The following is a 64,783-nucleotide window of genomic DNA, read 5'->3' on the forward strand; positions in this document are numbered from 1 at the left end:
CATCATTCTCTGAAATCGGCCATACTCGCCCTAGACTTTTCAGGTTTTTTAGTAGCTGGGCTCGACTACCTGAGAGCCACAGGATAGTGGCTGAAGCTTGGTCTCGTCGTTATCTGGGCGCCCCCCTAATTAGGGTTATCTCGAAGCTTGAAAGAGTAAGGAAAGACTTATCTAGATGGTACAAACACCAGGTTGGGGACGTGGCTCTTCGCATCAATGGCCTAAAGCAGTCGCTTGAGGACACCCAAATCAGATGTGAAGTGGGGGATAGTTCCATGGCTCCGGTGGAAATGTTGTTTAGGCAAGAGTTGTCGACTGCACTCTTAGAAGAAAAAAGTCAATGGAGACAAAAGGCTAGGATTAAATGGCTCCGAGAGGGGGACAATAATACGGCCTTTTTCCAAAGAGTGGTGAAGGGGTGTCGTGACAAAAACCAAATCCTCAGAATGGAAGAAGGTGGTTTGGAGTTTAAGGACCAACATATGATTCAGCAAATATGTTTCAATTATTTTTTTAATCTTCTTAGCACTACGGATAGCTCAAGTGAGATTCTTCCAAGTTTATGGAATGGAGAGGTCGTGTCAAAGATAGAAAACCAAAGTTTGTTTAAACTAGTCACTAGAGAGGAGGTGAAACAGGTGGTCTTCGAGTCTATCCAGACAGCGCTTCGGGACCAGATGGTTTCCCTGTCTCTTTCTTTAGATCTTATTGGATATAGTGGAGGACGATGTTTTTTAGGTCATGCATAGCTTTCTGAATTCAGTGAGGCTGGTCAAGAAGATTAACAGGTCTATGGTAGCTCTTATTCCAAAACATGAGAGCGCAAAAATGGTCATCGAGTTTCAGCCGATTGCTCTATGCAATTTATTGTATAAATACATGTGCAAATTGCTGGCCAATATAATGAAAACATATTCGCAAGGATTATTGGAAAGGAGCAGTGTGCTTTTATCCAAAACATATCTATTTATGAAAAGATTTATTTTAGCTCTTGAAGTAGTTCACTCACTGCAACCCTCCAATAGGCCTTATTGCCACTTAAAACTTGATTTGTCTAAAGCATATGATTTGGTTAATTGGAAATTCCTGGAAAATGCTCTGCTCAAGGTTGGATTTTCAGAAGCATGGGTTACGCGCATCATGTCATGTGTCACCTCTACCTCCGCTTTAGTCTTGGTTAATGGGGTTAAAAGTGAGTATTTTTATCTTGCTTGTGGGCTTCGCTAGGGAGATCCAATATCTCCTTATCTCTTCATTATCATTATGGAAATTTTCAGCAGGCCTATCTTTGGGAGGATGACAGACTGCTTGTTTAGGCCTCCCCTCATACCTCGTGTGGGTCGTGCTCCCCCATTTCTTGCCTTTGCGGATCATGTCATCCTTTTCAGCGACATTTCACATGCTTCAATAAAGCAAGTGCAAGAAACATTGCGGCTCCTAGGGACAAATGCAGGTCTGAAGGTTAACTCCCAAAAATCTAATATTAATTTTTCTGATGCAGTGTCGGCTGAGGCGAAAGGCAAGATTTGTGCTACTCTTGGGTGGCCTTGTGATGCCCTCCCTACATCTTACCTTGGGCTACCTTTGTTCGCTGGTAAACTTAAGGATGTCTGGTGCCAACCCCTCATCAACAAGGTCGAAAAACGTCTTTCTTTGTGGAAGTCGGTCACCCTCTCCTATGCTGGTTGATTATACCTCCTCAAACATATCCTTAGCAGCATTATTGGCTTCTGGACATTAGTCTTTGCTCTTCCTAAGAAGGCATCTGAGCTACTTGCCGCATCTATGGCCAACTTTTTATGGGGAGGAGATGAGAACTCTAGAGCAAGGTGCTTTATTGCTTGGGACAAAGTTTGCAAACCTTACTCGGAGGGAGGCGTGAGATTACCACGTCTCGAAGGCGTGTCAGGTAAAATGGTCCATTTTCATTTGTTCTCATGAAGTGAATTGAGCCAAAATTTGCCACAAGAAATATGTTACTCCAAGGAGTTTATAGGTTATTAAGCTCAAATCAAAATAGTCTTGGTTTTATCAAGAACTGCATTATGTCCTAGTATCCTGTTAAAGGAAATGTTGTGTAACAGATCGGCAAAGGTGAGATAAAATATTGGTATGGTAAATGGGGAGGTCATATTCTAGCTGATGCTCAAGAATCAAGAACAATGACCATCCATCAAATTTTAGAAGCTGATCTCTTTCTTGTTCCTGAATTCGGCGCAATTTTTCGTAGGCTTTACATGCCCAAACCTCAATTGGGAAGTGGTCTGGATGTACTTCATTATGCTGGAGGCCTGCCCTTGAAGCTAAGGTGATAAATACCTAGTAAGATTATAGAGAGAAGTGACATAAGAAAACTTAGAGGGAGTTCATTTGGAATAAAGATGTTCATTCTCGTGGCCGTTGGTTCACTTACATTGTTTTAAATAGTCGTCTCCCTACTTAAGACAAACAAAAGAAGAGGAAACTTGCCCTAGCAAATCGATATCCTATTTGTACTGCTGTTGAGGAGTGAAATGAGCATGTGTTGCTGGAATGCCGTCTTGCTAAGAAAATATGGAATTTGGTTTTTAAGAAATTTGAAAAGAAAATTTTGGAAAGAAGAAATATCATCGATGAATTAAAGAACTGGTACAGTTGTAGCTTCAAGGGAGGATGGGTCGCTCGTTGTTGGAGGATTTGCTTTCAAATTGTAATATGGAGTATATGGAAGTGGAGAAAGAAGCATTTTCATGGGGAAGATAGCAGATCTGTAGACTTGATGTGCTCGCAGACATGGTTGGACTGTGTCAATAGCTTTGCTGTCCTCCTTGATAGCCGGCCTGAGGAACTTTTGAAAATGCGGTTTTGGACCAGTTTCAGCATTCTTCTGAACAGATGACTAACCACTCATCATAACCATGAAATTATCCAAATAGCATTTAGGAAGACTAATGGAGCTCGCTGAGTTGCAGTTAAGGTAAATGGAGTCAAAGATGTTTTTGATGTGAAAAATCATTCCTACCGCAGATCAATATCTCCATTTCTTGAGACAGAGATGTTAGCTTGGACACTTCTTCACTTTGACTTCAATGGTTGCTCCATCATAATCATTAGTGCTAACAACGAAAATTCTGGCTTAACTCTCTTATTGCAGGTAGAGGTGAAATAGGTATGCTCCCCAAATCGTGGCTAACAAAGTTAAACTATTCTGCATCACAAACGAAAATCTAGTGCAAATTCTTTCTTTGCTGCCCTTAGTTTGAGGTCCAATGTTTTCTTTTATGCAGGTTACAGCAATTTTTATTAGTTCTCCTGTAAATATTGTTTTTTTGGCACTGTTGGATTAATAAAAATTTTGAAGGACTCTTCCAACAGGTTTGATGCGGAAATACTCATGTTCATATATATATATATATATAATTCACTACCCATGTACTTTGACCTGCTGATTTTTCACGAGACACATATGAGCAGCAACACGTGTTAACCAATTCGCAGCACGTCTGCATCATCAGGAGACAAGTATCATCTGCAGCGCTCATGGCCCACGTTTGGGCTTCCTCACTCCATCACTTGTTCTACTTGGATTTGCTTTCTTATCTAAAGCTTTGTTGGACACAAACGTCACATGCAAAACGTATAATTTATTTATTTTTTAATTATTTAAAAAAACTTCTATGGATGTTTTTTAATTTACCATAAAAGGTCAGAAAATAGTTTAAAGATATTTTATAGTAATAATTAATGTAAATTGGACTGACTCCACTGAATCGGTAATAAACTGACCGATTCAGTTTGGTATCTGATTCAAGAGTGTCATATGTTCGGGTTTAATTTTTCTCTTAAAAGTGGAATAGGATCGCCCTCCAGTTTAAAGCGAATTAAATTTTAAAAACAAAAAGAACAATCCCATGATCAGCAGACTTTCACCTCTTTTTTATTTCTTTATCTCTCTCTCTCTCTCTCTCTTTCTCTCTCTCTCTCTCTCTCATATATATATATATGTGTGGCTTAAATTTAGGTGGGTAAGATAGTTTAGCTTACTACTATATATGAAACAGAAGGAATTAAAAGTTGGAAGACGTTTGGAAGTTAATAGCTAAGTTTTAAATGCAGTCGCTATAAATTTCAAGGGAGTTGGCTTAGTTGATGGGGCCTTTTTCTGTGAGTTTGATATTAACTTTGTAGTTGGGTAGGTGAGTTAGCTTCAACTTAACAAAGTTGCAAACAAGTCGTTGAGAGTTTAATGCTTTAGTAGTAAATAGTTTGCTAATTCAAAGGAGTCAGCTTAAGTGTTGGGCTTTGGCTGCTGCTTCGTATCAGCAACAATTTCACAATATTTTACTTTACAGGTGTGTTGGTATATTCACTTAAATTGAAAAAGGGTTTACATATTAGTTTTTGGGTTGTAAATCTGCATGACTCTGTGTTGATAAGAGAGCATAAGTTTTTACCCAACCTCTTATGTTCATAAGGTACTGTATTTCAACTTATATATCGGTGATTCTCATGATGTGATGCCCCTGACACTGTTCAAAATTACAATATTGTGAATTATTTTAACTTGGAATCTTTATAAGTTATATCAAATCATGTCATAACCCAGATCTTAGGCGATATTTTCTATATAAGAGGGTACATAATAAGAACTACATTATATTTTCTAAATAAGTATCTTTAAAAATACATGACTTCTAGAGTTATAGAATTGTTTAGGCAAGGTGAGTGCAACTCTAAGTTTGACTCCCAGAAAAAAAACCTTCAACTGCAGAAACTACATCGAATAAATGATTAAGTTTTCTAATTTGTGCACCAATTTTGTCAATTTTTAATGCATCGACTTTTTAATGTAGAAGAACACTCAATGTAGAAAATCATTCGTGAGACTTCGAATTTTGGATCAAATTTTTATTGGGAAAACAATTGTTTTTTCTTGTCTAAAAGGGTCGAACCGTACACACATAAACTTACTGTCAATGTTAATGAATGAGTAAGAAATAAAAATTTGTCGTTAAAAAAAAAAAACCATCGTGAATATTAGTGATGGTTATGATGCAGCAACAGTTTTTTAACTTCAGCAGTCCGGCCCAAAGACTATCAGCACATATTTAATTGTTAGTTATGCAGCAACCCCAACAACATATGATCTTTATTTTTTATTTTTATAATTGTATTTATCCCTCCTTATTAAATGAATTTAGGTGAAAATAAATACACTGCTGTTATTTTTTTTATGAAAGGGAAGATGTGAGAGAGAGAGAAAGAGGCAGCTAGTTCTTAGGCAAATTATATATACTAAACAATAAATTGAATGATGACTTTAACTATTTAGAATTATGAAGTCATTTAAGTATGGTTGTTTATGTGAAAGAGATAAATGGTTGAAAAAAAAACAAAAAAAAATGTAAACTAATATTAAATAACAAAAAATCTCATTTTTTTTTTTATGCTTTTCTTAATTAGATATCGTGTTGAGTCGGATTGCTCTAATTAGATGGCTGGATGATTTTAAAAAACTAGAATTACCATTTAATTTTTTTACATAAATATTATAAAAGTACTATTTTAGTTTTGTTTAAATAACAAAAACATGTTTCAGTTGTCTATTCTTTCATTTATGCACATAAAATTACAAAGAAAACAATCAAAACTTGAGTTCCTTTGAAAAGAAAAAACATTATATAATTTAATAAGACCCGACGAAAGAGTTCCACAAAAATGCCACATGTCGAGGATTCGGTAACGGAGTTCTTTATAATTTGACTTAATTTTTTTATGTCTTAAATTTATTAGCGTACTTTTAACATGTCCAGCTTTTTTCTGCTTTAATAATGTTTAATCTTTTAAAGAAAAAGAACAATATCAAGCATCAAGCCAAGTGGAGGCTGAATATTTAGGTGCTTTTCGATGTCCCTGAGCCTAAAGAAGAATGGAAGAGACACCAAAGAAAATGGCGCCCTGGTGATTAGAGTGAAAAGCGGAGGCAAACTTGTCATGCTGTTCACTGAACCAGAGGAAGAGAGGAGAGAGTGAGCGGGATTCTTACGTTATGGAGGGGAGAGAGAGAGAGAGAGAGAGCGTCAGTGGAATGCTTACTTTGCACGCCTTGACTGATTGATTGTCACCTTCCTCCATTATCGTTCCCGTGTCAAGCTCGTGGAAGGAGAGAGAGAGGGAGAGAGGAAAGGGGGCGGGGGAGAATGGAGGGAGGGAAGTGGTGGAGGAGTCGATGGCGAGAGGTGGTGGTTCTTCTCTTAGGGTTGGCTCTCTCCGGGGCCGAGGGATCGATACACGAGTACAACGGAGGCACGTTCACACCCCAGATGAACGCCTTCTTCTTCCACGGCGGAAGCGAGGGTATCTACGCTTCCAAGGGCGGCAACTCCTCCAACGGCAAATCCTTCATCCAGTATGTCAAGACTGTCTCTTTCTCTCTCTCCGCGCCCCGCCACCCCCCCCCCCCCCTTCTTTGCATGTTGTCTCGTACACCGTGTTTTGACTCTTGAACTGGGAAAATGAAAATGACTGGAACCAGAGGGTCTTCATTTGTGTGAAGTTCAGGAAGAACGGAACCTACGGGACCGTCTTACATTTGACCTCTAGGCTCTAGCTACCTGCAAAATCGTTTCCAGCAGTAGGATATGTGAAGTATAATACCAATGAATGTAAATAGCATGTATAAAGGCGGAAGAAAATAATTCCTGGAACTGGAAGGGCACGTTTTTTAGGGATCTAAGAATTTGTTGTCATTAACCTTTCTCTTTCGTGACTGGTTGCTTAAACGAATGTTGTTTGATCAAGACGGAGATCATTTCAGAACTAATGTCTGCGAATTAGTGGCAGTCTAACTATAACAAGCATAATTAAATGGTTTACTACTTACTGACAGCACCATCATTTTCGTTCTTTTCTTGGAAGCTAAGCCTTTTTTATTTCTCTTCTACGATTTTCATAAACATAGTTAGATTGTATGGTAAAATGAGCAGGTTCCTGACAGTATTTGTTATAAATCATCATAAATACTTCTAGACAGCATATCTGCAGTTCTTTTCTTGATATAGACTAAATTGGCAGGGATGATAGTCATTCCCTACTCCCCAACCAAGACGCTCAAAATTGAACGCGTTCAACGGAAGATTTTTGTCTCTTATATCATCAGATTTTGTTTCCTTATGAGCTCATTTAGGTCCAACATTTAAACTGGCTGGAATAAGGATGGTAAAATCAAACTAATTGTCAACCTTTCACTCCCTTAAACTCATTGAAGTTTACAATATTTTGAAAATTTGGTGGTGCTTTTCTTACAAGATAATGAAAATTCAGCTTGCCGTAAGTGTAAGTCTGTACAATGAAGGGCTTAATTGCTTTTACTGTTGCTTATTCATGTTAAAAATATGGTTAAACTTTAGAGTAGCTACTGACTTTAGTTTAGCTGGTTGACAACTCTTTGTCGAGAAATTGATCTTTTTGAGTCTTTGATTTCTTTATGTTTAGTTAAAGTATTTATTCTTTGTTGATATATATGGACATTGTTTATGCTCCAAAGAAAAAGCATTAGCTTTTGGGTTTCAGTTTATTATCTTTTCTTGCTTTGTGCTACCTTTTTATCAGGGAGTTTCTTTGGATTTATTTTATTTTCTTGTACTTGTTGTAAGGTTTTGTTCTTCCGAACTAAATGCACATGGCAAGATTGAATTTCTCAAATATGACATGCCAAATTGTCCAATTCTTTTTATTTTATAGTCTCTAACTTATCCTTTCAGATTTGAGTCTATCACGTTTAGGAGAACAAAGAACGCTGCTGCACGACATACGGAGATGGAACAGAGGACTGGTCGGATTGAGGCAATAATTGTTGAAATAAAAGACAGGGAGAAAATTGGTGGTGCTTATCTTAACTCAGATGCAATATGTTGTACCACAGAGCTTTCTAAGGATGGATCTTGTAAAAGAGGAGAGGTGATCGTTCGTAGAAATCCCGATAACCGAGAATGGCCAAAACGCATTCCAACGTTTTTCTCAGGAGCAGATGACGAAGCTAAGATGGCAACAGAAACTGTAGAGATAGACCACACTGGCATGTATTATTTGTATTTTATGTTTTGTGAGCCACAACTCCAGGGAACTGTAATTCATGGGAAAACCATTTGGAGAAACCCAACTGGTTATCTTCCAGGGAAGATGGTGCCACTTATGTCCTTCTACAGCTTCATGTCCTTAGCATATCTTATCCTTGGTTTGATTTGGTTTCTACAGTTTGTTCGATTCTGGAAAGACATATTGCAGCTCCAGTATTATATCACTGTTGTTATTGCACTTGGTATGTTTGAGATGGCACTATGGTACTTTGAATATGCAAATTTTAACTCTACTGGGATCAGACCAATAGGCATCACAGTTTGGGCTGTTACTTTTACTGCTGTCAAGAAGACTGTGTCTCGCCTTCTTCTTCTTGTGGTGTCCATGGGATATGGTGTAGTTCGGCCAACATTGGGTGGGATAACTTCTCGTGTCTCCCTTCTTGGATTTATATACTTTGTGGCATCCGAGACACTTGAGCTCATTGAAAATGTAGGTAATATAGATGATTTCTCAAAAAAAGTTAGGCTGTTCCTTGTGCTCCCTGTCGCAGTTTTAGATGCATGCTTCATCCTCTGGATATTCTCTTCACTATCAAGGACTTTAGAAAAGCTTCAGGTACTTCTAAATTTTGAAACAAAGCTCCTTCATTTAATGCTTTTATCTGTATATGCAATCCCTCTTGTTGGTATTAGAAGCAGCAGAAGTTATTCTGAATCTGTATAGGCCCTTTTTTTCAAGGCGTAGAGAAGAACTATGCCAAGAAAAGATATTTTGAGGCATAGAGAAGTGGCATGATTATAGAGCTTCATATGTCAGGGCAGATACCTCACTTTCTTTCAGAAGACCACACATTTCTCCATTATGTTAAAATTGTTGCATGGTTTCCGGTTTCCACAAGCTTGTGGTGCAGATAACAAAGGAAAATATAGACCTGTCAATATCATTGTGGTTTGTAATTGTTTTGTTGTCATAATGTACAAAAAGTGTTAGGTACTACCCAACATTTTCTGGTGTTTACTTTTAATCCATGTGCGGCCTATTGAACTACTAAGAGCCTATAAGTCAATTTATAAGTAAATTTTTTAATCATAATTGAAGAAGATAAGAAAGGTCTCTGAACACTATTAACTCACTATGCTTTCTGTGTTTTTGCCTAGGCTTTTAGTCTAGCATTTGGATAACACGAATGGCATTTGGATGGCACCTGTGTTATTAAGGGCAGAAAGCCATTTTGAAGTGCATTCTTAACTATATATTACTAGTATATTATAACTACTGTTGTTACTATTGAAATCATCGGCAGTCAAAGACTCATTTTTTGAGTTTATTCTGTAGCATGATAATATACATTGTGAAGTTGTCTCAATATCACCAAACAACTTGTAGTTGATTTATTTTAATATTTTCTCCTTTGCCAAGGTTGTTTAATGTCAAAATTATGCCTTTGTTAGAAACTGAGCAGGATTGTATCATGAAACATACTAGGGGTGAAATTGTAGAACTTGTTCTTCTAGTTAAGTTTCTAGTGGAGAAATAGGTAAATGTGGTGTGATGATTACTTAGTCTAAAGCATGTATATTTTGCATACTTAATCTTTTGACTCTTTTGCAGATGAGGAGAAGCATGGCAAAGCTTGAACTGTATAGGAAATTCACCAACAGCCTAGCTATATCAGTGTTGCTATCTATTGTTTGGATCGGATATGAGGTACTAGTGTTCTTTTGGCAGCTCCTGAAAATGTGGAAGTTTTATTTGTTGGGCGAATTTTACTGTTAGCAGCTACACTCATACAAGTACACTGACTCACACCTGAAAATTGGGAATGTAAATGGTACTTATGTTGGTCATATTGGACATAGACATAAAATAATTTTGGTAAATACTGCCATAGTGCAATGTGAATCTTATATGAGAAGGGTTTTACATTTAAAGGGCAACTGGTTTTTTTTTTTTTTGGGAGAACGCTAGGCTGCATTGTGGATCGATTTCAATGGAAAAGGGGTTCCTGTCTTCTGTTATTGAACTGTTACACTTCCATTACTCGTGTGTGTGTGTGTTCCTGTCATGTCTCTTTTTTGTGGTACTTATAGATCTTCTAAACTTTGTCTTGCATGTTTTTAGTAAGTGTTCATTTTTCGTGCAATTTTTTTTATGTCCAACTGGACAGTAAGCTGAAAATTTTAGAATCATGTAATACAAATCAAACTTCACTTTTGTCCATTCAGTTGTACTTCAATGCATCGGATCCACTGAGCGAGCTCTGGGAAAGGGCGTGGTTGATCCCTGCTTTTTGGAGTGTGCTTGCCTACTTATTGCTTCTTGTCATCTGCATTCTTTGGTCTCCTTCTCAGAACCCTACCAGGTGAATATGTTAATAACCCACATTTATTGTCATTATGTTATGCTCGGCCTTAGTCTTTATTAAGCATTGTTTTCTTATGTTTGAGTTTTAAGTTTATTTGGGTTGGATCGGAACCGTAGTAAGGACCCGTTCAGTTTAGTTATGATGTAAGTTAACTTATTTGGGCGTGATTAGCCCTAATGCATGATTATGATGTTTGTTTTCTCAAACATATGAAAACAATGCTTAGTAAAGACTAAGGCGGAGCATAACACATTATCTGTAACCATCATTTTAGCTTTTCTTCCCACTGTAGTATCATCAGCATAAGTTTCTCATGTGATCCTAAACGTCTGCTACAATGTGAAGCTGAGAACCATGCATATTACAATCTCAACTTTCTGTCTGATTGCAGCCTATGTGTTTATTATATCTATCAACCGCAGTCATAAATAATGTCTCAGAGTATTAAACGGCGAGGTTTTTCTTGGATATAATACAGCGAGCTTGAAATAAAGGGGGAAAATACGGTAAATTTTTAAAATTTTTAAAAAATTAAAAATGGGGGAAAAATAAAATAAGTGAGAAACTAATAACACAAACATCACAAGAGAAGTAGACTTGCAACAAATAAAAAAAAAACAGTTTGGCATTAAAAGAACTGAAAAAAATGAAAAAAATAAAAAAAAGTGAAAGAAATGCAAAAAAATGCGTTAAAAACGTGTTTCTTTTGCTTTTAACGTTTTTTAAAAAAAAAACGCGTTTTTTAGAAGTTTTAAATGGCCATTTAATTTATCGTATTTTTCTCGAAAAAAACGCATTTTCAGTATCAACTGCTGTAGGCACTGTTATAGGAAAATAAACCTTTCCCAGGCCATGATAAACCTGAAGTCTATGTGTTGGGAAAGTTTGGGTTACGAGTCTTATGACAAGTCAATGGACAATCTTTTGTAGGATAATGTCGAGCTCCCCCTTTTTTCCCATTCTAAGTGGGAGAAGTCATCCATCCATCTCTAGTTTGCCCTTGTCAAGTTGCAAAATCTATTATGTGGTCATCGTCTTTTAGTTCTTCTCTGCTGAGTCTGCTCCCTCATAGACAATCTTTTGAGTTTCTTGACTTTCTATAGGTATGCATATTCAGAAGAGACAGGAGATGACTTTGATGATGAAGAAAGTGTTGCATTAACTAGTAGTGCTTCAAAAGCTTCGGGAGATTTAGAGAGCAGGGCGGAGAGGAAGGAAAGAAGACCAGCAGGTCCAGAACATGTGTTTGGGCCAGGAGAGGACCTTGAGGAGGATAAGGTTGCATAATAATTTCTAGTATATTTATGATGGCGATCTCTTTCAATGATTCATCTTCTGAAGAAGGAAAACAGAAAAGCGGGAAAATGGAAGTACAAATGGCATCTCTGCCTTGCTTGATAAAGACCAGGCTGATGTCATGCCTGATGAGTATCCATGTGAATATTATCAAATGCACTGATGCTTGCAACAACATGTTACAGGGCTTTCTGGAAGCCAGATTACATTGTTGTCCTGTGCATCTGTCAACTGTACTGACTCTGGTGTAAAACAAAAATGAAAATGTGTACTGTTTTCTATGAGTTTCTTCCGGTTGAAAAATTACATGTGATCAGCACAATATCATATAGATGCAGTAAATAGCCAAGCCCTTGTTTCGCACAATGCAATTTGAAGCGGTTACAGTGCTTTATTGTGCATTTTAAATTTCGTGCACCACTTAGATATGCTGCAGATGCTGAAATCTGGTTAAAAGTTAATATATACCGCCAAAGCATGTCAAACAATCAATTTCACCAATCTGAAGCTACCTTTTGCAAAGCCATATAAGTTGGAGCTCATGTTCCAGCATAAACATGAGCACGTTAGAAGTGAACTACAGTCCAATTAGTGTACACTGAATAATTCTCAAATACATTAAGAACTGACTTGAAACTCTTGACAGGAAGAAGTCTTTGTTCTCATCAACTGATAAACATTCGTATTGGGATTGTGAGAGTTGCAAGGCCCTACAGGCAAACTCCTTTTCTCTTTTTTCGGCACAAGAATCTCGTTCACTGGAGACTTTGGCACCTATTCCTTCGTCTTCAATGCATCACTGTAAAATATATGGATACATTGTCAGATTGTAAGAAATTGTAGATGCTGTAACTGGTCCGTATTGTGGCCGAATGAGCAACTTTTGGTTGTTGCATATACTGCTATGCATTATTGATTCGTAAAGGCCAAGTCTGCAAAAATGTTTGTCAAATCTTTTACCAATCCCACTATCTAGTGATATTAGGTGGGATGTCCAATAGTGGAAGCGGATGTGGATGTGGAAGTGACAATGGATTTTGCATCGGTTATACAAGCATGCTGCAGAATATCAACCATATACTTTTGCTAAGGCAGGAGCGGCCCCTGATGAATTCACAATGACTTCAATTCCAAAAAAGTAATGTAACTGGCCGGGATCCTATTAGCAAACTTCCCAATAGAGCAGAAGATATAGTTGTCAGGGTTACCTATATCCTTCATATAGACCATCATGTAAATGAGAATACTCTTTCATTTAAAATTGGACAAGGATGTGTAAACGGAGGAGGTGAAGCCCCACAAAAAGGGAACTGATACTATGCATGACCGGATTGCTTGATATGATGAATGGTCATGTAAATGTGACGGTAAGGAATAATGTGGATACTAGAACCCTAGTGGCTATAAGTTGTAAACTGTTCATGCAGATTGCTATAAAGAAAAGTATTGTTTACTTCCAGCTCTCACTATCAAAGTTCCTAATGTTCAACACTTTAGCTGATAGGTATACTGCTCGCCACCCAAATCACAGCAGCCAGGGGAAAATGGGGAGGGGCTTCAGCCTCTTTGGGGTATCTCTCCTATTTAAGAGTGATAATAATATATAACACCACCTCGATTATGGTTCACTTAATTTCTAGATTGTATTGTTGAAGTAATCAAGTCCTTCTGTTTGATCATAACCTTTAGTTATAAAACATGTCTTCTATTGTTCGATAATTCCATTGTACTTCATTTGGCATCAAATGCCCATTTGCAACTCAAAATGTTTTACAGGCACAGGAGTCCGTGTTTCATTTCTGCAACACAGGCTTCTCCAGTTGTATAGCTTGTTGAGAAGAAAAGCCTGTAGCTTTAGCATAGATCTTGGTCGTAAGGTCTAGTATGAGATGGTATCTGGGGCTTGTGGAAACAGAAAAGCTATTGGGATGCACATCGCTTTTGGACCTAATGATCATAGGATGAGTGCCTAAAGATGGTGGTTCAAAAGAAGTTTTTTGTAGCTGTTTGACATTGAGAAAATGTTGTGGACTCGTAGGAGCAAGTAAAAGTGATAGTGACACAAACAAATATGATTCATCATGGTCGAGGACATATCGGATTCTGAGGCGGCCATGACCAATAGCTTGCTCCAAAACTGATACTTGAGGAACTAGACTGTGCAGCGCAGCACACCATGACTGCAGAGATCAACCTCAACTGAGACACGGACAGCAAAAATAAATGAAGTTTAGAACAATATATAAGAGTAGCTTTACTACCAAGTTAGGATCGAAGTAATGCAAGACAGATCTCTCCTGAATCCACCATTCTAACCAGCAAACGAACACCACGATGAAATTTTCCACTATATAAAAGGATTTGTTTACAAAGATGAAGACGCCAACGAGTTGATGTGTCAGATCTCTTAGAGATAACAAAAATAAACATTATCATAATGCTTTCTTCTTGCTTTTGTTTTTGTTTAGTTCATTGTCGTTATGTTTATTCTTATCTAGCAGTTATTCCTTTCTGGGGACACTTCCTTGGGTGCCTTGACTTAAATCTGGAGTTCGTAGACTATGAAGCCGATGCTTTCTACAATCTTCTTTGTACTTATATTCATCTTGTTTGGTGTGGTGTTTATCGGTCTGAATGGTACACTATGATCATTGCATTATTCAGTAGAAATTATTAAAGAATATTTAATAAAGGTTAAAAAAAGTATCGGTGCTGCTAGCATAGGTCTCAGACGACCCATATCCAAGCTTCGATATAATATTAATTTACTGCCACGCATTGGTGTCAAATGAGACACAGATTTTGATGGGGCTAGATGCCGGTACCCTTGTTTGGAGAAAGGAAATGTAAAAGAAAAAAACAGTATCTTGATAAGATCATTCAATAAATTAGGTCGCACACTAGCTCAGTTTTCAGAAATCAAATAATACTTTGCTAGTGTTTCAAGTTATATCTCAAAGTTCAATTTGTCGATAAAGAAAACCTTTTTTGACAAAAGAACTGTAGTCGTGAGAAAAGGAAAACGTGTCAACAGAGTTGCACAGAAGAATTTCTCAAATGACATCAAGGATCTGTCGGTCATTGTTAAAATAGCAAATAAATGAATTGCTCATGAAAATGAAGTTTTTGGAAATTAATTGGTCAACCATAATAAGGCAGGGGAAATGAAGGGATGAATTTGAAAATTGACCAAACAAAAGGAACATGAAACTTTTCATGGAACTAGATACAACCTTCTACGGTTTTTATTGAAGCAGGGCTCTGGCCCATGATAATTCACGTTTGAGAGCATTTTTATTTCCCCATTTTTCACATTTTAACAAACTAGTTGAGTGCCGGCATCCCATCTTCGGGAAACGAGCATGTGGCATGATTTTTCATCATCTCCCGAATTTCTCTGCCCTCTCTTTATGAAGGTCGAGGTTACAGCTACAGCAGTAAGAGAATGAGACAGAAAAGAAAGGCAGCTTTCTACGTATGTTGCTTAGGTGCGGTAGGTACAAAGAGGATACGAGAAAGACATCCACAAGAACACAAAATTGGGTGCCCCGGTCATCTTTCTTTTCGCCAAAAGGTCACCTCTGAAATCAATCTACATATTCGTACAGTGTTGGACAAAAGGAACCATAGTCCTCTGCAGCAACCACACCATTTTCGACGGTGAGGAGTCCCTTTTGCTTGATCATTTTCCTGAATCTGTAAGCGTGTATATGATGTTTGGGCAGCTAATACAAACTTCATGGGGTTTAAGATCACCCCCTTCCCCTGTACATCCACCTATTACAAAGTTACATGTAAAATCATCAAATTACAGTCCGCAGAACTATTACTTTTCATTTTTGCATATACCAAATGCTCATTGTATTCTGCAGAAGAGTAAACTTCCTTAAGAAAATATGAAAAGGTTTTCCTTTAATAACCCAAAGCTTTTCAGATCTATTTCAGTAGTATAGCTTTCATTCTTCTTACAGGTGGGGGAAAGGGGTGGATTGATAGGCAAATAGGGTTGGGTGGATCATAACAAAACAAAACATGACAATCATGAGTAGGACTGGAAGGGAAACCACTCAGGTGCTCATCCTTCTGCGCACAATCATGACAAGGATTCAAAACATCAAAACATCAGAAACCATATGGGTATAATGTTTTGATCTCACGTAAAGCAAAAAGGCAATGGGGAAAAATTAAGTTGCACTTACCTGGAGCACACCCAAGAGCCCGCCAAAAGGAAGCCATCTGACTGTGGAACTGATGCAAGCCGTATAACATAGATGGTGTCTGCTCAAACAAGCAACTTATAAATCACTCAACACCTTGTTTGGGCTTGGAGGAATGGTAAGACAGTTTTCCAAATTTCTCAGCTTCTCTGGCTATCTGAATGTCTGATGGCCAAAACATCTGCTGCAGGATCTTGAGAAGAAACCGTGGTAGCAGTGCCAAGATTGTCACAAGGAAAATGGTTAGCCAGTAGGTCGGGGATGTTGCAAGATGATAGATTGTCCTGTAAAGACAATTAAAATTTCAGGCATAAAAGACAACTGACGAGAATACAGCTTTGAAAATACGGACCCATATGCAACTCAAGTCAAAGTATCTGAGAATAAGTTGGATATTGCAGTCAGAATAGCATTTGGAATACCAACCAGTAGTTGGGATATCTGGGGATCGAGTCGAGAATTACTAGACAAATGTATGTGATAACTATAGAACCCCATGTTGCGAGATGAATAAACAATACCCAACGATGTACATCCATGGCTAAGTGAACATTCACAAGCACAACAACCGAAATTGTCCACAAGCTTCCAATACTCCAAATGTCAACCGGCCCATTGCTGTAAGTCAAAAGTGGGACATAGAAGAGAACAAGACTTTGCCAAAGAGTGTCAATCATTGTGAGCCAGAAAAGATGCAAATTGTAGCTCTCTTGTCTATGTCCTGCCATGTAAAGCTTCGGATACTCAAGCAATGTCCTGTGACTCAAATCTTTGTCAAAAATGCCAACGACAATTGTGGGCACGGATGTGTAGATAACAGAATAAAATACACTGCTCCAGTCAGTCAATGCTGAGGTAGTAGAAAATGCAGTGCATAATATATACCTGAAACAAGGGAAGTGGAGTACCTGTTATTGCATTTACCATACAATGAAAATACAATTACGAGTTTTGAGATCACATATGCACCAGTTCAATTTGTTTTACTAATCTGACAGAAATAAATCTTGTACTTAAGTTGTAGGAGGCAACCAGAGGAATCTTGGTTCAGATAATAATCAAAATCATTCATAATATGTGATATTTACATAGGTGCAAATAAATGCCCCAGCCATTTCATCTATATGTACAACAGAAATTAATTAAGTCATAATCACATCTATGTCACTTGTTAAAGTTATTAATTAGATTCAGTGAATATTTTGGATTAAGCTACCAGCATACCATACTTCTCATCCGTAGTACAGGAGGTTTCTATTTGTTTTTGGAAGACAGTTTGAAGGAAAGAAACTATGCATTTCTGGAACTTGGTTCACTTATCATGATAAATACACTTTCAAGGAAGGGTATCAAATTTCCAAATTTTGACATGAAATTATTTGCAATACAGACTGCATAATTTTATATCATCTCCCATAGTCATATGCTGAGTGGAAAATTGGCTTGGCAAAAGACACTGCCTTTATGAATAGGCCCCAGATACACTATTTTTTGCTAAATAAACTCATAAAACATTTATAAACTAGCTATCAAATATATCATCCTTTCTAGAAACATAACATAGAAATTACCAAACCACATACTAAAAGTGTCATAAGATAAAATTCCACTTACCAGAAAAGCATAAGAACAAACACAGCATTTCTGTAAAAGTTGTATAAAACCAAATAACCAATGCGATGATAATTCCAATGACCATGTACAAGCAGTAATCTTTTCAAGAATCTGAACTGCCCCATTGCAAAATCTGATGCCATCACTGCTTGGCGTCCTTCCTGGCCACTTATCCCAACTCCAACATCAGCCATTTGGATCATCGAAACGTCATTTGCCCCTGCCAAAAATAAAAGATCAATCACCTACCAAAGAAAACTGGAAACTACCCATGCTCAACATTAATATCGGGGTCAACTTTATAGGAGTTCATATTTTAATCATTATTGACTAATCTGCGGCATAAAAATAAAACACAAATAGCCATATTAACAATAGCAGATTCAAAGTATCAAGAAAAAAGTTCAAGCATGGTGGATTATAAGAAGAATCCAAATGGTTCCCCAGACTCGTCCAACACATTCTGCTTAAACTCAAGTTTCTCAGCCTAAATGATAAAGGTTCTCCTAGCAGCACCTACACCCATGTACAAAAAGTTATTCTTTCCATAAATAGTATACTTTTTTGTTTATGTAACATTATAGATATGATCTACATATAATTTTTAATAGAAAATAAGCTTTAGATTATGTAATTCTAACATAAATCTGGGCATCTAAATGTATTGAAGAACGAATGTCTCGTGCCAATATTTGAGACTTGAATATTTTTGTAAGAAATGGTGTAAGATATGATTCATATCAAATAAACCATGTTGAATGTATCAGATCACTCTTTTTTCGGTTGTTTCAGGCTGACCCTAACACTGATGACAAAGAAGCCAACATCTAGCCATGGCTTCATAATATGGGTTAGGCACTCTGGAAGAACCATAACATTATACATAGTACATAGTACATACACAGACACACACACACACACATATATAGAGTGTTAGTTCCCACAGTGGGAACCGACCTATCTCATGAATGAAAATGTAGAAGCTCCTTGTGGGAACTTATTGGAGTTGCAGACTCACTATTTCGTGTCTCAATTGCTTATGTTTGCTTCTCATCCTTTACCCCAGCGGCTTATCCCATACTAATATCTAACTTCTACACTTCTAAGCCAAGGTAACAAAAGTACTAACAGGCAACTCACTGTTGTATGCCTTTTGCTACGTGTTGCTTGCAAAAAGGAAACAACTCACTATAAAGATTCCTCTTATATTAACATTCAGCAACTGGCCGCATCTTTCCTTAAATGCAACCACTGCCAACAAGAGAAAAAACAAAAAGCAATAGACATGAGTCACATGACACCCTGGTAGACAAAAGCAAAGATCAACTCGGTACAGTAAACACTATAGGTGGACTCTGTTCAAACACTCTTGTACATATGTTCTGAAAACTGAAAACTATAAGCAACATGCACTGCAAAACCACCCAAGGAAAAAAAACAATGCATAGGAATATAAATTGAAGCTAAAAGCTTCAGATACAGTAGGTGCAATATACCATCTCCAATAGCCAGTGTCATGTCATTAGTCCTGCTCTTGATTAAATCAACAACCCCAGCTTTTTGCAGTGGAGCAACACGGCAGCAGAGGACTACTTTACAGGAAATTGCTATGTCAAAAAGCTGCAGATGATAACAAATGCTTTAGAAAAAGCACATATCATGAAAATATAAGTTCATCTATGACAGGAAGCAAGTTAACAACACGCCAACTCATGGGCAACACGGCAGCAGAGCACTACTTTACAGGAAATTGCTATGTCAAAAAGCTGCAGATGATAACAAATGCTTTAGAAAAAGCACATATCATGAAAATATAAGTTCATCTATGACAGGAAGCAAGTTAACAACACACCAACTCATGGGCAACACGGCAGCAGAGCACTACTTTACAGCAAATTGCTATGTCAAAAAGCTGCAGATGATAACAAATGGTTTAGAAAAAGCACATATCATAAAAATGTAAGTTCATCTATGACAGGACGCAAGTTAACAACACGCCAACTCATGGGCAACACGGCAGCAGAGCACTACTTTACAGCAAATTGCTATGTCAAAAAGCTGCAGATGATAACAAATGGTTTAGAAAAAGCACATATCATGAAAATATAAGTTCATCTATGACAGGAAGCAAGTTAACAACACGCCAGCTCATGTGTTCAATTTGTTAACTAACCTAAACAGACATCCAAGAAATGGGAATACCTACATAAGACCCATTCACAAAAATGGCTTCTACAATAGTTAAGAAGGGATGAAGATTTACTCACTTTTTAGAGAGGTGTTTGCTGCATCACATGGATGTCAGTTTTCTTTATTAAAACTCGAACTAGTTTTACAAAAGAATAGTACTGGCAGCACCTAAATAAACCAACATGAACACGAGAGAATGGTAACTACCAGCACCTTTATAAGCTTGTACAGCATAATTCAGTAAAGGAGAAGAAGGTGCTCTCCATGATAGTGCATTTAGTTAGTACAGTTAGCCAAAAGGAAAAAGATCCAAACCTCATTTTCAAGATCTTTTGCCAAAATATGAACAAGGCTTGTGCCATCAATTATGAGGGCAAGTGGTGTGTTCTTCATCCCAGTTGCTTTGCCTGAAGGCTGTTGAGAATGACAACCAGTTTTGTTAATGCATTTAGAAGCCTGTAATCCACTGCCAGGAAAGTTGTTACTGGACAGTGAGCTGCCATCATCTTTGTTGTCACCATTTTTTATTATTTTCTTAGTTGCATCTTTCTGATCTACAGTTTTGATCCCATATTTGTTTTTCACATCTGCCAAAAGCCTTCTACATTCTTCTTCAGAATTGCCATTGATAATAACTTGCTGCATATCAAGTGTCAAAAGTTTGCATGAAAGGCCAATAGAAATTGCAGTTTCTTGCTTATCTCCTGTGAGAACCCAGACCTTAAGGCCTGCTTCACGAAGAGCCTCTATCGTTTCAGGTACGCCCTCCTGCAATTTATCTTCAATTCCAGTTGCACCGAGAAGATTTAAATTGCTCTCTATGAGTGCTGCTGTTTTCCGGAGTTTTGCCACTCTGTCATTCAATGAAGTGCTTGCTTCTGCATAAGTTTGCTGCCATTCTTCAAGTTCTGCCTCAGTAATGTTCTTTGCTGCAATAACAAGTGTCCGCAGACCCAGTGATGAATACTCATTCAAGTGATTCTGTGTGGAATTTTTAATATCATGAGAAGGGCCTCCAGGATCAACCATATCAGAAGCTTTTGACAAGATGCTAAAAATGGAGTTATCAGCACCTTTTACTAAAACCTTTACAGAGCCATCTGCAAATCGAACAATCACGGACATTCTTTTGCGTACACTGTCAAATTCATGCAAGCCCAGTACGTCCAACCTAAGCAGTAGAAAGCACAATGAAACAAAAAAAATGAAACCAATTAACTAAAGATAAAATAAAAGATTGGCATATTATTATTAGGTGAAACGATGCAATGAATCACTACCTTAACTTTTCACCATGGACATCAATCACAATGTGCCCTGATGTGCGCTCAATAAGGGTGTATCCATAAGCAGAAGCTGCAGAAACTAGAGCCTGCTCGTCAGGAGACTCTCCCTGATAATCAAGCACTGGACATTCACTGGTAGCAGAATTTGTAGGCGCTGGACTTTGTGTTATGACTGGAATTACTGTGTTGCAAGCAGCAAGAGTAAGGAAATACTCATGTGCAACTTCTCGCTCCTTCCCAACTAAGTCTTTGTGTAACAGTGAGACAAGTTCATGATCAACCTTCACTTTTATTTTGGTCTTCCAACTCCTTCCTTCCTTGACTTCTGGTGCCAGTAAGTATATAGCAGAACTCTAACATCAATATTATGTAAACATTTAACAACATAAAAATTTCACCCCCATTTTATTATCCAAGTTCTCCCCTTCATAGTGAATTCTATATGATTAAAGCATGCATTACCATGTGTACATTGGCAAAATAATAAAAAAGATATATTGTTGTCTGGACATGTGTGTAGACCAACATATAGTATCGCTATACTACATGTTACGAGGCACACCAACAATTGGTACAGCTAATAGATACATAACAACCACAAACAGGTAACCAACTACTTAATGTCAGAAAATAATTTAACACTTGTAGTCTTGTATACTGGCAGACAGTATGCACTACAGAAGTTGAGAATGACAAACTTTAGAATATCAAGATAAACAATCACGCTAGAGCCTAAAGCCTCAGAAACTGATTAACCTGAAAAAAGAATGATGTGTGCAACTTTGTGCCCCAAGGTATATTTATTCTAATCGGTTAACAATGCTCTATTTTGATTTTCTTAACCTCTATCAGAGTGGTCTTATTGTGGTCAGAAGTGTTGATAAATATGTGCTTAGATTGAACTAGCTGCAGTTTCCTTCGCCGAACTTGGAGATTCATTGATGATCTAAAACACTTGCAGATGCCCAAGGATGTAAAAACACGGAGCTGAAACCCCTCACAGAAATAATGAAAAGGACTTCTTACTATACACATTGCTAATTGGATCCTGTTAGTCTTGTGATCAGCATGCCACATTATGTGCTCTAGGGTCACAAGGACTGTGAATCCCTTAGCCCAAGATGCTCAGCAGCTTTTGTAGGCTCATCCATCAGTCAAACCATCTTCTCTAGACAGGGAGCACACATCCCTTACAGAAACAGTGAAAATGACATCTTGCTACACAAGCTCTTAACTGAATCATTTTAGTCTTGTGATGAGCATGTCATTTTTTGTACCTTAGAGGTACAAAAACCGTGAATGCATTTACATGCCAGAAAGAACCAGCTGTTTGTGTAGGCTTGTCCATCATCAAGCCATCTTCTCTAGACAGGGGACACAAACCCCTCACAGAAACAATTAAAAGGACACCTTAGATCCTTCTAGTGTTGTAATCAGCATGCCATATTTCCTATGTCACATAGGTACGGGTACGGGTGCCGGTACAGGTACGGGTATTGACCATTTTCAAAAAACTTGGGTGCAGGGGTACAGCCGTATATATATAAACAATAAGAAATACTTAGAAAATATGTATCAAAATAAAGAATGTACGTCAACATAAACAAATAAATAACATAGAAAATATATATCAACAGCTCTTGCAGTAGTGTATTTAAGAAACCTATGAAAAACTTTAAACATATAGACAACCAAACAGCCCCCTAGTCAAATATGAACATCAATCGAATTTTCACATCCAAAGAATAGAATAAAAAGTAAGGTGAAAAAAATTAAATCAAAGCAAAATTAAGTAGTTTGGATCTATACGTACCCAAGTGTCAAAGTACCCATTTTAGGTATGGGTACGGCGACACGGGTACGTGGACCTTACTGAAGTACCCATGTGACTTAGCATATTTCGTGCTCTAGGGTGGTGAAAACTGTGAATCCCTTTCTCTGCAAAAGATGCTCGGCAGTTTTTGTATGCTCAGCTGTCAGTCGAGCCATCTTCTCTATACACCTTTTAACATCCTCCAAAGTAGGACAGGCATGCCAGATACCATTTACTCTTGTTAACCAAAGGGGGATTAAGGAAACAACCCAACTAATGCTATGCTCAGTCTAAAGTTCCAAAAGCAGATTATATTTGTAATTTGTTACATTCATTAAACTAGATGTCATTGCTTGTAAATTTTAATGCAAAAAAGGCTACAATTCTGAAAATGACAAAGATTGCGTATGCATCATTTTTACACTCATTAGCATATATGTATAAATATTTGTAGATGTGAATGTGCACATGTCTGTGGTGTATAAAATGTTGAGGTATATGTATAGACACAAGAAAGATGACATTCATGTGCTTTAGAAGTCAAATTTTGTAGACTCCAAATGTCTTGTTCAAAGAACATCTAAGTTCTATTACAATTTACAACAACCGAAACAGGTTTCATGAGGCCATGATGACTAAGTATGTGCACCAAAGGATGCATTCTGACAAGAGATAAGGTATCAAGGGATGCTAACATCATGTGATCATCATCATTATCAATATTGTCAAGGGTTTCCATTTCCTGAAGCATAATTCTTGGCAATCTCTCGACAAGGTATTCCTCATGAGCTTTTATAGTTTTTCTCGGCAAAATCAAGAAAATTTTAAAATTTGAAAAATGTAAATAACAAAAAGAAAGCTATGACTTTACAGGTTTTCTAATATTTTTATGAGACATTGGACCCATCTCTAATATAGAGAATGCTGCCTTGAACCCTGTCTGCCTCATGTTTTATATATTCTGCTTTGTGGAATATCTACAACAGTCCAATATAGGAATAGCAGGACAACCTTTTCTACGTTTTGCCAGTTTCAATCAGTTCCATCAGCTCCTCATTGGTCAGACCATTGTTATGAGTCCAACACATTATGCTTATTGACGTGCTACATTCTCTAACAAGCCTGGAGGTTTCCCAGTAGCTAGTCAGACCAGATATTAACATAAAAAATATTACACCTCCAACATAATTCTAACAACTCTAAGCATAACAGTGTCTCATAAATGAAGAGCTCGTTTTAGAAGCAAGAGAGTATCATGTTCTCTGGTCAGTTCATGAGTTGTGAATGACTCTTGTACTATTGTAATACACAGTATTTTTCACTCACAGCAAAAAGGAACTGAAACTGTGCAAAAAGGCTAGTTCAGAAACTGTTCAATACGTTGCTCCGACTAGTTGTTCAGATTCGCTACATTGTTAACTAACCAAATGCCACATTCTTAAACAGATGCACCAACATGACACAGTGTAGGGCCACAGAGGCATAATTATTGCCTAGCCAGAAGGAGAACAGCTCTTCACTACACAAAAATGACTACATGGGCACTGGGAAGTTAAACTAGAACATCCTTCAAATGATAACTGGCCCCACAAGAGAAAGCCTAGCAAATTAGAACAAAGATATGAGATAAAACCCGAAAGGAATTGCTATAAAACTAACAAAAGACAAAGGAATGAAAGTAAATATCTTCATTTAGAAATTAAGGAAATGAAATACACACTATGCAGTCCTGGTGGCTCATACCTGTAATATCTGTCTTGTGTACAAGGACATCAGAAGCATCATCAGTGGAACAATCCAATGCATAAGCAGCATTGCCGTAATTTTTGCCATATATGCTAGCTTTACAAAAATCCATCTTGTTCTCAGTCAAAGTTCCTGTCTTGTCAGAGAAGATATATCGCACTTGACCTAAATCCTCATTAATGTTCAATGATCTACACTGAAACCTGGAATTTGAATCGGCATCATACATCTGGGTATCTCCAATCATAAAGTATGACTGTCCGAGTCGTACTAGCTCCATAGATATGTAAAGAGATATTGGTATCATGATCTGAAAAACTATGATAGAACTCAGAAAAGAGAAGAATATCTCCAACGGGAGACCGTAATATTTGTAATTTTTTCCATCATTTGCTCCACTATTGAAGTACCTTTTCCTGTAATAAGGCACAGTATCAAGCTTAGATTTATGGTTTCCCAACCACAGACCCATTCCACCAGCCACTACAGCACACATTATAAGAAGGAAAACAGACAACCACAATGTCTCTCTGTTCATATTACCCTCCAATTTGCTTCTTTTTGATGGAGAAATTGCACTGTTCAACATTGCCTTGGTCTCTTGACCAGCATACACTGCCACACCGACAACCCAATCAGTGTTTTTGAGCTGGCAGCCTCGAAGAACTATGTTCGATTGTCCAAGTGCAATTTTTTGTCCTCCCAGTTCCATTGCAGCTGTGAATTCATAAATGTTTCTATTAGGCTGTTCACATTTGATGAGCCCAGATACTGTGTCTGATTCGAAATCCATCATTGTAGTTTCCTGCCGTGCATATCTAGTTTTCAGGTTCGACTCACCATCAAGGTTCATTGTCTGAACATAGGCAACACCACTTGGATCACTTGTTCGAAGAAGAACCATATCACACGGTATAGTCTCGTCCTCTTTAATTCTTAAAACCTCGCCAACCTGTATTTTCTTCCATTTTTTTGCCTGGAACGAAGCACCTTGAAGAACATCGGCATGTCGGTTATTCTCTTTTCTGTCCGAGCGATGCCTTCTCCAATCTTCATACCCGTCCTTGATGGCTGTAACAAATAAAACAAAGAGAAGAGGAAAGAGAGATACAGTCCTCCCAAACACCGCAAGGGGTGGAAGCTGGTTCAAAGCAGCAATCGCTAGAAAGTACAGGTACGCCAATCGATGAAACTGAATAAACAAGTTCTTGGGTAGGAATGTGATCACAGTATATTTGCTGGTCCGAATCTCATTCCCTGTGAATTCATACTTGTCATTTGACTTCCTTGGGTCATTGATATAAATCGTTCGGGCATTCTCTTCGGAAGATAGAAACTCAAAGACTTCAAGGCTCTTATGTCGGATCCTCTGAGATCTTGACTTCTCAATGCCTGAAACAGAAGCTCTCCTCTCATGTGACATGTACCGTGCAGGTCCAGATATTTCGAAGGAGCCCTTGGTTACTTCACTCGAGGAATGATTTGTTTCCATAACAACCTTTTTCGAAGAGCATCCGAAGACAGAACCGTGAAAGTAATGAGAATCCAACGAAGTGAACCTTGGTCTGGACCCTGCCGAATTGACAAAATGGCTGAAGGTGTCTTCAGTATCAGAGAATGAAGAGGCTACCTTGGAATATGAGTGCGAAGCAAGCCGGCAGAGGCAACCAAAAGAACCAGGTCTCAAAGAAGAAAGAGATGTATCAGAAGAGGGATCAGTACTACAGTCAGAGCATAACAATGGCTGGTCAGGGTTCATAATATCTCAAGTGCCCATCCATGACTGATTATGTTGTGCTTTACGATTACAACTGTTGCTTTATTCCAAATTTTAAGAAGAAAGGAGGTCCCGAACAAATCTCTTCGCCTTCTATCCTCGGCCAAAATGAATTAGCCGAAGGAATTTGAAGTTTCCTTGGGAAGCAACGGTGACCCATACCATCTAGCTACCCATTTTAGGTCTCCAAGACCTCCAAAAGAATAACAATTTTCCAAACCGGTCAGCTCATTCACCTAAGTAAATATGGAAAAAACACAAACTGCCACAATCGATCTCCTACAGAGTGAGTCCTCGGAACTCCAGTCCTGTAGCAGATACGATGAAGAAAAGCAGAATCAAGGCTCCACCAAGAGATGAAGCATTAACTTGGATTCCAAGGCTGCAAACCCCTGTAATCAAAAGGTTTCCACGAGCATGCGCAAAAACGCAACTTCCTCAATCCCCTGAAATTGGATGATTATCGACGCTAAACAAATGTGAATATTCCACAGATATATCAACTCCTCGATGGCAGGCAAAGACCGTGAATTAATAGCGAAGAGCTGGTCTTCCCTTCTTCTCACAAATCCTCAAATAATCTGGGGAATTTGACCTCTGTGCAGAAGAAGGGAAGAAGGCGGGACCTGGAATCACATAATTCCTTCAGATTAACAAAATTCTGCAGCAATGTTCAGTATTCGAAACCGTAATTCAGCACCAAAATCTCCTCGCCTTAGCTTCTTCGAGATAATGTGCAATGTCGCGAACAGGAGAGCAGTCACTCCCAAGGATCAAAAAGCGAAATAGGCCGAAACAATTATGAAATCCACGCTTAGTTCCGCGCCGCTCCGATCCCTGATCTGCTAAAATAATACAAAAAACAAAAAAAAAAAAGCGAAAAAAATCATATATAGAACAAGAGCGCACAAACCTGAATCGAAAACAAACAAAATGCTCCAAAACACGAAATCCGTCCCTCATTCGGCATGAAAAACCAAATTTCAAATCATAGAATCACATGTATAAACAGGAAACCATACAAAGGCAATACCTAGGGAGATCCGAACGCAACAGAGCGACGCGGATCAAGGAACCTGCATTCGCCCAGGAGATCGAACAACAAAAGCAACACCCGACCACCTCAATTTCCTTCCTTTTCCGATCCGATTCGAACCTCTCTTTCTTCTTCCCTTCCCTTCTCTCTCCGGTGCACCGGAATTCTTCCCCTCCCGGTTCGTTCCTCTCTCTCTCTCTCTCTCTCTCTCAAATGGCGGGAAAAAAACAGAAAAGGGGCTTCCGCTCGTCGTTGACGCCACGAAAGCCTCTGCAGATTGACAGAGGGATTCCGCCGAGCAAGAGAGAGAGAGAGAAAGAGAAAGAGGACGGTGAGAGGCAGAGCAGAATTCTTGTCTCCGTATTTGATGCCGAACGGTCTCGCCCGTCCTCCTCCCTCCTTTTCCCCTTTTTGTCCCATTTTTCATTTTTTTTCAAATTTTCAATGCTCAAATATATAAATATTTTACAAAATTCATCCTTTTGAGCTTCAACTATTTACTACGCAGCTACAGCCAAGTTGCTGTTTTTTCTTTTTAAGGATGATTTTAGGGACCGTATTTTTTATTGTTTATATCTCAAGATGCAACTTTTTCACGTATCTTAAACACTATGTTACAGTATTTTATGAATATGTTCTAGAGATACATGAAACAATAACGTGTTTGTATTGTCCTACAAAAATCATGAAACACTTGTAATATTGTTTTATAAATCTAATCTCATTTTTTGAATCAAATTTATAAAATAGAATGTTCCTGGTTTTATAAATCTAATCTCATTTTTTGAATCAAATTTATAAAATAGAATGTTCCTGTTGTCAAACAGAACCAACGCACAAAAGCATGATCGTGATAGCAGGACTTCAAACCCTGTTTGGTTGCCGGATATCCCTTGAGACTCGGTTTTGGTTTTATTTCTAACAATGCTGCTATTTAGAATCGGATAAGATTAGCCGCCGATTTGTAGAACAAACCGGTTCAATGGAATAAATTTTGAGTCGGTAAAATAATATTTAAAAATTTAAAAATAACGAGTCTAACTAATTGTAACTGATTTGATTTTATTAGGTTATGGCGCTGATTATTAATGGGTTTTCCTTTTCAAGTCACTCGCATTACAAGTAATTCCATGTTAACAAACATAGCAAAGTCCATGCAGATATGTGCTATGTCACATTAAATTTTGAAATATTGTTTTTATTTTTATTATACAAACCATCTTTTCAGCCAAAGAATTTTTAGACCTACCAATTTGGAAAAGAAGTTTCGACAAATATCTATATCCAATATCCACGCAATTTGGAAGTTGGCTTTAATATATAGTAAATAATTCAGATCCGATAGCCTGTTTAAGAGTTAGATTCAGATTCTGTTGTGGATTTAAGGTAAAATCTAGATCAGATTCAAATTTATAATTAAAAAATTAAACTCTGATATGGTATAAACTTTTCTTAATTCGGATTTGAATCTAATTTGGATATGAATGTGTGAACATCAAATAAATTGGATGTGATAAAAGGTACAATTTATTAAGATGTGATCCGATGACATATCTAACTAACATAGCTTTGATAACTAAGTAGGTTGGATGTTAAAGAGCAAAATAACCCTAATGAGTATAGCGTAGTTAGCGAGTCGAGCCCAAGTTCAGTCAGATCGAGTCGGCTCGAGTTCGAGAATAGCTCGATGGAAGCAACTCCAGCTCGACTCAGCAGTTACGTGTTGAGCTCGAGCTCGACTCGATTAAGGTTCGACAAACTTGCTTGAATATACTTGATATTTGTAGTTACGTGTTGAGCTCGAGTTCAACCTGATTAAGGCTCGACAAACTCATAAACTCATTTAAATATATCGACTTGATTAGCTCAACAAACTCGATTACGTGTTGAGTTCCAACTCAACTCGATTATTTGAATGAGTCGACTCATGAACTTGAGCTTGACTCGTTAAGCAAATGACTTGCTTTGAACTCGTTCATGAGCATAGCTTCAACGAGTCCAGCTCGAGTAGCTCGACTTGTTATTCACCCCTAAGCGTAGCTGGTTGGACTTATAGGTCCGTGAAAACTTGATCGTCCATTTGATTCCTATGAGCTTTGCTTATTTCGAATGGTGTATAAAACTCTAGTTGACAGGTGTACCATTTTCCTCCCAAGTCCAAAAAGTAATAGACGTTGGAAGTAATATGAAAGGCGAAGAAGCCTCAGTCTTTTTGAAATATCTTCACTAAAGCACAAAATTTATAAACTTGTAAGAAACACATTTGGCTCATTTTCATCAAGTGATTTAAACAAAAGTAGGACATAACTATTATAAAACCACTAATAATGGACGTATTTGGGGAAATGGACTGCAGGGATGAAAAGGAAAGGAGTACTTTTTTGAAAATTTTGCATAGCAATATAAATCCAAAAAAGGAGAAGACAGAGCTCAAGTGGGTTTATTATTAAACTTTATTTATCAGAATTAAAGTATATTCTCTTCTGTCCTGTAGCAGACAATGAAGTTAAATAAAGAAAAACTCTTATCTAGTTTGGATGATGCTTTTTGTAATGTTTCTCACCACTTTACTTAAAGCTTACTATTTTATTTTGTACGTCGTGTAAACTATCATACTACTAAAGTTTGGCTTCTTGCGAAATAGTCCTGATATTTGTAGACTATACCCAAAATCAGTCTTGGCCTCATGCATATTTGGTAAACTAATCCAACTTTTGGTATTGCTAAAGCGTATAAGTTTTATCAAAAAATGATAAAAGTAACTAGCGGATATTTATTAAAGAAGAAACCATGGCCAGATTTGCTTTCCAAACGAAATCTTTCTAACTCTTGTTGTCCAAACCTTTTTAATTCGGACTTGTATTTTTAAGTTTATGCATACATTCAGAACCTTAACAGAAAATACATTTTTCGTTTGTGAATATTCATATAACGTAAGAGTTTTAAAACGAATAGTCATTCTTTTCGTGTTGTAAACTAATTGCCGTTTCTACTAAAAAAAAAAAAAAGCATGAGTCGTGTGAACTCTAATTAGATACGGAAACCATGACTAGATAGCTAGTTTTATGTGATAAAAGAACAATACAGTATCAACTTATATATATATATATACACACACACACGTTATTTTCATGTACTTTCAAGGGTTTGGTACTTATTGCATCGAGGATACTATGAAATTTAAACCTTTTAATAGGACTAGGGATGTTAATAGATGCACTTTAGATCGAACTACATTAAAAAAGTTAGATATTAATTTTTTTTTATATCAGATTAAGATTTCAGATGGATTCATATACAAGAAATGACATCTGATTCGATTCATATTCATATTTACTAAATATTGACCGGATTCAGATTGAATATAGTTTTCAATAAATTTTCCTGTGTTCAATGTGTATAATGTAATTCGGATTCAGTTTAGAAGTCAAAGTCAAATTCAGATGTTAAACTATAAGCTGGATTTGGATCAGCTTCATATTATGGATTTGGATTACAAATTAAGATAAACTATAAATTCAAATCCAGATATATAGATATAGCAAAATATACATCCGATCTGAATTTGATTAGTTGGCATCCTTAATTATGGGTTACCAAAATATTTGACATGAAGTGTTCAGGGGAAAAAAAAGCCTATACCGGTGAAGAGAAATCGCTGCTGTACCGGTGGAATAGCACTACCACTAGCATGCCATTGCCACCAAGCTCATTGTTACTGTGGCTACCAGAGGATGGGTTGCGCAGTGAAATTGTCATCGCCGCTAAAAGTATCTATACCGGTGATTGTTCTCCTGTAGCAATCTATTTCAAATTAAAAGGACAAGTGAAATGTAGACTTGTTATGAAAAGGGAAAAGAAAGTCTATACACCAGGCAATAATGTTTTTTGTGGTAACATAGCCAAAGCACGAAAAATCATCCGTCCATAAGATTATATAGAAATCTAACTCATATATCAACATTTTGATGACAGAAAAATCAGTAATTTCTTAATGTAACATATAGTAAAGACCAAGCAAAATCCCATGAAAATTATGTTAGTTGGATCTTAATTTATTGTTAAAACTTAAAAGCTGAAGTCGAAGTCCGGGTCTCGGTAAGGATCCGATTAAATGAGATAAAAAGCCTGGATGGTGTCTGTAGGCGTCTGGACTGTTCACGTTGTATACCAAATTATCCGGATATTTTATTATATCGGCAGATACCGCCTCTTGCTAAAATTAGGGTAAAAGTAGAAACTCCCTCCCTCTTGGGGGGGAGGAGAAAAGGGCAGTGGTTTCTGTCTATCTCCTCTCATTGTTTCTGTTTCTTCTTCTCGTTGCTCTGAGCCTCTGGATTTGGGAGGCAGAAGAAGAAGAGATTTCTCGCACTTGGAGGGGAGAGAGGGGAATGGCCGGAAGAAATGCGGAGAAGGAACTCCTGAGTCTCTTTGAGGAGGCGAAGAAGGCTGCCGATCTGGCCGCGACCGGCGGCTCGTCGGTGGAGGCCAACGAGGTCCGCTGCCTGGATGCCCTCCGCCTCCTCCGTGATTTTCCTGTTTCCATGTCCATCCTTATCTCCACTCAGGTTAGTCCTCTCTTTCCTTCTATCTCTCTCGCGAAGCTTCTAGTCTCAGTTTGCTTGACGTCAGGCGCGAATGAGTACTTGCTGGGTCGTTATTTTTTTTGTTGCTTTGGTTTTTACTTTTGTTCGAAGCTGGTTGGCGAGGTTTGCCATCGGATCTTCCAGAAGATTCGAGATGCTTTTGTTTTCCATGTGGGGCTACGTGGGCCTTCTGATCTCTATTTCTAGTGTTTCTCTCGGAATATTCCTGATTGTTGTTATTCCTGCATAATTTCAGGAAAAAGAAATCTCCTCCGTTTTCTTGTTTCATGGGCTGATTTTGCTGCCATTATTTATTGTTTGTTAGAGGATGCACATGATATTTCTGGTTAAATCTGATAAAAATAGTGCTGCGTTTGTAGAAATATCAAGGCAACCCAATTTCATCCCATTTTTGGGAACCGTACATGGAGAGATTGTCATCTTATGCAACAAATTACTTAAACTAGTTACACCCCAATCGTGATTTTGGGAAGATTTCTTTTTGTTGTATGACATCTTCTTCTGGTAGATCGGATAAAACTGGAACTCTGTGTCCTGAATAGCTTGATATCCCAGTTCATCTTGAGTTTCTGGGCGCAGTGATGCATCGGCCATCATCTTTGCATGCGTTAAATATCTGTAATTCTGTTATACCCAATTGTGTTTGACAGAAATCTTGTTATTGTACCACTTACAATCTGAGATTGCATTGCGGAAGACATCCTGTGTTACAGTATTGCTTTTGATTTTTAAGTTGTGGTGGTCAATTTCGGACGTTTTCTGATCAGTTGGACGACTTTTTCTTATTCTAATATAGGTAGTCTTTTTTCTTTTCTTTTCTTTTCTTTTTTTTTTTTTTTTTTCCTTTCGGACACATTAGCTCAAGGAGTTCAAAACCCGACATTTCACCGAACACATAATCTCACGTTGTTAGTTACTTGAGACACTGAATCATCAGTGAAAGAAAGTAAAGGTACGCCTGGTTTATTATTTGGCCAGCTGGAATAGCAATTTGTTCCATGCAGAAACCAGGATATTATATAATTTTATTTGCGTCTTCTTGTGTCTGTGATTGACTTATTCTTCAAAACGTTGGAATTCATTATTGAAATCTGTAGTCAACCTAAGTTCTTCATTCTGCAGAATTTGAACTTGGTGTCTCTCGGTTACAGTAGCAGCTTTGAATATTTCCATTGTTTTTAAGTTGGAAAAATAAGTTAGTTGGCATTATCGTAACGTTACATGTTCTTTTCTTTTGTACAAGTGAACTACATACAATTACAATTTCTTAGGTGAAAGGTTTCTTCACCTAAGGTATTATTTTTCACAAAAATGAATCATAAGTTTCTGCAGAAGGACTGAGAATGTAAATGTGGAAGGTTCAGAGATAAGATTAGTTATGTGCAAGAACCAGGATACGTCAGATTTCTTTTCTGTATTTTGTTGGTTTTGGTCTTAAAATATAGCTCGGTTTTAGAAATCTTATTGTTGAAAAAGTGTTTTTGCACGACATATCTTTGAGGAGGATAAGAAATTTGATTACTTAATAAAACTTAAAAGGGAATTTTTTTTATTGCAACCATTAAAGTTTACTTTCTTCCTTCTACAGTGATTTGACATAATGCTTTATATTGGTTTTCTACTTTGTTATACCTGCCTGATCTGCTTGGAGCTTTTGACTAACATATTCATGAAGCTTGTTGACTTCTATTACAGGATTTGCAGGTTTCACCGCACATAATTGAAATAGTAATGAATTCTTCTGCCATCAATAATTCTTTGTATTGGCAATTTAAGTGGTTTCTTCTCTCTATGCCGTTTTAGAAAGGCCCTATGTTGTAGAATCTAAATAGTTATTCATTGAATAACTCATTTGGATCAGAATGTCTTACTTAACCCTGCTTGATTATGACATGTGTCGAATGTGGAGTAGGAATTCCTTGCATGCATCGTGTATGCTTCTTGATGTTTCCTCTACTTGCATTTAAAGCGGGAGACTAGCCATTTTTGTTGAGAAGGTGTATTAATATTGTTGTAAGAAATAGCATCTCTTTGATACTAGAGTAGCTGTCGTTCCTCAAGTTCATGGAATTTGTTTTAATTTCAGGTGGGAAAGCGCCTTCGTATTCTGACAAAACATCCTAGACCGAAGATCCAATCTAAAGCTTCAGATTTGATTGACCTGTGGAAAAATGTAGTTATAGAGGAAACAGGGAAAAATAATAAGAAAAACAACGGGTCAGAAGCTAAGAATCCAGCCAAGGTTGATGTCAAGATTGAAAAGGTAGAAATGAAGGTGGAAAATGGGAAGCCTGAGGCGGTGAAGTCTGATAGGCTTCCAAAGCCAGAACCTGTCAAGGTGGAGAAGACACGACAAGGGGAACATGCCAAAGTTGAAAAAGTTGCCAAGGAGGAGAAGGTACCAGTCAATAACAAGAGACCAGGCTCTTCTTCCATCGTCCCTCCTAAGCTGTCAGCTATGGTGAAATGCAATGATCCTCTGCGTGACAAGCTCCGCGAACTTCTTGCCGAGGCCTTTTCAAAGGTTTCAAGTGAAGCTGATGAAGATGTCATCAATGAGGTGAATGCATGTGATCCTATTCGAATGGCTGTTACTGTAGAATCTGTAATGTTTGAGAAGTTAGGACGCTCCAATGGTGCCCAAAAGTTCAAATATAGATCCATAATGTTCAATCTGAAGGATGCCAACAATCCGGATTTGCGAAGAAAGGTCCTTCTTGGAGAAGTGAGGCCGGAAAAACTAGTCGCAATGTCTCCAGAAGAAATGGCTAGTGACAAAAGGAAACAAGAGAACAAGCAGATCAAAGAGAAAGCACTCTTTGATTGTGAGCGAGGAGGACCTGCAAAGGCGACAACTGATCAGTTCAAATGTGGGCGGTGCGGCCAGAGGAAGACAACCTACTATCAGTTGCAAACACGGAGTGCAGATGAGCCTATGACCACATTTGTAACATGTGTAAATTGCAACAACCATTGGAAATTTTGTTGATTTATTTACAATTAATTCGCAAGTCATTGTTAACAGACTGATCTTAAGATGAGCTCTTTAAGTTAGTTCATCCCCTTTTCAAATCAATCCTGACCTCCTTTTCGTTAGTTCTTTGAGATATATCTCTTCTTATCTTTAGAATCTTTTGCCTTCTCCAAATCTGTCTCTTCACTTGGCCAGCGGTCAACGATTAGCTCCAGCTTGCTCTTACTTGGGGTACGCACCATGACTGAGATTTTTTATGGAAAAGCAATTTTCAATTTTGCAGTAAGTTTCAAAATACAAAAACACATTTTCTGGTTGTATAACAAGACTCACTTGAATTTTGTTTTTTTTTTTTTCATTTAATGACCCCTTTATTCAGACTTGAGCCTGTTTTTGTACGTCCAGATGTTGAGATAATTTCTTTGAAAGTTTCAAATTTGGTATGAATTGCATTTTCCTGGTGGTTTCGGCTGCAATATTATTGGTGAAAGTTATGGATCCAATTTAGGAAAGTTGAACTTAAATTCAGTTTTTGCGGTTGAAGGGGATTTTGTTTTTAGGAAGGATTAAGAAACCCCTCGACTGTGGCTCTTCCACGTAGGACGAGCGGAATGAAGCATAGTAACTCAAACTTCGCTTTATTTCACGATGAGGAGCAGAACTTGTTCGAGCTTGTTTTATGAACTGTTTGATTCGATTTATATAACAGACCGAGCTTAATGTTGTGAATATTATTTAATGATCAGGAGATTATATAAACACAATTTGGCTTTAAAATTTTAAGTTAGATTGTGTGTAGCACATTGACAACCTAGGTGAAGGCTCTCATAACTAGACGGCCCAAGTTGAAGTGGACGGTGACCCGATCTTGAATGCGTTGCAAATTTTCAATGTCATTTTTATTAGCCACTGGGTCTTGAATTGCTACAATCTTTTGCTTAATACTCGTTACATCTCAAGAAGTGCAAGCCCTTTAGCAACTGCTATATAAGTCTTTTTCTTGGAATTGGAGGCTTCAAAGCTATTATGACTGCTTGGCTGATAGGTGATTCAGTGATTCTTTTTTATTTTTTTAATCAAAAGAATCACATAGTATTTTTTGTTGAGTGTTAAGCAACCATTTGATATTCTAGATATGTGCCCAAATCACTCTGATTCACACTGAGTGATAAGGGGGTATCAAATATCAATAGCTTGCGTTTAATTTAAAAAAAAAAAAATAGCCTTAAGCCTATTGAGGCTCCACAAATTTTAATGTTTGGGTCACAGAAGGTTAACTGCCCACTGCCTATTGGAGGTGCGTGCCGCCCCCTTCCTTTTGCCTCAAGGGTCTTGGACTGCATTGAGACCTGAGTGAGGTATTGTACATATTCAACTTGAGTGTCACAATCCCACATTTTATGGTCCAAGACGATAGCACCTACAAGAATTGAACAGATGACGTACCTTGTACATACCTGCCTTCCGACCGACCATACTTGAAATTTGGCAGGGCAATCAAGGCCTTCAAAAGGGTTAGTTACTTGAAGGGAGCTTCCTTGGGTCTATTATTCTTTTTCATTTTAACTTAATAAATGACCAACTAATTTTTTTAGTTTGGATGTGGCAGAAATAAATATTTATTTTTTAAAAAATCTTGTTAATAAGAAAAATATAGATATATCAATTTTGATTTCATTTTTTTTCTTCTACCATGTTCATGGCGACCAATAGCGAAGCCATTATGCATTGAAGACTTCTTTGTCTAGGCAGTGTCTGGGACCAGCTGTTAATGTTGGAGTTGGAATTCAAGGGACTATGCTTGGTACCTTCCTTCTTTCTGAACAAGTTCAAGCAGAAACTTGACTCTAAATCTTCTTAGGAGAAGTAGTAGAACCTGTTAAACGCAAGAACAATGAAAGCCATGGCTGCCAGCACAACGCTTACAGCCGGTTGTCCACCATGAAAAAGCAGAATTCTACAGAAAACATTACAGTTTGAAAATTCACTGATTCCCTTGTTCCTCTCATTCTCATTATCAAACTTCGGTTGGGATAATTGTTATTCCTAGACCAGTTACTTAAAAGGGATCAAAATGAGTCTATTTATAATGCATGCTAAAAGATATTTTTAAACATAATCTCAACATCGGAATGTGTTTATGACCATTAATTTAGTATAAAACATATTTTCGTTAAAGTTGGTTTTATGGAAGATCTTCTTACCATCAAAATCGAAAAAGCAACCTGATCTCAATTCCATGGAGAAGAGGACCAGCGGAGTATGATTGGTTCTAGAAGGTTTGATCATTGCAGGATCCAATCTTTTACAGCTTCAGGTACTGTAAACCATCTCAGCCTTTGAGTATTTTGAAATTTAAAGCCAATTCCCGGTTCAGAAGCTAACATATTCATTTCTAGGACCTTCCTTCCAGCATTAGAAAGCTGCATTGGAACATCGAATATCGTGCACCAAAAAAAGTACTAAAAAATCTTCTTAATAGTAAAAAAGAGCACAGACTCAAAGCTGACCTCTTAATCAATGCAGCATTTTTGCAGAATAAATGATCAGGGCATATACCCATATTGAATCGGGATGAATTGCTTTATTTTGATTTTCTAGATTTGAAAATAGAACTAGAAATTTCTATGTTGTTCCGCTGATATTGACAACACTGCTTCAATACTTTTTCTACGAGGAAAATGCATTGATTTATAGATACACAATCGTTATTGAAAGCAAATTGTACAGAGAAAAAGAAAAGTGTAAGACATCCAGCCCTGAGGGAAGGCAGAAAAGAAGGAAAAGCAGTCAAAAAGAGTTTATTCCTCTATATAACTTTATCAGCCTTCGGCATGTGGCCTGGTGCTTCGTTCACACTGCATTCGTCTGGGCTATTTTCATATACCTGAAAAGCAGAACCAAAGAAAAAAACAGAGACGACTATGTTATAGTAAGATCAATGTTGGCAGAATTGACCTGAATCATCCAATTTCATGGCCTTTTAGAGCGCCATATGTCCTTAAGGAACATGTGAACATTTTGAGATTTTTTTTTCATTAATTTTAAAAGTTATTTCTCTGAAAATGGACTTCTGTTCAAATATTTTGGCGACTCAACTGATTCAACTGAATCAGCCAATTACGGAATTGGGACCTTCAATATTTCAATTCTCAAACTGATTTTCACTCAAGGTCAAGGCAGCAAAGAAAAGCTACATATTTTCTAGCCAATGAGCAGTGAAAACTTTCGTACGTGTGCAGCTTTCATCAACATAAACATGGAATAGTTAGAGAACAAAGATTGGTCATTCCGCTAGTAAAAAATTGAACAAGAAAATACCATATGTATGGGGAGACACCATCATGTGAAAAATAATACAATACTGAATAATTGAAAACTAAAGATTCGTTCGGTTCAAAGGGCCAACTTCTACGAAAAGAGATTACGTTTTTCTTTTTTTTCTTATCATTTTGATTCAATCATCAAAATATACATTTATTGAAGTTCAAGACTTCAATATGAAAGAGCTTAGCTGTAGAAAATTTTTATCATCTTATATTCAAAGATGTTTTCCGCAATTAGTTGTAGATTTTAGCACATCAGTGCCGTTTCTCAACGATTAGTTGGTAATAGTGAATCATGAATCGGAAGAAAAGTGCAGGAAATCACTTGGCTGGCAATGAAGAAATTTTATGAACACAAGAAGTTCAGAGAACAGAAATTCTGAGACATATGAGAACTCTATACATGAGAATCAGGAGGAATAATGGCTCAATCCTGAGAATCATGATTTCCGTGGCATAAGAGTCGAAAAACTGAACCATAGGAATCAAGTTTTCTATCTAATTCTACTAATCAGAATCAGAATTCTCAGCCCTGAGAATCTATGAGAACTCTATACATCAGAATCAGGAGGTATAATGGCTCAATCCTGAGAATCATGATTTCCGTGGCATAAGAATCGAGACTCTGAATCATAGAAATCAAGTTTTCTATCTAATTCTACTAATCAGAACGAGGCTTTTCAGCCCTGAGAATCTAGATTCCCATGGCGTGAGAAACTTGAGAATCTCGATCATGGAAATCATGTTTTCTGTTGGCTTATACTTGGGGGAATCACTGCTCTTAAAGAGTATAGAACAAACTCCCATAGTTATGTCATAGAATAACAGAATGTACATCTGATTACTTTAAGTTAACGAATAAATAGTTGCCATGCAGAAAACTGGGATATAATTTGGGGAACAACACCCTGGATTATGCTTAACATGGTAGAGAGAGAGAGAGAGAGAGATGTTTTCACCTGCAATGGAGCTTCTCGCTTTCTTTTAGATTGTTGCCTTTCTCTGAGTGACTCAACTGGTTGCAAATTCTGCAATTAACCGAAAAGGAAACGCCAATTAGACAAAAGATAAGCAATAAATGGAATGAGGATATGTGAAACAATTTCCTAAAACAGAAACAGAGGACCAACTCGTGAATTAAAATCCTCACTAACAATGCAATCTTTCAACTCCTTCAATCTTATCAGCTGCAGGAGATCCATTTCCAACTTCTCTTGAGCCTTCCCCCACGCTTCGAGCTCTTCTTCCATCTTCTTTATCGCTTGATCCCTGGCCGTCAGTACCTCCTCTGTCTTCGCCTTCTCCGCCCTGAGTCGGTCATTCCTCTGCCGAATCACGCTTAGTTCCTCCCCAAGGGACGCATCCATGTCATTATTAACAACAATTTCCACTTTCTCTGCTTCAACCTTCGAAGCCACTTTCACATCTTCCTTGTCTCCAAACAACGGAATGGTTATCCACCGGTCGTTCTTGTGCCGGTTCTCGGCGAGAACAACGGGCGATTCATCCTCCCGTTTTTTCAATTGGAAATCCTTCCCAGCAGATCCGATCATCGGACCCATCTGATGGTTTTCCTTGTCCGGAGCTCCGGCAATCGGAATCGCAATCCACTTGCAGCTAGTCTCCCGGCTTCCGGGGAAAACATTGCTGTTGGTTGCCGGCATATTCTTTGGGGTCAACGGTTTCCGGCAGATCTTCGCCCGGGAATTACTAGCCGGCGTGACGGGAGATCTGGTGGATGCCATGATCCCGTGAAGAGATGGAAGACGAAAACGAGCAGTCTTCTTCGGTGCAGCGTGCGAGGACAGAGGAAGCTCAATGGCTTAATTTTATACTGCAGACCGTTTGAACCACGGGGCGCCAACGGCTACTTTTTCATATTTGAATTTAATATGAACAGATTCTAAGTAGAGTTTGAATTCGGAAGCTTGAGGTGTAAAGCTTGCAGGTGGAGTTGGACCCATTTCTATTTTTTATTTTTAGAGAAAAATTCAAGAACAAACCTAAAGATCTAACGATGATTTAAGGACATACCTAATTTTCTTTACATTGTTAAAAATCATGCCTTAATGTCTCCATGATTAATAAAAATCCCCTCAAATTTTTTTGGTCAAATTAATAAATACATATATGTTTCTTTTGAATAACGTGGTAGCTAACGAAAAAATCATTCATTTCACTAATTATAACCTCTATTATTATAGTATTTTCATTGTTATTAAGACACACAAGCCTTCTCTCCCTCATTTTACGTCCGACATTTGAGGTCTAGAGCTACGTTGAAGCTTAGGTGAACTTATGATCACTCCCTTCAACTCGAGAGTAATATTTTTTACTATTCAAAAGAATAACATCCATATTGACGACCTCTTACCTGCCTACCAACAAAAGATGTAAGTAAATATATATGTGAACATAATAAAAGGTAGGTCCAATTAAAATTTGATCCAACATCAACAGCCCTACTAGCTTTAAACTTTTTAAATCAAACATGGAATTATATCTGAACCATTCATTAATTTTCATTTGTAATCGAGAAAAGAAAAGTATGATATGTAGTCCAAGAAGTTGAAGCCAAAGGCGAAGCCGGACCCAGTGGGTGTGCCCTACTGCAACCCACGCTCCAGACAGCCAGGTCCCTTGTATTTCAGAGATGCCTTGGGCATGTGAAGGGAGCGTTGGTGGTGGGGACGATGCAGAACGAACCTTGAGCAACCACGAAAGGTGGAGCTCGAAGCTTTTGGATTGTGAAAATCGGTTTGCGAATTGAATCGGTGAAGCTTCAGATCCGGCGAGGCGAATCGGTCGATTCATCTCGATGAATAAATAAAATCGAGCTACATGAAAAATATAACTAATATAATTCTGGAAACATTTGGTTTGCTAAATCAATCAGTTTGCCACCGATAGGACGATTCAAGGCTCGGATTGGGGGACAGATTCTAGAAGATCGAATTCCAGTTCATGCGGGCCCGGCCTGAGTTTTAAAAATCTAAAATTTTGTTACTTATTTTTTCCAAAAATTTTCAATTCAACCCCACATACAAATATTCAAAATTATATAATGATTTTTTTATTCTGCCACTACTAGAGGTAGCCTGAAATTTCTCACGGTTGGTCGCTTTGTTTAATGACATTTAATTTTTTTGGTTAATGACATTTAGGGGGCATTTAATTTTAGTTGAAGACTTTCTTTTAAAAAAGTCTTTTTTCACTCATATTTTTGAATGTTCTACATCCATTACACCACTCCTCTTAATGACATTTAGTCGGCAATTAATTTTGGTTAATGACATTTAATGGGTAATTTGGTTGAAGTCCTTTTTTTAGGAAAGTTTTTTCTCACCCAAATTTTTGAATGTTATATTACTTTTGCTCACTCTGCTTAATGACATTTAGTCGACCACTAATTTGGGTTAATGACATATAACCGGTAACTTGGTTGAAGGCTTTCCTCTCGGAAAATCTTTCCCCACACAGATTTTTGAATGTTCTGCATGACTTTTGAATGTTATATTACTTTTAGTCGTGGTCGGTCTCTTTGCTTAATGACATTTATTTGGCAACTAATTTGAGTTAATGACATATAGTCGGTAATTTGGTTGAAGACTTTCTTCTAAGAAAATCTTTCCCCACAACAGATTTTTGAATGTTCTACATCGATTACTCGTGATGGGTCGCTTTGCTCATTGACATTTAGTCGACAACCTAATTTGGTTAATAGCATTTAGCTGCCAGTTTGGTTGAAGACTTTCTTTTAAGAAAGTCTTTTTCAACTTAGATTTTCGACTGTTCTACATCGATCACTCATGGTCGGTCCCTTTGCTTAATGATATTTAGTCAACAATGACTTTTACGCCCTGTCTGGTTGGAGAGAAAGGGAGAGATTGATCAATCAATCATTTGTTTGGTTGATTAATTGTAAAGGAGGGAAATGAAATAAAATTTAAAAGTTTGTTTGGTTGAAAGGGGATGAAAGGAAAAGGAAGGGAAAGGAAAAAGAAGCATAGTGTAAATCCAATCCTTCCAATTTGTAAATCTAATCCCTCCAAAACTGGAGGGATCGAGAAGGAAAGGAAAGCAAGGGAAGAGCACTGAGTTTTTTTCTACCCACAATACTCCTTCCACTCAAGTCTTTTTTAAGTGCACTAAAACTGTTGATAGTCGATCGTCCTCTCTCACACTTGGTCGATGAAGAGATTGCAGAGTCCCTTATGCATGGATTCGAATTTGAGCCAACCTCGAGCTGGAGCTTCTAAGACTCGATTCGAGCTGGAGCTGGCCTAGCTCTGCTCATGTCCACCCCACAACATACACCTTGGGTGTTTCTTATCTCAACGAAGTACAGATTTTTTTTTTTTTAACTTTTCAAGTCAGGAATAAAGAAAGGAAAGGTTTTCAGTGGGTTTTAGGAAGGCCTTGTCCAAAGAAACCTGGTTGGTTATATAATGACCATTCACTGGTTGGAGAAAGAACAACAAAGTGATGCTAATAAAAAAGCAAATATGTCACTGCTTTTAGGAGCCATGCATCATTAGGTTGATCAAATACTCTTTTTGATGATCATGTGAAATCTGAGATGAGAACCTGCCTTTCAAAGATGTTCTCTTTGTTTGAGGTTCAAGCAGGCTCACTCTTATTACAATCTGATGATTCATTGGAAGCATCTGCAAAGATGGCCCTGAGGAGTCTATCAGATCTTCAATGGATGTGTAAGATTCTTCCAAAGATGGATTTAATGAAGGATTTTGTAGCAAGTTGGTTATGCACTTCATGGAGAGGAGAAGATTGATACCTTATTATGGGAATTCAAACTAAAGCTCTTAGAAGTATTGGGCGGAGTATTAGAAGCAATAGGGTATGGTTGATTTGGCCTAATAATGCTAACAAACACTGCTATGCTATGAAGAAGAGTAGAAGACACGGCCTTTCAGAAGCTATGCAGCATTAATATTTGATGCCAACGTATTTTCAGCTATTCCTTTAATTTTTATGACATATATGAACAAAAAATTCAATTAAAGGGCACCAAGGTCACCAGAGAAAAAAATAATTTTAGTTTTTTTTTTTTTTCCTTTTCCTTAAATTAAGCTGCATCACTCAACAAAACAAATAGGACATAATACTCTGGATTGAGAGAGAGAGAGAGAGAGAGAGAGAGAGAGGTTGGGCCCTCCAACCCTTTAGCTTACCTTCAGTCTTCCCTCCGTCTTGTGGACTCCCAATACCCAAATCGGCGCCCACAGACCGATTTTTGAACCATTTGAAAAAGAAATATACAGGCATGTGCCACCAACACTAGGGTATGTTGCCTATTTTACTCCTCGAAATTGGGCCCAATCAACTGAACCTCGAAATTGGGCCAAATCATTCGTCAGATTTGTAGGTTGATTCCCACCTACTTGAGTCCTCCTCAAATTAGGAAGTGCTGCCTTCTGTCTAATGCCAGGAATCGCTTGTCTTGATTGTTATCCTAGTGCACATAAAACTTAAAAATGGTCTGATAGCTATTGTCTTTTTTATGTTGAATCACAATTACATGTACCAAACCTTTCCCTTCACCCTCCTTCTTGGTGGGTAAACATGTTCGTATTGGTGATCTTTCTAATCTGTGCGTTTTGTGATTGCGGTTGATGATTTTCTTTTGATTTATGTGTTCTTTCGCATTTGTGAGTGTTTGAAATAACCGACTTATTTGTTTACCTTCTTTCTTATTAGAAGACATGAGACGACGCCAACAACAACAAGTTGTTCTGTTTTTATGTTATATCTTTTATTATTTCATACGTCGAAGACAACATCAAAAACAACTTGTGCATCGATCAATTAGACTATCTTATGAAGAAAGACAAAAATTTAGAGATCAAATTATATATAAATTAGATGATCATATACATAGTCGCAATATAACACGCATGGGAACATAAACTTTCAAAGAGTTATGTGATATTCTTCAACATGACCATGGACTATGTAGTACAAGACATTGTAAAGTAGAAGAACAAGTTTCTCTCTTTCTCATGATGTTGTTTCACACATAAACATCGATCGGTTCAATTTTGGTTCTATCATTTAACACTCTCTCAAGGGTATGGAGCATGGACTCTCATTGAACACAAAACCGGGGCTCCACTAGAAGGGAAACGTCTCAATTTTTTAAACATTTTGAAAGTTAGGGATATTATTATAAAGTATTATAAATTTTAATATTTCCTTTCCTTTATATAGTCCAAACAAACATGATTTTAGCCTTTCATTTCTTTTCCTTTCCTTTTTATTCAAACAAGCTTTATAATCATCTCTTTCATTTCTTTTGTCCTTTCCATTCAATTCCTTTCTCATTCTCTTTCCCTCTCTTTCCCTCCAACCAAACAAGACGTTAGTCGGCAACTAATTTTGAAGACTTTCTAGTTAAATATGAACATGGATTCTAATGTAGTTGAATCCATATTTAAAAAAAAAGGTTGTGGGATGATAGTAGATATGACAGATGTGGCATAAGGCAGGCTGGATCTAGATAAAAAGTGATCATGAAAAAAGGAAGTCTTGATTAAATGTAAAAGTTGCATGTTGGACGATCATGCTCAATGTTGTAAGAAGCGTATATCTCACAAAAAAAAAAACTCAAAAGCGTTTTTTGGAAAAGCTGCCTTGAGGTAGGGCCGTGAGATGCACACATCCCTGAAGCATGCACTTCATTTGGTAGATACGTACGCCACTGTCCGTGGCATGCTTCGTGCTTGAGGTGTACACCTTTGGGACGGAGTCTGTTTAGTTTTTTTAATTAAAAAAATTAAAAATTAAATAAAAGTAGTCAAGCGTGGTTCACATGTAGCCCTAACTGAACCCCGTTTGTATCCATGTTCCCTTTTTCTCAATGTCAAATCACCTGTGAAATTGAACGCAACATGCTTGTGAAATTGCTAGAGGCTGGAACTGCGGTTGGTGGAGTTATTGCCCAACGTCAGAAATTCCATTGCAGTTGTAGGTCTCTCTCTTTGAGTCTCTTTCTTTCCAAGGCTGACATCGAACATAAGTGGCCACCTTTCTCTCTCTGTCCATGGCTGGTGCTGACCATAGTCACTTTCTCGCTCTCTCAGCTCCCTGACCATGATTGGTCACCGTCTTTCTTGCTTTGTGTGTGTCGCTATGGTTGTCCTGTGGCTTACAGTGTGCCGCCATGGGGCTTACGGTGTTGTGACTTTTGTTACTTTGTGTGTATCACCATGGCCAGTGTTGTGGTTTACAGTGTCGTAGCAATGTGGCTTACAAAATCAGGACTTAGACCCTTTAATTATTCTTTGTTTTACTATTGTCATCATTTAGAATCTGGGACCTCTACTCCATCGCTGCTGGTCCTCCTCCCATTGTTGCCAAGTGTTGCAAGTGGTATTTTAGTTTATTATATCTTTTGGCATTTGTATTCTATGACTTGGCATTTAATGCATCTTTACTTTATTATATTTTCTTTCAAAATTTTTAGGTGTCTTAGTTCATGCTGTTTTTTGTGTGCTTCACAATTATATTCAATCATTTATCGAATCAATTCATGAGTATTTATTACATTGTTTCGTTTTATATAAATACATAAAGAAACAAGAAAAATTTACACTAGTACAATTACCTTTTCTATTATATATATATTTTTGTCAATGCTTTTTTCTTTTTTGTTTGGGTTATATGTTTTGTTTTCTTTTTCTTTAGTTTTAGATTAAACATGTTCTTGTTTTGGAAGAGTTGTCTGTCTTCTCCACTTCTGTTTAGTATGATTATCATGTTAAAGAAAAATGACAATGGTAATTGATGCATTGTGGTAGACAATCTGTCTATATTTTTATGTGTTTTTTCAATAGTTGTTTTGCATTAAGTTTGTAATATATTGTTACTTGTTAGTAATTCCAATTTGTCGTACGGTGTCAATATTTGTTACATTATGTATTGTTAATATTTGGGTATGCTTAGTAATTTGAGCTTTTGCATACAATGTAATTGAACTCAATTGATGCTTATTGAATTGTATTTGTAGTACATTGTTTAGGTTTGAAAAAAAAAATGTCACGGCAGGATCCAACATGGGAACATTGTGTAAGCAAACTTATAGAGGTGGGGTTTGCAGAATGAAACATTACTTGGCTGAAACTAAAAAAGATGCTAAGTATGAGACAAAACACCACAAGTGTTGTACAATTTTTCAATAATTATTTGCAGGTACAAAAAAAGTAAAATACAAAAAAAAAAGACAATCTTCAATTGGGTAAAAATGAATGTTTTGATGAAAGATAATGGTAGCCTTACACCTCCCAATGTTCGTAAATTTGAAATTTCATGAGGTGTAATTGATCAATTTATAACTTCAGATATACAATAACCAACAATCAACAATGCCTTCAACAAAGAGGAAAGAAAACAAGTATATTCTGTCATAGGTCATTTCTTTTTTGAGAATGCTTTATCATTTAATTGATCTAACAGTCCATATTTTGAGAAAATGATTGAAGGTGTGGAAAATTATGGTCGATGATTAAAACCACCAACCTACAATGATACCCAAACTTCTATTCTGAAAGAAGAAGTTGACAAAGTGCAAATGAAATTAGAGGACTAAAAGAAGACATGGTTGAAGGCTAGTTGTATCATAATGGTAGATGGCAGATGGTAAAAATAAAAATTTGATTAACTTTCTTGTAAATAATTATTCAGCTACAGTTTTTTTCAGTTTTATGATAGTAGTGGTGTAAAAAAGATAGTTGATAATTTGGTAAAATTATTCATGAAGATAATTAAAGAAGTTATAGAGAAAAACGTAGGTAGTTACCGATAATGCTCCTAACTACAAACCTGTAGGTACGAAGTTAAAAGAAATTGATAGGTTTCAGCATATTTCCTTGTGCAGCTCATTGACCAGGTTTAATTTTTGAAGACATTGCTAAAATACATTTACATAAAGAAGTGATTGAAAAATCAAAAGTTGTAAGTACATTTATATATGAAACATACCTAGGTATTAAATTTGATGAAAAAATATACAAATAGTAAAGAACTTCTACGACCTGCTATTACATGTTTTGCTACTTCGTATCTTACTTTTCAGAGTATTCGTACAAACAAAATAGCATTGAAGAACATGTTTTTGTCTCCAAAATTTCAAGGCTGTGATTATTATACTAAAAATCGTAAAGGTAAAGAAGTAATGTGAATTGTACTCAAGATAAAAGGTTTGAGGTTTTGAAAGACAAAATAATATATTATTAAAGTTACATTACCTTTAGTGAAGGTGTTGATTCAAATGAAAAGATAGTTTCGTATAATCATATGAGAAAAATGACAAAAGAAGAAGAAGAAATAGATACAATGTAAACCATGATCAGAAAATGAATATACAAATTTGAAAAATAATTGATAATAAATGGGATAATCAAGCGCATAATCATTTACATTTGTTGGATATTATCTTAACCCACATTTTCATTATGATGATGATGTCCTTAAAGATAGAAAAATATAGGCTGGACTAATGGAATGTCTAGAAATTATAATGCCTACTGTAGAAGAAAAATGTGATATTTTAGTTTAACTTGATTCATATGAGAATGAAGTTATTGAGTTCGACATATCATTAGCAATTGGAACAAGAAAGAAAAAACATCTTAGTACAATTTTTTATTATTATTTTGATTTATATTATTAACTTATGATTGGATCAAATGAAGTTATCTATACTACTTTTTTTATTTAGTTTTGTCAGCTGATTGGTGGAATGTATTTGGTGAGGATACAAAAGAATTAAAGAATTTTGCTTTGAGAATTATTAATCTTACATGCAGCACATGAGGATATGAGTGTAATTGAAGTTCATTCTCTATGATAAATAAATGAAACTTTCACATCATTTATTTTACTATCATTCAAATATTTTTTTATAATTGTTAGATGAGTAACTTTTGCAATTACATGATAGGTACATACAAAAAGAAGAAATCACCTTGAGTAAGAAAAACTTAATTCTTTGGTGTTAGTCATGTATAATATGAAGTTCAGTAAAAGAGAAATGAGAAAAAAAGTATTTAAGATCGATTCAGATGATGAATGGTTCAACAAAATTCTGTTTTACCACTTTCAATAGGTGATCCTTGGTTGCACTCATCCTTCGAGATCAAAGACATTAATGTCCACCCTGCTTTCAAAGATATATCAAGGTCTATGAAAAAACGTAAATGTGTTTCATCTTCTCAAAAGAAAAGTGTTTGACAAAAGTAATTCTATATGTTTGTAATTTTTAAAATAAAGATAAGAACATTGTGTTTTTTTTTTTTTTACTGACTGTTATATTTTGTTATGTGTTATTGTTTTTATATGAAGGTAAAACACTAATAAAAGATTTAAGCTGGAGAGTTTTGATGATGAAGCAACTGAAAAGGAAGATGAACCTATTCAATATGACGGTTCAAATGAAGTCCATAATTGATCAATTGCCTACAAAAGTCATTTGAACTTTGTTAAATATCAATTGATAATTGCACAAATTAGTTACTTTTTAAATTTTTGTACATATACATATTTCAATATACTTATATTATTGTTCACTAATACTTGTTATTTATTTATTATCCTCGTTGATATTATCATCTAAATATTGGTTTTCTTAGTTTTGGTTATTTATTTGTCAATGATAGTTTATTTAACTATTTAGAACTGGTCAGCGCCCCAATTATGCAAATACTATTTCTACTATGTAGACATTTTTGTTTGGATTTACAAATTATTGTGGTTTGCATATGATGAGTATTCTTTATTGATATGCTTACTATTGTAGTCATTTTTTTCAGTTTTTTTTATAAATATTAACATAATTCACAAATTTTTAGTTTTTTTTTTTAATTTTATTGTTATTTCTATAAATATTAATATAGTTCACAAATTTGTGTGCAGTTCAATTAACGCACCTTGGTTATGCCTTATCACGCCAACATTGATAATGCCTTATCACGCCATTCTCTAGTCATTGAGATCTCATCCAAGTGTGAATTACGTTTGACCCTTTATCAAAATTATTGCCTTCTCATTATTGATTGATTTCTAAAGTTAACCAATGTAATTTTATCGATAAAATATATTTAAATGTCAAACATGTTTGAATATTTGTAATACTTAAGTTTTAATTATTTTAATTGCAAGATTGTTGTGATATTATTAAGAATCAAACCTAATTAACAGTGAGATGGATTTCTCAAATTTTGAGTAAGTTTGAGTTTGAGAACAATATGACATGGCGTCGGAATATAAGATTGTAGGAGTTCCAAGAACCGAGAAAAAGGAAATACATTGCAATGTTGCTCTACACTTTATTCCTATCTAAAAATTACTTAAAACAATGTTAGACTTGGATATAAAATGTTAAGATATTACTATCTAGAAATTTCAATCTTTTTGATATCGACAATATTTCAAGATGATGATATCGACTTTATTGTTCTTCAAATGATCCTATGCTCAAACCAACAACGCTTGACTTTAAGTTTCTTAATTGTTTACCATTAAAAAAACAAACATCAATTCGTGAATCTCCCATGCAACAACCTATTGGTTTTTGCTTCTAAACATATTGAGGGTTTTCCTCTATTATTCTCATTTATATTCCCGAGAAAAAAAAACCCAATTAAGTACCAAATCATCATGCAACCCTTATTGTGTATATAAGCGCTTCTGGAGCTCTGATACAAATTAAGGCCCATAAAACACAAGATATATGCAGCATTTTTTATCTATTAAAAAATTACAGAAAACCTAAAAGTTCGCATCACCAATGTGACATACCATATACCATATTTTTTCTTATGTTCTTCTTCAAGATATATATATATATATATATATATATATATATATATATATATATTGCATTCAGGAAGGAGGAGGAGGTGCAGATTCCTTAACGTCGTGGAAGACTTCGGAGCTTTTGTAGAAGATGTGAGCTCTCCTATTGTAGTCCATTGGCTCCTTCCCCTGGTCATCCCCCATCAGGGCCTCCTCCTCCAGTTTCTCCAGCTCCTCCTTCCCCACCTCCTCTAACCCTTCTCCTTCCTCGACCTCCTCACCCGCCTCCATTTCTTCCTTCTCCGGCTTGCCAGCCGGTCGGAAAGACGCCCTCCTAGTCCTGCGCCAATACCGGCGCAGCTCCGGCAACTGCCACCACGACTTACGGCTAGGGCAGAAGGTTTTCGGCTGCCGTAAAAGCGAAAATGGTGGCGGGGACCTGAGAAGGCGTGGTGGAGGGGAGCCTGCGGCGGTTGAGAGGCAAAGGGCGTTCATGGCTGCCGGTGCTCTAGATAGGAGTCCGAAACGATCTACAAAGAAAGCAAGGAACCGTTGAAGTTATACTGCGGACGGACCAGAGCCTCGCACTCACGTGACACCACGTGTCCTGTCACGTGCCGCACATATGAGACACCAGGTGGGAGCATGAAAGTGGGTCGGGTCGTGATCCACACTCACCCATATTAAATCAGGTGAAATCCGGGTCTGGTAGGCGAGAAACGGAGAATGTGGTCCCGATGCTAATTGGTCGGGTCGTACCCGTGCTAAAATCTTATAAAATTTGGATTTTTCATTTCACAGAGAAGGAAGTGGTCCGGGTTTTAGTGGCCAGATCACGGATCCAGATTTGGTACCGAATAAAGTAATCTGGATCGGGTCACATTTGAGAACAACGTGTAAAAAAAACCCGGTTTCTTAAGAAAGTGGTTCGGGGTGATATTGATAATGGGTTGGGTCGTATCCGACGCTGACACCTAATGGGCACCACTCCAGGCTTGGGCTGTCAAAATGGCCTCCGGCAGGCTCGGGTCCGAGTAGAAATCGATTTAGATTCAAGTCCGAGTTGAAATCGACATGGATTCAGACTGAATCGGGTCAGGCCCAATAAATCATATATATATATTATTTTTCAATATAAATTTAATCGGCCACCCCTCAAGAGGTGCTAGATTCCTCCTTGCCAGTCCATTTAACTCTCTCTCTCTCTCTCTCTCTCTATATATATATATATATATAATAGAGATATATATATAATAGAGAGAGAGAGAGAGAGTTGGGAACACAAGCAAACCAAACCTATCTTTCATTGCAACAGATGAAACAATTGAATGGATTGAAATAATTAAAGAACAGAGAAAGATACCAAAATACAGCGTCTGGAGCTTTGCATGGCAAGAGAGAAAGTGCACATTTCCCATAAGATTTAGATCAGTGGGATACTCCAGCCAGTGGACAAGGGCATTCAGGAAGACATCCATATCTATCAAGACCGATGTAAGGGGATTCTTGCCATGCAAATTCCAAAGAAACGACCAAAGGACAGATGAACAAAGAATAGAATAGACGAACTAGTGGAAGAACCAAAAGAGATTCGTCATGATGAGCTTCGCCTGACTGATCCCCAACAAACCTTGAAACCACGCAGACATAGTGTGACGTCCGCAAAAGAAGAATAACAATGAAGGTTTCCAATGCTTCCGGATGAATATACACATTACAATATGCTTGTCCTCATTCTTGAATATCCAGTGGAACAAGCATCCCAAACCCACGTCGTCTCCTCTCAACCCTGGAAAAAGGTCAAAACAACCAAGTGAGAAATAATGCCAAATAAAGTATCATGTGTTCCATGCATCTTTAAAGTTTGACAAATCTCTTTTGGTGTACTTGACTCATTGCAAAACTTGTTGCAAATAAAGGATATCTTGTTTTCACTAAATGCTCATTAAGCTGAGTGCCTGATTGTTATGGTAGGTCAATATCTTCTTAAGGTTTACCAGTTCATCCTCAACTCTTCTGTTTCTTGTTGTGCCCCTTGAGACTACCGAACAAATTCTCACATTTAGGCCATTCCCTATTTTTTACACGCAACCCGCTCCTGATCTTCTTACAATGATGCAACAGTATATATTTTTCATTCATGGACCACAAAGAAACTTTGACACTTCAAAAGAAGGAGACCATGCTGTTGAAAGTGAAGACTGCCTGCAAGTGCAATCAGCCTTAGCACAGCCTAGCAAAACACCTGATGTTTCTAGATCTGCCCAAGTGCCAATCAAGAAACCGGAGTGACTGCAATCCATGGATGGCGATTGTCTCAACCAATGGATGCACAGCATGCACCTGCATGCAGAACGGACAGTCCATGTTGCAGTGAAGAAGCCACTCCATGTGAACTGCTTCCTGTTCTTAGGATGCTAAAAGCAAGATGTTCTTGGTGTCCACGGGACAGGAAATCAAATACTCTACGGGGTACTCGTACCAAAGAAGTGCCATGTCACAAACCCTCATGAATTTTCTCATTTTCTTATTAGTTATTTGAGTGGCTGTGTAGCTCAGAATATTCCAACCAAAAGATCCTTCATAAATGTTACTAGCAAAATTGAAACTCACGTTGGTGCTAAGTTGCCAAGGCTGAATCGTTCTCCAGTTACTTTATTAGTGACTTGACCACTGATGTTAATAAAGTATTCGCGGTTTTCCTCTCTTGGAAGGCCTTTCCTAGAAAGCATGTCCAAGTCCTGATGATGAAGCTCTCGACCATTTACTACAACACCTGTATTGCCCCCAGAACAAGCTTTTGGCATGGGAACATCGAATTCTTGAATGTATGGCTGCCAAAGTTGATTGTAAGACGTTAGTATGATTGTATGGTAAGACAGCATTGAACTTCTATAGCTATCCATCTGACAAACTTCAGGTCTGAGACACTGCATGAAAAGATCTAACAAACTGTAGCCAACTTACAAGTATTACGCCAAGACAAGGCCCGCCCATAACACCCCAAAAGCCAGCATGGTAGTCATACCTGCAAAAGAGTAGACTCTTGAGGAATCAAAAGATGTAAGCAAGATGATATCTTACTCAACTCGGCCCAAAAAAAAAAAAATGTAACATTTATTTATACCTATGCAACATTATGGTTCAAAACCTGCCAGTGAAGAAGCATTTCTTCATTATTTCATAGATTGTGCACACTACATATAACCTAGGTGCTTGTTCTAGTACGGACCACCACCATGTGGTGGTTTTCGTGCCTCTATGCAAAGCATATAGATTTCCAACTAAGTTAACACTTACAGCATAAGATTCAGCATTACACCAGAAAACTCATGAGTTTCAAACCAACGTCATAGAACCTGGAAATGTAAGTTTGGACTTGGTACGGCTGATAAACTATGTGTTTTTATTTTGCACAACATATAGAATAAATCACCTCTCTCTGTCTCTCTCTCTCACTCACTCACACACACACACACACACATACATTTCGTACACGTAGAAATATCTGATGCACCTTGAGATAGAGGTGTTCTGCTTTTAGAAGAGGTTACAAGTCTATTCAAGCAATGAGACCACAACTACTCTACCTGTTAATAAACAGAAACTCAAAATACACAAGATGAAAGATGGAAGTGTTTCTTTTGTGCATGTTCATTACTAGCAAATAGTTCATCTACAAGGGTCATTTTACATATTTTTTGAAATCTTGCACAAAAGAGCTAGAAAATGAGTTTCACCAATATAGTACTATTATTGATAACCACAGCTTTACTTTAATGATGTGAACTAACCATTCAGAGCGTTGAACTTACCAATAGTTCCCAGGCTGGATGGGTCCAGCCTGTTCCTCAGCACTCTTCACCAACCTATCTGGTATGTGGTTTCCATTCACAAACACCTTTGTCTTTGCACCCTCAAAGTTAATGTTTAAATCTCTTATGTTCTTAAGAAGTCCAGACATTGTTGAATTTTTGCTTGATTTTTTTGACTGCTGACCTTCATCACTTTTCCACTGGAAATCTGAAGATTGTCCCGGTTCTGGGTCCTCATTCAAAGTAGAGACTCTCCCTTTATTTATAGGTTTGAAACCATGTTCAGGGGAATGTGCAGCAATTAGGATATCAGCATTTTCAGATTCACTACTTTCACTGTGGTCTCTTCTCAACCGATGGTATGGAGAACCAAAACGTGCATTGAGCGGTGAGACTGCCCTACTTCTAGAGGATGACACCCCACATTCATTATCATCTTCATACCGGATATTAGTCCCACTATCATTTCTAATATGCTCATATTTGTCTATCAACTCCTTTGAAGTTGGAGCACTTCCCTTTTCTGTCCACTCCGGAGAGTTCATTAGAGAACCCCTTTTTTCAGATGCATTTTGTTGGAGAGGAGGAAATGGGTCTGTCAGGGAAGTTGGTTTGCATTTTGAAGAATGATCACTTCCTGAGAAAGATGTTCTATGTTCTTCAGAGAATGTGACTAGCTCGGATTGAAAATCATCTTCAGAAGTGGGCATGCTCTCCACAACTTTCTCAGAAGAACCTTGTCCTTTGCAAGCTACAAATTTTTCTGCATCAGTATTTCCACGTCTATGGTCTACTTCTTCTGTCAAGGACTTGTGTTTTGTAACAGGGGAAATGTGTCCATTTTCAGAAACAGAAAGCCTGAGAACTGCAGAGCAGTTCCCGCATTTGACCTTGTTGACCCTTTTCTTTGACAGGAAGAAGACAGAAGGAAGCTTAAGCAACTTCAAACAATCATGGCATATAAAGAAAGGTGCGCCACAAAATATTGGGCGACAAGCAGCTGCCTTTGTTCGTATAACAACCTCATTCTCTTGGTAGCGCCTCTTTTCATGGCAAATATTTTCCAATTTTGAATCAACAGTCACCCAGCTATTTGGGCTTTGATAGCATGATCCCTGGTTATAACAAATGTAAGAAGGAAACTGTGGTTGTCTTTGACAGTCTTTAGGATCGCAATGCAAAGAGGAGCAGAATAAGCATGGAGTTGAGTAATCAGGATTTTGACTCTGTACAATTTCTGGTTCCAAATCCATTTTGTTGACCATGTAAGAACCACCTTTGGATCCACGAGTTCCGGGTTTCTGGGAGGCATGGTTTGGATGTAAATTGTTTGTTCCAGGCCTCCTTGTCTGAGCATGGAGACCAGGATGGTTTCTGCCTGTCCGCAGATTGTCCTCTAGATTAGAGTCTGCAGGACAATGATGCAAAGACTGCATTCTGGGGTCACTATTATAAGACCTAATGGGACTTCTAACTTGTCCCCGCGTGATGCTGAAATCAGCCTCACAAGGTTGTGTACCACAGCTAACCATATGAACCTTTGAATTTGGTCTACCTGTTGATAAATGAGATTTTATGAGACAACTCCGTAATTCTTCCACTTTTCTTAGTATCTCCAGTGTGTCTTCCTCAGGCTTAGATGGAATCTCGTCTGCAGTGCATCCAGCACGTGAGACAGAGGGTTCCATTAACTGAAATCTGGAAGGCTTGTCGTTTTTCAATGCCATTTGATTGTAATATCCCCTAGAATTTCCTTGGAACAATGGCAATTTGTGTATCGGCTTTGTTGGTGCGTCCTGGTCTGTAACCTGACTATGGTTTAATTGCATATAGATCCGTGAGGGACTTTTACTTCCTTCAGATTTCAACTGAGAACTCGCCATTTCAGTTTCTTCCAGGATGTTTTCTGAACTAGATGCTGATTCTAATGATTGTATTTCAGGAGAAGTTGGCCTTGAATTGTCATCCACCATTTCTCTTGATCTGTCTGTAACATCAGATTCTTGAGGTGAAGGTAAATGCTTTGGCCTAAACATAGTTCGCCTGGATTTTCCTTGTCTTCGTTCAGTGACCTGGTTGGCACATTCTTTGCCTCTGGAAAGGGAACTGCTGCCACCAGGGTGGGGCCAACTTTTGACAGTTGGAACTTTTGAACCTTCGCTTTTTCTACCATCAACTTGTCCACCTGAAGCATCATGCCCTGTAGCAGCACCACTAAGGCCCAAGGTACCCCATCTTTCTTGATACGACTGTCCTTTCTTGTGTCCTTTCAGTTGACTGCTTGACAGGTTATCACTAAAATTCCCACCCGGAGAGCTACCTGAACCATTCCAGTGAAGCTCTTCTTTGCTTTTCCCATGCTCATCCAATACAGATGATGAGGTTTCGGAAAGAGAGTCTTCCCTTTCATACACATCATCCGAGTATTTTCCACTTTCTGAAATCTCAGAATATCTTTTGTATCCGAGGTCATAACTAGCAGAGGATGAAAATGTATCAACTGTTGATCCATCTCTGTCCTGCTCAATTTCCTCAAACTCAACGTCGCAGTTACCAGTCTCAGAACCTGATACAGATGTAGCTGCTGAACTGAGATGTGTCCTTCTACCTAAGGATGCTGCTCCATTCCATGTAGAAATGCCACTTCCTTCAGAGCAATGAACAGGTCTCCTGTCATAGCTTACAGGCTTTGAAGTTTCACATTTTGCTGCAGATAGATATGTTCATGGAGAAAACTATGTTAAAGACCAAAAGAATATCTGCAGACATGTTGTGGACTTAAAGATTACTCTCTCTCTCTCTCTCTCTCTCTCTCTCAGTGTGTGTGTGTGTGTGTGTGTGCAGACAGGTATGATTTCTGATGCACATGGACAGGACAGTAACTGGCCTTACCTTTGTCGAAGCCACACTTAAATGCTTGAGAGCCTCGGTACATCTCTTTCAGTCAGCAAGTCCTTCATGTCCTTGATTTTAGTTAAAAAGAATAGCTGAGACAATGAACTGAAATAGTAAAAAGGAAAACTTGAAAAACGAAAAGTAAAGAATAGATAACGCTACTGATCTAGTCGGAACCTAACAGGCGTCATATGGTTTACTTCTGCTAACCTGAAGTAGACCAAATGAAACAAACAAGGAATACAACTTACTCCCAATTTACCGCATCTCTTCCAACAACAAAAACTAGTGGATATGAAAATGCAGTTAACAGTCAGATTGAATTCGACGAAAATGCAACACAGACAAGTCTTAAATGACAACAGGACTGTTCATTCTCTCCACTCCAGAAAGGGAAAAACCTGGTAGATATGTGCGCCTTTGTAATTTTGTTACTTAGTGGTGCCATTAATTGCCTTATTTAGCATTTCTCGGATAAGATGTCAGTATATTGGCACCAAATCGAAAGGGCATAAGACCATCAACAAACAAATAAATCAGATCGAAGAGTTTTTTTCTACTGCTTTAAGCAACAAAGAAGCTGCATCCCCTCGATGAACTTGAATTCATTCTCTCGTCCATAGATGCAAAGGACCAAAATGGAGATTCAATGTCAAAAGACACCAAACATAAAACGGAAGTCATGATGTGCTTTTTTCAATTCTAGAAAAGAAAAGGAATCATCAATACTACAAGCAACGGTTACCCAGCACACTAAATTTCGCAGGCCACATTTTTTAAGGCAAAACTGTCACTCCAGGTCTATAGTATTATCAATACAGAATATCCCAATGTAAGATGGACAAAACAGACCGCACAGAGCACAGAGAGAAAGGATTAAAACCTTTGGAATTCATAAAAGGCAGTGATGGTGCCCCCAAGGTAAAATCGATCCTAAAGGATTGTAGCATGTTCCAAGAAACGAATAAGCAATTGAAGGAATGCAAATGCGGACTAATTTCCTCCTGTCACCGGAACTCCTTCCTACTAAGAAGGTCCACAAATCAGAATAATATCAAGAATGGGAGTCCCCGTAAAACGGCACCTGATCCAAGAGTACAAAGAAGTTCGTAAGTATTATTCATCATAAGTAATAAAACCTGAATCCAAAACATCAACTACTTGAAGACCAATAAAGCCTAAAACTGATTTATAATTCGACCGCTCATGAACCGCAGAACTGAAGAATGGATATCTAGCAGACAATCTGGCGATCCCGCGCCATTTCCGCTGGGAAATGCGGAATTCCTTACTCCCCATCCCAAATATCAATTATCATACAGCTACAAACACAATCTGATGACCACCAAACCTCTCCCTCATTTCCCCCAAGAGAAATGCTGAATTCCTTACTCCCCATCTTACATCTCAATACCGTATAACTATAACCATAATCTGATGACTACCAAACTCAAGGGAACGCCGAAGTCCTTATTCCCCGTTTCATATCTCAATACAGTACAGCAAACTATAAACGTGCGATCTTAGAACAAGAAGAAGAAACCTGAGCGAGAAAACGAGAGAAGGCGTAAACAATTCAGGCGTTGTTTTCCGCTCCGGCGTCGGAATCCGGGTTACGCCTTCTCGTCAGCTGAGAGAGAGAGAGAGAGAGAGAGAGCGGAGAAGAAATTCACAAGTCCCGCTGCTCAAGAAACGGGAGAGAGAGACGACGATCAATTCAGAGAAGATGACGAGATTAGCCCTTGACTTTGTATGGACGAGGCTTACCCTCAGCTGCGTCGGTAGCCCGTGGGATCGGATGGCATGTGAGAAAAGTTTCATGGACTGGTTTGTCATTTCGCTAATCTCTGGAGCGGCAACATGTCATTGTCAAGAGGACCGGGTATTTAAAGACGACGTGCCAATGAGTCCCTCCTCCTCTAACGTGCCGAATTAAATGCGGCGATTTATTCCCCCTTCGGGTTGCCGATTTGGAATTATAATCGCCATGACCAGCCCTGGATTTCTGGTCCGAGATCTGCAATCCTTCTTCTTTCAAAGTGAGATCAGGATATTTAATTGAAAAGTTAAAAGAACGTTAGATATAGGATAAAGCTAACATTAAATTAAAAAAGTAGGATATGATTGGGATTTAAGAAATGACGTTTGATTAGTTCAGTTTGGATTCAATTTAAATGTCTGATTGAATAACCAACAATCTAGTTCTAGTTATGGCTAACATATATATATATATTCTTTTATGACTAAGATTGAACCATTTGTTACCTACCTCCAAACTAACATCTATCTTTCTTTTCTTTCTCTCTCTTTGATGCCTGAAAGGTGACCGGTTGGGCCATCCCGGACCTCAACAACAACATAGAGAACATATTTTTTGTTTTTTAACATTTCAATTATGTCACCAAGTAGTTAATTAGGTTATTTGAGAAAAAAAAAAAAAAACAACTCGGTTGCAGTCCGATTCTTAGTAGTTGACACCTGGCCGAGTCACTGAGTCAGTCGGCCGATCCGAGTGAATTGCCAATTATGTCACAACAACAAGCATAGCCAGCCTGAAACTTTCTGGATTGTTTGGTTTCTGTGGGTAGCTGCTCATCAAAATTCGACCCACTTTCACATTGACAGCTGTTTGTAATTATTACTCTTTAAGAATCAATTTATAATCATTAAAAAAGAAAAAAAGTACCCAAGTTTTCTTTTATAACGATTTAATTTAATGCATGCAATTAATTAATTAAAATTAAATGAAAGCGCGAGAGCGACAACATGTTTCATGGTTGGTTGGCAAACTCGCTCGCTCGCTCGCTCACTCACTGAGGATCACTAAAAAATTCAAGTCAATGTTGACCGATTTGCCCTTGACTCATTCCATTATGATTATTATTTTAAAAAGTGGACGAGGCAGCCGGGTCGGTAACTCCATCATCCAAGTTGCTTATTTAAAAACCAAAAAATGTTGAAACTTAAGTTATTGTTGTTAACATGTGGCTTTAAAAGTTAGCTAAATTCCATTGCATGTTACTTAACCTTGCATCATGTTTGGATCCAAATCTCTTTGGGTGTAATTAGCACCAACAAATGACTAAAAAAATCCTCATAAAAAACCAATATGAACATATTTCAAATTAAAATGAATGGAAAATAAATTTAATTCCCAAAAAAAAGAGCTATTTATTGAGTATGATCCATCCGTCGTTAAGGGTATCCTTGGAGAATATCAGGCAGTAGATATTATGATGGATGACTCTAAAGGCCGTCAATGTTTTATGTTTAGCTTTAGTTGCAATTTGCCTTTTATTTCTCCAATTTTACACAATTATTGAAGCAGTACTCTATTTTTATTGAAAAAAATTACATATATATATAAACATACCTGAGCCAAATGTGCCCTTAAAGACTTGACTTTCAAAAGAAAAATCAATAATTACATAGTTTCTTCCTAGCTCCAACTTGCTTATTGCAAAGAAAATTGAAATTGACCAAACTAAAATAATAATAAAAAAAAAAACATTTGAGCACCAGTTCATACTTTGTAATGCATTGAACAATTATATATATATATATATATATATATATATATGCCACCTGATATTGACAATTCATATAAGGAAAAACACCTGTTTCATAAGATGACATTAAGCCTTGGGGGTGCAAAATGAAAAAGCCCAAACGCGGGGGGCGAGAGACTTAGCAAACCCGAGAACGGGTCAACCTTTCTCCATCACAGAATCGGTCCAAGATCCAGATTCCTGTAGACTTGGCCCTTGTGTGAAACGCCACGGACAAAACCAGGCTCCCAAAGACTCAGCTGGACATTCGATCCAAATCTGATACTTCAGATTTTAGATATCCAAATCTGATACTTCAGATTTTAGATATGGATCTTGAAAAGGCACCGGATATTTACTCTCATATACAAGTTTTATATGCTAAAAGTTTAAGAAAGGCTCTTTTCTTTTCAATTTACCACAATCTAGATTTGTATCGGACTCAGGGTCCGAAATGGATGTCGCCGGATCTGGGCTATAGAGTCTCAGAATTTCAACCGCTCTTGTTTTTCAAAGAAGCGGGGCTAAACGCAATTGACTGGAAAAGTCGAGTCCTGTTCTGTAACTTTATCTTCGCCAAATCTTGTGTACGACGTCAACGTACTTGGAGGACAGAAACGTCCTTTTCAAGTGAGGGAGTAGTAACAAAAAGGCGCTTGTGTTTTTCCTATTTAAACTTTTTTTTTTTTGGTAAGAAAAGTTTTGCTTTTTCATTGCACGGAAGATCTTGAAGTTTCAGTCCCAAGACGTGTGTTAAGGGTGTGGGGCGAAATTAAGAAAAAAAATTATTTTGAATGTAATTTTTAAAAATATTCAATTAACATATATAAAAAATTTTACAAAATTATATTTCAGTTCTTGTTAAAATTTTGAACCTATAGTCTTTTAATAAAAAATTCTTAGATTTGTTCTGATAGGGTTGTGTTTTCGTGATTGTGTTTCAACTTGCGTATCAATGACAATGGTACTCTAAAGCCTTGGGCATTGCGAAGGGTTTTGGTTTTTTAAGTTTTAAAACCCTGGGCCATTGCTGAGGGTTTTGATTGAATTCTTCTATTTTGAAAGCTTCCGACCATTGGTTGTCAGGGTTTTTGAAATACTATTTTGAAACCCTCAACCATTATGAAGAGTTTATATATATATATATATATAAATATTTTCGGTTAGCTCAGGGTTCGGTGGGCGGAGGGCGAGTTAGCAAAAAGTTGAGACGAAACATAAAATCAAATCAGGCACTCATTAGGTAACTTTTTTCCTCATATTTCATTTTCCTTCGCAATCGGCAAAAATTTTTGACGCAGGTTTGACGAGTCAAACGATTAATCGCCGAGGAGAACGACGCCACACGGTGGACGGGAGCCAGCAAAATGACAGTTGGCACCTCGTCAACGGAGAATGGGTCCGCGTTGCCAACGTCAATCGTTCAAAATATCGGTCGAGTCGGATCGCCGGCGGGTACCCGTTATAGATTCGAACTTAGACCAATAACCTCCACATAACGTTTAAAAAATATTTTTATTATTAATATATATATATATATATTTATTATTATTAATATATATATATATATTATTAAAAATCTATTTTATATTTAAAAAATAAATTTCATTATAACCAAATCGGGTTCGAGCATGGGTTTCGGGTACCAAGCCTGAGTCTGGGATAGAGTTTTGGACACCCACCCTTAATTTGAATTGAAGGAGTATTTGAAGTTATTATAAAAAAAACCAACCGATGCATCACACACAATTTAATTATTTAATTTTTTTTTTTTGAGTACAGGGTTTGCTTGCTTTGGTGTTTGAAGTGTCACTCATGTCATAGTATTTTTAACCCTCTAAATACTTGAAACAGGAACTCTGAATCTCATATAGTTCCAGCCCTGACCCTTGGATTTGGATCTATAGATGTACAATTAGTGAAGTCCATTCAAACTTGACTTAGACTCTCCTCTCTCATTAATAAACAAGTCGAACTCATGCTTGATTTAAAATTCCAGTTATAAACAAATCAAGTTCAAGTTGTACGTGCTCGACCCACTAAATAAAAAAAATAAAAATAATCCGAGAAATAGTTATGCATATCTCATTTCATGGCCTTCCTACCAACTAAAATTTCTTTGTTCCCATTTGGAGGTATTTCATATGATTCGATAATAACAAAAAAGGTAGGAACAGATATGTCAAATTTCGGCAGGCCCTGTAGTCATGGGTGGATCATGCTATTTGTCATTAAAAAGACCTTTTAAAATAATATTTTTAATTAAAAACAATGATACAACATAGGAGTCCTGGATCTAGGGGCAAGAGAATAGCTAGGCTTTTGAGCCTCTTTTCCAAGCCGTCCGAAACTAGTTATCAAATTCAAATGACCAAACTTCATGTAGTGGCGCTTTACCCGAGACATCAAAAGCAAACCTAGATCCTAGGGAGATGGGGAAAAGAGTGAGTGTTTCAACCTTGTTATTGAATGATATACAAAATACTCCTCCTACTCAAGAGACTCAAGAGACTGACAAGAGTAATATTAAGATGGAACTAAAAATATACTTTATTATTCTAATAAAAGAAATTTCAAAAATTAGTTCAAATAAAAAAAAATTAAATGTAAGATAGAAGTCCCTTATTACTGCTTCAAAGGTTAGCCGAATGGATATTCAACAATGTCCATATATATGGGTGTATACATAAGTCCAAAAAATATATGCAAAATTAATACACAGTAGGTCAGAAAATGGCAGAACAGGTGAAAAAATGTGTTTTGTAGAATTTACATGCAAAGAAAATATTCAAATCTTCAAATTAATATGAAAAATGAAAAAAAAATTGATATCCATTTCTTAGAAACGTATCTAAGTTTGTCGCAGTATGTTGAAATTGATGCGATAGATATTTTCCTATGACTTTGCTTTAGAACTTAAACCCTAAATGTAGGACGATAAATGACTTGTTAAAATCATAACTTCTAATTGAATGGACAAAAAATACCATTAATAGGATGGATAGACAGTAGTACGTCGTGTTTCCTTTATTTTATTTTATGGTTACAACTATCAAACGACCTCTTATATTTTTTTCGTTCGCTTTTTCGGTAGAACATATTTCAGTATTCACTTTTTTTAATTTCCTTTTTTGTCCTCCCAAAGAGTTTTCTTTTTGAGGTATTTTTGTCACTAACCATACTACTGAAAAAGAATACATGTATTATAATTTTTTAATATATTTCTCTGGAGAATTTTTGAAAAGTATAATTTATATATAAAAAAAAATATTGGCAACACCACCACCGCAAAAAATGAAAGATACAGAGAAATTAAAAAAAAAAATGATCTAAACAAGTTAAGAAGAAGGATAGGCACACAGGAAGACCCCAAACAAACAAACAAAGGGACTACTACAACTCATGAGCTCCTCAATGCTCTCTGCAGATGGCAGGGAAAACTCACCAACCATTTCCCTCTCCCAGTAATTGGTAATCAAGTCTCAGCCACAGCTTACGCGTCCTTTGGGTTGGGCGGTCGCACTAAATGCATGGAAAACTGTGTCCTCGCCAACCCACTCATGACTTTGGTCTTGCTAGGTGGGAGGGCAGCGTGCTGATGAGGGGTCGTGAACACGAGATGGTCTGTTCGGCTTAGAGAACGCACTAATGATCGATTCACTTAAAACTAAATCCAGATCTGAATCAAAATTCAATCATATTTTTTATTTAAATTTGAATTTGAATCATATTAAGTACGTGTCATTTCTTAAATTTGAATCCAATTCGAATTCTTAATCACATGTTTACAAGTCCGATTATTACAGGATTTAAATATAAGTCCCGCAAAAAAGGTGCGCTACCTTACCGCTAAGCCTACACACGAGCCACGTCGAGTCCTAGCCTTGGCCAGCTCAAGTTCGACTTGGCTCAAACTCTACTGACTACACAAAATCGAGCTCAAACTCGACTTGATTAACCTATTTAACTTGTTTAGGCGTTAACTCGTGTAAGAATTGACTTGTGGAAGTGTTAACTCATGTAACTTATTTAACTCGTGTAACATGTAAAAATTTATTTTTTATCCTAAAAGTTAAAACGGATGAACCATTTTTGGTAGTATTATATAGCGTACCGGTTTACGAGTCGAGTTCCTAAAACTTGAACTCGACCCGTTTATCATTTCAAGTATTTTTGTAAGCTCGAACTTTGGCTCGTTTATAAACAAGTCGAGCACTAGTGGAGTTTTTTCAAGCTGAGTTCGAGATGAGCCCAAGTTAGCTCGAGTCGTTGTGCAGCCTTGCTTACTGCTTAGAGTCTTTGAATGAAATTACATGTCATTTCTTAAATCCGAATCCGATCCAAGTTCTAAATTCCAGATGTTTACAAGTGCTTAATACAAGTCCTTAAAAACCTGGACTACCTTA

General features: G+C 37.3%; 6 protein-coding genes across 11 annotated transcripts; 2 read left to right on the top strand and 4 right to left on the bottom strand.

Annotated features, from left to right (window-relative positions):
• The first annotated feature begins 5,966 nt into the window (after positions 1–5,966).
• On the top strand, positions 5,967–12,003 carry LOC116254634 (uncharacterized). The gene is made up of 5 exons (XM_031630149.2): positions 5,967–6,388; positions 7,743–8,676; positions 9,673–9,768; positions 10,287–10,423; positions 11,530–12,003. The coding sequence occupies exons 1-5, from the start codon at positions 6,180–6,182 to the stop codon at positions 11,711–11,713; spliced, it is 1,560 nt and encodes a 519-aa protein (XP_031486009.1). The 5' UTR covers positions 5,967–6,179; the 3' UTR covers positions 11,714–12,003.
• Positions 12,004–15,175: 3,172 nt separating this feature from the next.
• On the bottom strand, positions 15,176–27,771 carry LOC116254166 (phospholipid-transporting ATPase 1-like). 4 transcript variants are annotated; one of them, XM_031629344.2, is made up of 9 exons: positions 27,399–27,771; positions 24,586–27,207; positions 21,024–21,351; positions 20,059–20,914; positions 19,050–19,173; positions 17,554–17,773; positions 16,366–16,824; positions 15,922–16,223; positions 15,176–15,499 (listed from the first exon to the last, which is right to left on the bottom strand). In XM_031629344.2, exons 2-8 carry the CDS (start codon positions 26,345–26,347, stop codon positions 16,025–16,027), a joined length of 3,948 nt encoding a protein of 1,315 aa, XP_031485204.1. In that variant the 5' UTR covers positions 26,348–27,207; positions 27,399–27,771; the 3' UTR covers positions 15,176–15,499; positions 15,922–16,024. The 4 variants fall into 4 exon arrangements, with proteins under 4 accessions (XP_031485204.1, XP_031485201.1, XP_031485202.1 ...); XM_031629341.2 differs by having other exon boundaries at positions 21,024–21,354; XM_031629342.2 differs by having other exon boundaries at positions 21,024–21,354; positions 24,586–27,210.
• A 3,849-nt stretch (positions 27,772–31,620) lies between these two features.
• On the top strand, positions 31,621–35,104 carry LOC116253904 (transcription elongation factor TFIIS). The gene is made up of 2 exons (XM_031628897.2): positions 31,621–31,969; positions 34,095–35,104. The coding sequence occupies exons 1-2, from the start codon at positions 31,793–31,795 to the stop codon at positions 34,995–34,997; spliced, it is 1,080 nt and encodes a 359-aa protein (XP_031484757.1). The 5' UTR covers positions 31,621–31,792; the 3' UTR covers positions 34,998–35,104.
• A 2,522-nt stretch (positions 35,105–37,626) lies between these two features.
• Positions 37,627–40,117, bottom strand: LOC116254846 (uncharacterized). The gene is made up of 3 exons (XM_031630454.2): positions 39,463–40,117; positions 39,268–39,336; positions 37,627–37,869 (listed from the first exon to the last, which is right to left on the bottom strand). The coding sequence occupies exons 1-3, from the start codon at positions 40,051–40,053 to the stop codon at positions 37,792–37,794; spliced, it is 738 nt and encodes a 245-aa protein (XP_031486314.1). The 5' UTR covers positions 40,054–40,117; the 3' UTR covers positions 37,627–37,791.
• A 10,089-nt stretch (positions 40,118–50,206) lies between these two features.
• On the bottom strand, positions 50,207–50,637 carry LOC116255098 (uncharacterized). The gene has a single exon (XM_031630848.2). It carries the CDS (start codon positions 50,612–50,614, stop codon positions 50,207–50,209), a length of 408 nt encoding a protein of 135 aa, XP_031486708.1. The 5' UTR covers positions 50,615–50,637.
• A 798-nt stretch (positions 50,638–51,435) lies between these two features.
• LOC116254469 (uncharacterized) lies at positions 51,436–58,511 on the bottom strand. Of its 3 annotated transcripts, none has more exons than XM_031629866.2 (7): positions 58,373–58,511; positions 57,713–57,913; positions 56,827–56,897; positions 53,935–56,641; positions 53,087–53,147; positions 52,733–52,953; positions 51,436–51,908 (listed from the first exon to the last, which is right to left on the bottom strand). In XM_031629866.2, the coding sequence occupies exons 3-7, from the start codon at positions 56,867–56,869 to the stop codon at positions 51,851–51,853; spliced, it is 3,090 nt and encodes a 1,029-aa protein (XP_031485726.1). In that variant the 5' UTR covers positions 56,870–56,897; positions 57,713–57,913; positions 58,373–58,511; the 3' UTR covers positions 51,436–51,850. The 3 variants fall into 3 exon arrangements, with proteins under 3 accessions (XP_031485726.1, XP_031485727.1, XP_031485728.1); XM_031629867.2 differs by having other exon boundaries at positions 56,827–56,921; XM_031629868.2 differs by having other exon boundaries at positions 56,827–56,934.
• Between the last annotated feature and the right edge of the window lie 6,272 nt (positions 58,512–64,783).

The sequence above is a fragment of the Nymphaea colorata genome, chromosome 5, assembly GCF_008831285.2.
Source record: "Nymphaea colorata isolate Beijing-Zhang1983 chromosome 5, ASM883128v2, whole genome shotgun sequence".
NCBI lineage: Eukaryota > Viridiplantae > Streptophyta > Magnoliopsida > Nymphaeales > Nymphaeaceae > Nymphaea > Nymphaea colorata.

Coding starts and splice junctions, on each gene's coding strand:
- LOC116254634 (XM_031630149.2), top strand. CDS start 6,180: ATGGAGGGAGGGAAGTGGTGGAGGAGTCGATGGCGAGAGGTGGTGGTT. Junction 6,389..7,742: donor AACGGCAAATCCTTCATCCA/GTATGTCAAGAC, acceptor TTATCCTTTCAG/ATTTGAGTCTATCACGTTTA. Junction 10,424..11,529: donor CCTTCTCAGAACCCTACCAG/GTGAATATGTTA, acceptor GACTTTCTATAG/GTATGCATATTCAGAAGAGA.
- LOC116254166 (XM_031629341.2), bottom strand. CDS start 26,347: ATGAACCCTGACCAGCCATTGTTATGCTCTGACTGTAGTACTGATCCC. Junction 21,355..24,585: donor ACACAAGACAGATATTACAG/GTATGAGCCACC, acceptor TACTGGCACCAG/AAGTCAAGGAAGGAAGGAGT. Junction 16,224..16,365: donor CCCAGATATCCCAACTACTG/GTTGGTATTCCA, acceptor TTGTCTTTACAG/GACAATCTATCATCTTGCAA.
- LOC116253904 (XM_031628897.2), top strand. CDS start 31,793: ATGGCCGGAAGAAATGCGGAGAAGGAACTCCTGAGTCTCTTTGAGGAG. Junction 31,970..34,094: donor CCATCCTTATCTCCACTCAG/GTTAGTCCTCTC, acceptor TTTTAATTTCAG/GTGGGAAAGCGCCTTCGTAT.
- LOC116254846 (XM_031630454.2), bottom strand. CDS start 40,053: ATGGCATCCACCAGATCTCCCGTCACGCCGGCTAGTAATTCCCGGGCG. Junction 39,337..39,462: donor AGGAGTTGAAAGATTGCATT/GTTAGTGAGGAT, acceptor GGTTAATTGCAG/AATTTGCAACCAGTTGAGTC. Junction 37,870..39,267: donor AGCGAGAAGCTCCATTGCAG/GTGAAAACATCT, acceptor TCTGCTTTTCAG/GTATATGAAAATAGCCCAGA.
- LOC116255098 (XM_031630848.2), bottom strand. CDS start 50,614: ATGAACGCCCTTTGCCTCTCAACCGCCGCAGGCTCCCCTCCACCACGC.
- LOC116254469 (XM_031629866.2), bottom strand. CDS start 56,869: ATGTACCGAGGCTCTCAAGCATTTAAGTGTGGCTTCGACAAAG. Junction 53,148..53,934: donor ATCCAGCCTGGGAACTATTG/GTAAGTTCAACG, acceptor ACTCTTTTGCAG/GTATGACTACCATGCTGGCT. Junction 52,954..53,086: donor CTTGTCTTGGCGTAATACTT/GTAAGTTGGCTA, acceptor CAACTTTGGCAG/CCATACATTCAAGAATTCGA.